Below are 67,318 nucleotides of genomic sequence, written 5' to 3'. Positions count from 1 at the left end.
TGGTGCGTTCGTTTGTTAATAGATGGCGAGACTAACACATCACCCCATTGGGAGTATTCTGTACGGCCTCCAACCAGATTAACAGAAAAGAAACTGCAACGAGAACACTGAGGAAAGATCGGGAGCGGAACGTGGACATATGCCATGTTATTGGAACGTAAAATTAAAACCTACCTAATATTCTTTGGCACATTCCCAGTGTAAAAGGTTCAGGTATGGCATGATTTCTCAGTTGTGTCCAGGAAAGATTCATGTCACTATAAGAAGAAAGGTGGACTCGCGAACAGTTGATACCGGATCTAATATTAAGAAAGGAAACGGGTCAGGTGACAGATCTCTCCGCGAGTCAGCATTTCAGAAGATAGGGAGAACTCCCCTACATTTAGCTTGAACCTGTGTCGGACCAGGAGCAGGGAAGTATTTAATTGGTGGTCTGCGAATTATGGCGCTACCTGGCAGGAATTTGGGAACGTACAGTGGGAAATTATGTACTCAGGGAAATGCGCAACAGATATGTGGGTATTGTTTAGGGAGCACTGACATGGGGTTCAGTAAGGGTTTGTCTCATTGACGCAGGACAAGGGTGATAGCATAAGGTAAACCTAGGTGACAAGAAATATGGACGAATCAAGAAGAAGAAAAAGGATAGTTTAGGTTTAGGAAGAAAGGTTCGGGTAGGGTTATGGCAAGTCACAATGCAGACAGCAAAGAATTTAACAATGGACTTAGAAAAGGTATATGGGGAGCTGTGAATGCCTTAGCGAGTTGCACTGAAGTAAGGGAAGAGCAGGAGGATGACTAGATCGAGTGTGGGTAGATCAGAGGAAAATTGTGTTTGGAGTCAAGGAAGCAGTGAATGGTCCTTACTGAATACATTGATGAATATGAACACAGAGTCAAACGGCTAGAACATACCGACGCTAAGAAAGAGGATGCGCCGGAAACTTGGAAAACATTATGATAGATGATTCCACGGTGCCGGAAGGGATATAGTCCAGGTCATTTTGGAAAGCGAGCGAAGATATTGCTGTACTTTTGGACGGGATATTTGTGTCTTCGCTGGACATGGAAGTAGAACAAGAAGACTGGGGAGGGGGTCGGTGGGTGGCAAATGTTATTCCTTTGTAGACCAAAGATAATAGGGAGACTCTTTCGAATTACAGACCAGCGAGTATTATGTCAGTAGTGGGTCGAAATTTCGGTACACTTTACAACTATATTTGGACCTCGCACTTATAGAGGGAAATAACCGATTTAATCTGACCACCCAGCAGCAGCTGGATAATTAATGGAATTAGGGCTGACGATGTAAGCAAATCGTTGAGCTCATGATTACACCGCCACGTTATCTAAACTGACCTGCCATTTACATATTACAGGGCAGATGCTACAATGACTTCAAAACAATCTTTTCCAATGAGACCTGCAACCTCAAACCAGCATTTCAAAGTGTTCAGCAGCAGCTTTTGCTGCTCATTAAAAGAACCAGCCTTCCAAAATGCCAATTACAATTTCCCAGTTCAAGTACACACCATTTTATCCAAATGACAATTTACTTTTGAATCGTGATTTTATCGTGTCGGGTGTAGAAGCGGTCGAATTTCGATCCCTTTAACCCTGAATCCACTTGGCCGGTGTGGAATCCGTGTCCCCATCAGAAATCCATAAGAAATGAACCTACATAACTACACAAACTGAAAACTCGGCGAAAGCAAACCAAACATCCGGGCTCAGACTTCTCTTCCTGCAAAACCATCGCAGGCAATTGGAGAATACAGAATAAACAATTTCCAAAGCAAAAGGCCTCAGCACGTATTCTAAAGAACTTAGGAGGTTGAGATGTGGAGACCTGAGTCTCATATACATTAACACTTCATAGAATTTCGGAAAGATATGCAGACTCCGAATTTCGCATCAGTTCCTGGAAAACACTTCTCGCAAGGAGACACAAATGTTCTGCCTCATGTATAGTGAAAAAGAAGATTAATTCAATCTTCCATCCCACACAAACTACAGAAACACATGACTACCATGAAGTTATTCATGGCCGTAATCTTTCTATTTCTCTTTCAATTGAACTCAATTATGTCCATACCTCGTGCTATATTTTAAATCCGCAATGGATTCATATTTTCAAAATATCGCAGAAAATGACATGCCCTTATTTGTTCAATAGTTAACAAACATCTGTAATTGCAATCATGCAACATTTAGTAAAGACTTTCGACTCCAAGACAAGGAGACGCAGAAAGTAATATATCGTCCAGGAGTTAATATTCAACACAATAAAAATATGGCGTCTCCACAACTCCAAGCATCCAACGGCTTCCGAGGTTTCCCATCTCCAATTTCTGACCAAGGACAGGATTCGGATTAAAGGAACCCTTTGTTGTGTAGTATCAGGGCTAATGATCCCCTGTACCACCGATGAAGCAACAGATTTGACCACTGTCACACCCACCTCCAGCCCGGAACTATTGTCTTTACCGCCTAACTGAAGGAGTGAGGGCATATTCCTGTGGTGTGATACTCCCCTTATCATCTCACATTTGTGCTTCCATCTCCTCATGCTGTAACCATCCATTTCACTCAGTCTCCATGCTTCAGTGTGAGCAAGGAAAGAGGGATCGAACAGTATCAACGACTTTCTAGATTGGTCGGTGCTGTGAGCCACTGAGGTTCTAACCCAGACATACAGTTAGACAGCAATAGGAAAGCACTGCCCAGAAACAGGGTCTTCAGCCCGTCAGGTCAGGGAGGAATTATTTACACTGCCTAATCCCATCGACCCGGACCCGGACCGTGGACATCCTTATCCCTCTCATCCGTGTACTTCTCCAATCATCTCTTACACGTTGAAATCGGAATCTCAATTACCATTTGTGTTGTCAGCACTGTCTGGGTGAAGAAGTTTCCCCTCATGTTTCCCTTAAACATTTCACATTTCACCCTTCACCCAATATCTCCAGTTGTATTCCCGCCCAACATCAGTGGAGAAAGCCCGCTTGCATTTACACTCTCCATCCGCCTGATATTGTTGTACACCTCTATCAAATCTTCCCTCAGATTTCTAGCCCCTCGGTAATCTTTCCTTTTAATTAAAAACATTCAGTCCCGGCAATAGCTGTGTAATTCTTTTCCTGCATTCTTTCAGTCTTATTTGCATCTTTCCTGCAGATAGTTGAGCCCAACCGCGCACAATATTTCAAATTGGGCCCCAATAAAGCCTGAAACCACAGCAACGTAACATCCCAACTCCTGTACTCAGTACTTTGATCTAGGAAGGCCAATGTGCGAAAAGTTGTTTTTACGACCCTGTCTAACTGCGCGGCAACTTTCATTGAATTACGGACCTACATTCCCAGATTCGTTTGTTCTATCGTACTTCTCGGTGCCCTATTTCTCATTGTGTCAGACCAACCCTGGCTGGTCCTCTCAAAGTGCAACATCTGACACTTGTCTGCGTTAAACCAGATCCGCTTTTTTTCAGCCCATTGTTCCAGCTAGTCCAGATCCCTTTTCTGGTACCATGCTCCGGTGCTCTTCCTCGCTGTCAACTACACAGGTAATGCTGCTGTCATCGGCAGTTTGCTGATCCAGTTAACGACATCATTATCCAGATCGTTAATATAGATGACAAACAACAAACAACGATGACAGCAACGATCCGTGCGGCACTCCACTCGTCACAGGTCCCCAATCAGAGAGACAACCATTTTTACCACACTCTAGTTTCCCCAACGTAGCCAATGGTGACAGCAATTTAATAGATCATCATGAAAGCCAAGCGACTGAACCTTCTCCAGCATCCTCCCCTACGGAACTTTGAGAAATTCCTTGCTGAAGTCCCTGTAGACGGCATCCATTGCCTTGCCTTCAACACCATTCCTGGTAACTACCTCGTAAAGCACTGTGAGATTGGTTAGATATGACCTACTACACACTGGCCCATACTGACTATCGCTAATGTTCCTGTTTGTCCAGATACTTCCCTTCATACCCCATGACCGGCGTAGACTGAACACCGAGGGCAATTCATCATTACATAATACTTGGCGAGTCCCTTCCAAGCAAAGCTATCGAGATCATCCAGCGGTCGGTACTGATATTTACGGCCTATTGTTTTTTTAAAATTTCTCCTGCACTTTATTATCCGACGCATTGAGAGTAGTCTGGAAAAACAAGGCGTCATGGCTTTTAATAATTAATCGACTTACATTTAAAGAATCAGAACCAGATTTAGTATCACAGACATACGTCGCTAAAATGTTAACTTTACGGTAGCAGTACAATAAAATACACGATAAATAAGTATGGGGAAAACAAAACTGAGATACAGGTGGTAGCGGGGAAAAAAAGCTGTTCCTGAATCGCTGAGCCTGAGCTTTCAGGCTTCTGTATCTCCTTCCCGATGGTAACACTGTGTAGAGGGCACGTCCTGTTAGTGGACAATGTTAATGATGGACGTCACTTTGACAAGAATCATCCCTTGTAACAATGATCAATGAGATACAGAGAATTTGTATTTACCAACAAGTATCTTTTATCATTTCTACTAAAAGCACGTAGATTTACACACAATCTTCCTGTGTGCACCCCACTGGAAACCCTGACACTCAATGAAAAGTCAGTGAAGTGAAAAGGTATTACCCGGGAAAAGTGTCTACGCTGGCAAGGCATTCCATAGAAACATAGAAAACATAGAAAATCTACAGCACAATACAGGGCCTTCGGCGCACAAAGTTGTGCCGAACATGTCCCTACCTTACAAAATGACAAGGCTTACCTATAGCCCTCAATTTTTCTAACCTCCATGTACCTATCCAAAAGTCTCTTAAAAAGACCCAATCGTATCCGCCTCCACCACTGTTGCCGGCAGCCTATTTCACTCAGTCACCACTCTATGAGTGAAAATCCTACCCCTGACATCTCCTTTGTACCGACTCCCCAGCACCTTCCAACCTGTGTCCTCTTGTGGCAACCGTTTCAGCCCTGGGAAAAAAGATTCTTAATATCCACACGACCAATGGCTCTCATCATCTTCCGATCCCCATGTTCCCGATCTCCACGATTCCGTGTGGTCCTACTTTTCGTTAATGGATGGTTTCTGGCCGCTGGAGAGTTATCACCCCTGCATATCTGAAGCTCCGGAATCTTATATCGTTCCTCATCAATTGAACCATTGGATCTCCAAATCATTGGCTCAAGGTCACCTGACCTACCTGGGTCACCTGGTTCCTGATCATTGTACAGAGCTACAACCAACCTATTTTACGTGGCTCTGCCCACCCCAGCCTTGTGTATTCGTATCTTTACACCCTGACTGGTCCAAACCAGTTAAATGAGGCAATCCAGACAGCGTCTAACGAGACTACAGATTGCTTCTTTGATATGTCTGGCATTTTACACAACAAGTAGCTGCTCCTCTGAGCATGGGCTCAGGTTTATTGCTCTGATGAGATTGTCCCAGAGTCAAGAATCAGTTCAGAGTCCACGCCCTTCACATAACAAATGGCGACTTGCTTGAGAACGGTCTCAGGTTTAGCAGATCATTACCTGAAGCTTCCTGTGTCCATATACAGTTCTTCTGATTAAATAATTCCAGTGCAAGAATTAGTTCATAGTCCACAAAATGGGGGAAGACAGAGAGAACTGGTTTGTCTGCTTCCCCTGTCCGTGATCAGACTTTGGTTTCTTCTGGCCAACAGTGTTTTACGAAACATCCAATCTGGCACGACGGTATCTTTCTCGGGTCTGCTATCGTTTGAATGCACCAGGGTGGAAGATGGAGGTTTTGCATAAGACTTGACAACTTCAGACTTGTCTGCAATATGCCTTGCATTTTCCATTGATAAAATTGTGTCTCCGTTGTTCTGTGCCGCAGAGAGAGTTTGTGAATATGAATGCGAGGGAAAGTCAAGTTCCACCTTTCGAATGATCCAAGTTCCACATTGCAGGACCCGGTTCATTGATGACCTCCTGAGAATTTGACGTTACTGGTTACGTCACAGCTCAGACGGGTTTGTTCCGCCCGTTTGGGACAGGATGGAAGGAAGCGATGGCTCCTGTGTTGCAAGGCACCGTGTCCTATATGACACAGTGCTGAAGAATGAGATGAATGGAGGAGAATGGAGAGATGATAATTAATAAATTGATATTACAATGTGAACACATCAGCTGGAGATGAAGGGATCCTGGGAACAGTACAGCACGAGAACAAGCCCTTTGACTCACGACTTCTGCCCTGAACAACAACTCGAATGAGATTCAACTCTGATGACTGCACCTGACCCAACTCCCTTCATTCACTGCATACTCATATGCTTCGCTGAATATTTACCGTTATGGGAATCTAGAGGTTATATCTCAAAAGATGGCAAACTAGTAACATCAGCTCCCATGTTGAAGTACATATTTGAGGAGGGAAGTGGAAAAATTTATCGATTAAACTAAAAGGTGAAGGCTCAGTTACAGACTTCCCCTGAAGGGAGCAGGAAGGCTGGTGAGTTCGCCAAACTAGAATCAAGCTGGGTGGTGAAAGGGAATCCACATGTAGAGGTAGGGATGACAGAGAAACCAGAAAACTGTACACAGAGAGGCTTAGTCATGACTCATTAACAGGGTCAGGAGTTAGCAAAGGTACAAAGAGGCGAGGATTCTGAAGCGTTTGGCAAATATCGAGGGATATAGGCACGGAATCGGATTGTACTTAATAATGGTATTTTTTTGTGCCAGAATGTGAAAGAAACCAGGTGATGTATTGTCACCATGACATTTGTGGGTATCAAGGAGCAGACAGAATTATGGAACAGTTGAAGAATCTGTGTTGGAGGTCGAAATTGCGAGAAGATGTAAAATATTATTGTAAGAAATGTTTGATTTGTAATTTATTTTTTATTGAAGTTCATCATTAAACAAACATTTCCATAAGATGTATTTCAGACATTGTACATATATACCATATAATCATATATATCACAAATCTCCACAAAGTATTATTCTACACGCTGCATCTGAAAAGTAAACAGCATTATGAATGGACAGTGCATCCCGCATACAATCTCTTCTCCCTCCTGCCATCTGGGAAATGGCTCCGAAGCATTCGGGCTCTCACGACCAGACTATATAACAGTTTCTTCCCCCAAGCTATCAGACTCCTCAATAACTGAAGCCTGGATTGACACCTTGCCCTACTGCCCCGTTTATTATTTATTGTAATGCTGTTTTTGTGCACTTTATACAGTCCAGTGTAGGTCTGTAATCTAGTATAGCTTTCTCTGTGTTTTTTTTTAATTACGTAGTTCAATCTAGTTTTTTGTACTGTGTCGTGTAAACCACGGTCAGGAAAAACGTTGTCTCATTTTTTCTATGCACTGTACCAGCAGTTATGGTCGAAATGACAATAAAAGTTGACTTGACTTGACTTGACTTGACGACTTGATCTAAGGTATACACTTATAGAAAAGAGTGGAAAGAAAAAAATATAAGCAAAAGGAACGAACTATGTATAAGTAGGGCGTCATCTTTTTTTTTACAACAGATTCATTGATTTGTGAGAATAAAATCTGTACTATGAGGCATTATATAGTTAAGCCATTTATCCCAGTATGAATCAAATTGTTCCAGCTTATGATTAAGAGATGCTGTTCTCTTCTCCATTGCAAATGTTCATTGTAATTTCCATCCATGCATTTAAAGTTGGGCTCTCCTGTGATAACCATTTCCTAGCAAGAGTCTTTTTAACGAGCCACCAACAGTATATTCATTAAATATTTATCTCGTTTCAACCATTCTTCCGCTTTGTACAGAAAATATATGGTCTTACTCTCTAAGGGTATTTCACATTTAAAGATGTCTTGTAGGGCATTGTGTATCCCCCTCCAATAGTCTTTGATAACGGGGCAGTGCCAAAAAATATGATAATGATTTGCATTTTGATTTTCACAATTTCTCCAGCAAACAGGGAGGTTACTATCATAATGGTATTTCTCAGAGGGTGTAATAAAATATCTTATCAAGTTTTTCCATCCGAACTCCCTCCATTTCTGTGAACTGGTACACTTCCATTGATACCTTCATATTGTTGTTCATTCTTCCTCAGATATAATTATCCCTCCTTCCTTCTCCCATTTTGTTTTAAAGTATGAAGTCAAATGTGTTTTGAGATTTAACAACCCCTTATACATGCTTGAAATGATACTACTACCATTATCTGAATTATATGCTTTTCTAAAGAGTTCAATCAAGCATGTAATTGCCTTGGTTACATTTGTAAGCGTCTTATTAACATATTGTCGCATCTGTAAATACCGATAAAAATCCTGTTTTTCTAATAAGTGTTTCTCATTAAGCATTTCAAAACTGAACAGTGTTCCTTCTTTCATTATGTTGCAAAGAACTGTTATTCCTTTAGCTGTCCAGTCCTTAAATCTAGCATTCAGTTTATTCGGTGTAAAATCCAAGTCTTAGGCACACCAGTTAAGAATTGCAATATCTCCCTCTAGATTATATTCTTTTATAGCTGTTTTCCATATTTTAGGAGTCAATCTCACCCATGGGTTATCAATAGTATTTACGTACCTTTGCAGGTTGTTATCAGCCAAAATTGCTTGTATGGGGATGGGAAGTACCCGCTCCTCCATGTTTTTCCACTGAGCGTCACATGATGGGTTGCACCAACATATCACAGCTCTCAACTCTGCTGCAAAATAATAACCTCTAACAGAAGGCAAGCCCCATCCCCCCTTTTCCTTTGCTAATTGGAAAGTTTTGAGACAAACTCTAGGCCGTTTACCCTGCCAAATATAACTTGACAGCGTCTTGTTCCATTCATTGAATTGATTTTGATTAATCTCTATTTGTAGGGTCTGAAAGAGATTTAACAGTCTGGGCAGTATATTCATTTTAATAGACTCAATCCTTGAACTGAGACTGAGAAAAGGAATCAGGCTCCATCTTGCCACATCTTCCTTATTTTTCTTTTTTATATAAAGGCTGATAGTTACATTCTGATAATTTTGCCAAATCTTTTGGCATAATGATGCCCAAATATTTGAAAGACTTTGTGTGCCATGCCCAGGGGTATCGAATTTTACTTTCTCTTGGTGGGCTATAGCAATATGAAAGTAATTGGGTTTTATCTATGTTGATCTAACCCAGATAAATCGGCTCGAGAAGCAGTTTTGAGACACGTCCTGTAGAATGACCACGTGTTGATTTGCAGGTTTATTTTGTTGGATATTCGCATCCATCCCCTGGAGGACTGAAATATATCCTCGAGATAGTGGATGCGGTCACCAAGTGGAGAGAGGCTTCCACAACTAGACAATGAAAAGTGCTGACGTTACAGCCAAGATTTAGCCGTCTTTACCCGTTGGGGATTGCCAAGGACTTTAGAATCAGATCACGGTCCCCGCTACACTGTACAGGTGATACAATATCTAATGAAACTGTTTGGGGGTAAAATAGAGGTTCCATATCCCCTATCGACCTCAATACAGTGCGATTGTTGAACGGATGAACTGGACTTTAACAACAATGTTGTCCAAAATGACTAAACGGCTCATGGGTCACTGTCTTACTCTATGTTCTTATGATAGTGTTCACCACAAAAGCATTCTCTGCTGCATTTATACTTTTTAAGTTGACAATTGGGAGAAAAACATGGAAGTGTTCGTATTCTTTCTTGGCTAGATTTATCACAGGCCGAGTATGATGGCACTGAAAAGGACGAATGCAAGGAGCAATTAATTGACTCTATTAAGGAGGCCCATTATGATGCCGCCCATCGTACGTGACGGAAGAAGCGGCAGAGCGAAGCTTGTTTCGAGGTTCGAGCAAAACCGCAGACATTTAAAATAGGACTGAAGGTTATGATGTCACTACATCAGCCGAGACCCTTTACACCTTCCAGATTTGTCGGCACAGAGCCAGTCCATCAGTGTATCGAATTCAGAATGCTCCAAGCAAGTTGGGTTGGTATCATATTAATAAACTCAAACCTTTAGAGATAGTCATTGTCCTCTAGTAGCTGAGTTCCAGAAAATATATTGCCAATGGGATGCCCTGGACCGAGATAAGATGATCCTCTTAGATTTATGTTTCGACGATGACGTGGATGAAGGAGCAGTTGCTTCTTCAATGAGTTGGGCAACCACTTCCCGTTTGTACCCTGAGGATGAGGATAGGTCACATCTTTGCACTCGCCCGATTCAAAGTGGATAGAGGCTTTCCCAAATAGATAATGAAAACCGCTGACGTTTTAGCCACGATTTTGTTTTTGAAAGAGTTTTTACCCGTTGCCGGTTGACAAGCACTTTAGAATCAGTCATGGTCGCCGCTCCACCGCACATGTGATACAAAATGTAATGAAACTGTTTGGGATAAAACACAGTTGGTATCGCTTATCGACCAGAATACAATGCAATTGCTGAATGGATGAACACAACTTTACTGACAATGTTAGTTAGAATGAAAGGGTTAGAATCCTTGTTTAGGCTAGATTTATCATCAGCCGAGTGTGGTGGCATTGGGTAGAACAAATGCAAGCAGCAACTAATTGACTCTATTCAGGAGGCCCATTCTCCTGCCACCTAACAGGAGACGGAAGAAGCAGAAGAGCAAAGCTTATTTCGAGGTGCGAACAAAACCGCGGGTGTTGGAAATAGGACAGAAGGTTATCATGTTTCTAAATCAGCCAAGCGACTTTACAGCTTTGCGATTTGTAGGGACATATGATATCGCTGACAGAACCGGTAGATCAGTATATCGAATTCAGACTGTTACAAATAAGTTGGGTTGGTATCATGTTAACGAACTCAAACCCCTTGGAGATAGTCAAAGTCCTCTCGTAGCTGAGTTCCAGAAAACCTATTGCCAATGGGATGTTCTGGACCGAGATGAGTGATCCTCTTAGATTTATGTTTCAGGCAATCGACGGTGATGGGGATGAAGGAGCAGTTGCCCCCTCAGTGACTTGGGCAACTACTTCCAGACTGCTCCCGTAGGATGAGGATAGGTCAAATCTTTGCAGTCGCCCGAGCTAAGGTGGAGTCAATGGAAGAGAGAAACAGATGGGAGAACGTGTTTGTTGTGTGGTCTTCTGGAAATAAAGTGGGGTATAATTGATATGATATGAACGGATTTTAACAAGGCGTTAAGGTTAGTCATGGCAGGATGGTAGGACCATCCATAACCTCAGAAGGTTTCGTATCCATGAAAAAGTAGCTGCTAGATTCAGAAATGACGCCCACAGAAGGCAGAGGATAGTTGTGGATGGAGCGTTTTCTCTCTGGATGTTGGTGACAGGTGTCCTGAAGAGATCTGTCTGAGACCCAGGGTTTTTTTTTGTGTTTTTATGTGGAAGGATGGTTTATTGTATTTCCAGTGATGTGAAAGTTGGTGGGATCATGGATAGTATAGAAGGTTGTCACAGATTACAACAGGACATTGATAGGACACAGAGCAGCGCTGAGTAGTTACAGATGGAGTTCAACCCGGAACGTTACGGAGTGATCCATTTTGGAAGGATGAATTTGAAGGCAGAGGTGATACTTTCTTGAGTCAATCGAGGGCCGCACATTAGTACGAGTTCAGCAATGGAAACGGAGTGATGAGACGCTCTCCAATAAGTAGAGGGCCGCTCATCGCTACGTGTATCACAACCGACACGGAGCGGTGCACTGCAGGAGCAGAAGGAAGTGTGATTGACAGGTGAGCTTGACCACATCCGCTGTTCTGCACATGCTCATAGTGACGCTCGAAAGGCAATATACCTGACAGTAAATCAGGAGAAAAAAATACAACTTCGTGGAAAATGACAGAACGGCCTGAAAACCTGCCGATTGTCCATAGATTTTACATACTATATTTACTGAAACAGAGAATGGATGGAAAATTAGCGGTAGAAAAGTGGCAGGTTTGAGAATATCATTAAGGTTAAATAGACTGCATCGCACGTGACGGGTGTGAGGTGATCAAGTCATTCACTGGCAGAGATCAGGTTTCTGCGAAACGACCCATGTGTGCGCTGGAAAACATTGCTCTTCAAACTGTACTCAGCCCTCGCTAATCTCCCGAGGACGCGCTCCCCTTTTGATCACAGGTCTCTGGAATATCGCTGTGTATCTTTTACAGTGCTTGCAGGAATACGTGCAGTGTATTTTATTTTATGTCAGCTGTAACTGTGATTTCCAACACACAAACAGACCGAAATGACTGGAACGAACGAAAGAAAAGAACAAACGAATGTTCCCCATTAATAAGGAAGTGTTGTTCATTTCACCCGCCAGAACAAACTCCTTCACTCAATTTCAGAAGCGAATGTGCACGGTCAAATATTACAAAATAAATCAACTTCAAGATGAATGCCTGTTTTAAAGCAATAATGATATAAAAAATGCCATTTAAATAGCTGAAGCCAGGTATCATGCAAAAGAACATGGAAAAAAGCACATTATATTTTGTTTTACAGTAATGGACTCTATTGAGGAGTTAAATTCATGACACGGGGACAGAGTGAGTATAAATAGTTTAAGATAAGTGTTTGCGCAGTTGGTTTTCACTAATGTCCCTGAGGTGGTATCCACTCTAATTGCCTCAGTGGAATTGCTCTCTCCTCAATAAAAGTCTGCTAAACCGATCCCCAGTCCATCTGAGCATCTGAAACGCTCCGTACAACTGAACGCTGCGTCTGACGGAATATGGGATATTCGACGATTTACCACATCGCGTGCATTTTCTATCCCACACTTGTAGCGGTTGGTGTCCTCGGTAAGATGTCGGAGCTGGTCACTTTATGTATGGTGCAGTCGTTACTCTGCAGCGGTATCCGCACTGTTACTAAGCACAGATGCTACCGTCGGCTGAAACGTGTTTCCGGAATGGAGGATTCAAGCATCTCATTGTTTTATATTTGTTTTCGTACTTTGATCGAAGTGATTTTTTTTGTCAATTATGTTCGTGCCGATATTTACATTGTTTCATAATTTCACCTCGTTAGGCTTTCGGAAGTGATGCTGGTCTCTGCTTTTCTAGGTCTGAGTCTCTATCAGTACAGACACTTCGACTTATAACAACGTGGCAGCTTATTTAAATGACGGTCCAGTCTATTTTCGACACGTAGGTCTGTTTTTGAAATGATAACTTGTGCTTTGTGTCTTTTGATACCACTTTGTCACGGCTGCAAACAATCCCTTCAGTTCTTTCACCACTACTAATAGAAATGGTTTTGCTAACAAGAATGATCGAGTGCCCACCGGTACGTGAGTCCTGGAAGTCGGATGCCTTGTTCAAAACTGTCGGAAGGTCGCCAATCCACTGACACTCACATCCGTCATTGTCCTCCAGCCGGAGTGCAGCGACCGAGACCGCACTCACTGGATTTCCTCTTTCCACTTCCAAATAGACCATACCCTGCATAGCATTGGTAGAATGGGGGCATTCAGGGAGCTGACCGTATTTCTGTTTTGGTTCCAAATATCTTGCAGTTAATTTAACAGCGATTGTGATCCTATCTCGGGGAAAATGCGGACTCTCCAAATGCATCACCCGTTACCTGGTTGGAATGGCAACAGCGGATCTGATGGTGGTTATCGTTGCTGCTTTAGTGGAACAGACCAACAATATCTACATTTATTCTAGATTCCTGCTCATCACTCCTGTGTGCGCTCTGACACTTGTATTTCGGGTCGTGACGCGGGACTGTTCTGTTTGGTTCACGGTCAGTTTTACCTTCGATCGCTTCATCGCAATATGTTGCCGAAAGCTGCGGGAGCGATACTGCACCGAGAGAACAGCAACGGTGGTTATCGTGACCGTGGTTATAGTGAGCTGCGGGAGAGGTGTCCCGTTTTACTTTGCCCTTGAACCTTACGTCATCATTGACAACATGCCGTGGCGGTGCACCGGCACATATGAATACACTACTTCACCCGTGTGGAGAGGGTACCAATTACTGAACAGTATTTTAACACCATTGCTACCAATCGGCTTAATCCTGGTATTTAACGGGTTAACCGTAAGACATATCGTTGTGGCAAATAGAGTCCGCAGAAAGCTTCGGCACAGCAGCGACAATCAGAAAGATGCCGAGGTGGAAAAACGCAGAAAAGCGATGATTTTGCTGTTTTCTATATCAGCTAATTTCATATTATTTTGGATGCCCAATGTAGCCCATTCCCTGAAATGGAAAGTGCAAAACTATTATTACCAGGACAGATATTTGAATTCCCCGGTATACATCCTACAACAACTTGGTTTCATGTTACAAATTCTCAGCATGTGCACCAATACTTGTATCTATACACTGACACAGAGGAAATTCAGAGAAGAGCTGAGGAATGGAATGAAGTATGTGTTTACATTAAATGGCCATCTGTGTAGATAACGCCCGTGTCCAATTGCAGTTCTGCGGAGTTTTCAAATAAAGCCGATTTACAATAAAGAGGTTTGGCAAATATGTCATAAATTCGAACAATCATATGCCTGGCCATCCTGAAATTGTAAAATTGGCGGAAGATTGCTGACTTCATACAGTTCCGGTAGGTAGCAATACAAACTTCAATGCTGCTGGCGTGATTGTTACATTGGTTGAAGTATGATCCAAACTATCACAGACACTCGACTGTCAAAAGGGCAGGGATGGCCTCAGGACTTTCCGGGTTTTAGATGTTTCAGATTGGACAGGGTCGGGTAACAGAGTGTAAAGGGGGCTCAATAGGAAACCACGGATAGTATCGCTGCTGCAGAAAGGGAGGACAATGTGGAGCGTTTGCTTATTAATAGATAGTGTGACGAACACACACACATGAAGCTGATCACTCCGTTTGGAGTATTCTATAGGGCCGCCCAACAGATCAACCAAATAAGTGCAAAGGTAAAGATCCGATCGGGAAGCCGATACATGACATCGGCAATGTTATTGGCACGGGTAACTGAAACTTCCAGAATATTCTCTGGCACCTCCCCAGGGTAAAAGGGCTCGGTATGGCATAATTTCTCAGTTGTGTCCAGGAAGGATTCATCTCACTATATGAAGACAGGCGGACTGGCGAACAGTCCATACCGGATCTAATATTAGAAAAGGAAACGGATCAGGTGACAGATCTCTCGGTGGGTCAGCATTTCAGAGCAATAGGGCAGATCTGCCCTCTACTTAACTTACACATGGATAGGACCAGGGAGCATGGAATGTGTTTAATTGGGGGGCTGCGGTGTATTGTGCTACCTGTCAGGAACATGGGAACGTACATTAGGAAATGATGTACTCTGGGAAATGTGCAACAGATATGTGGAGATTGTTTAGGAGCACTGACATGGGGTTCAGTAAGGGGTTGTCTCATTGACACAGGGAAAGGATGATAGGATAAAGTAATCCTAGGTGCCAATAAAGTTGGAACAACTCGTCAAGAGGAAGAAGGAAAGGTACTTAAGGTTTCGGGAAAAAGGATCTGACAGGGTTATGGAAGGTCACAATGCACACAGAAGAGAATTTAGTAATGGATTTAGAACATTTAGAAGGGGATTTGTGAAATCCTTGGCGAGTTGCACTGTAAAGGACAGGAGGAGACTGGGGAGAGTGTGGGCAGATCAAAGGCAAAAGAGGAAAACTTGTGTCTGGAGTCCAAGGAGGCGGTAAAGCTCCTCAGTGAATACATTGATCAATGTGAAGACAGCGTCAAAAGGCAGATATGCCAGAACATGCCGACGCTGAGAAAGAGGATGCGCTTGAAACTTGGAAAACATTATGATAGATGATTCCTCGGTGCCGGAATGGATATAGTTCAGCTGATTTGGAAAGGGAAACGAAGATATTGCTGAGATTCCGGACAGGATATTTCTTTTTTCCTTGACCACGGAAGAAGAACTAGAAGATTAGAAGGTGGCAAATGTTATGCAAATCGCTACAATGCATTCATATTTTCAAAATATTTCAGAAAGTGACATGCTCTTATTTGTTCAATGGCTAACAAACATCTGTAATTGCAATCATAAACAATTTAATGATGCCTTTCAACTCCAAGACAAAGAGGCGCAGAAGGTAACGTATCGTCCACGAGTTAATATTCAACACAATTAAAACATGACGTCTCCAAACCTCCAACGACTTGCAGGATTACTGACCTCCACTTTCTGACCAAGGATAGGATTCGGATTAAATGACCCTTTGTTGTATAGTATCGAGGCTAATCATCCCTTTTACCTACTAGCACCTCTGTAGCAACAGATCTGTTCACCGTACTGAGACCACTGTCACATCCACCTCCAACCGGAACTACAGTCTTCATTTTTTTTCTGTATTATTTTAAACTTATTTACATCTTGCCTGTAGGTAGATGAGCCCAACAGCACTCAGTATTCCAAATTAGACAGCAATGAAATCTTAAACAGCATCAACATAACATCCTCACTCCTGTACTCTGTACATTGGCCTATGAAGTCAAATGAAGTCAAAAGCTTCTTTTTTTTTACGACCCGGACCGTGGCCATCCACAACTTCCAAAGCAAAAGGCCTCAACACGCATTCTAAAGAACTTAGGAGAGTGAGATGTAGAGAGCTGAAGCTAGCATACATCAGCACTTCAGAGAATTTCGGAAAGATATGCAGCCTTCGAATTTCGCATCAGTTGCTGCAAATCACACTCATCCGTGTATTTCTCCAATCATCTCTTAAACATTGACATCGGTATCTCAATTACCATTGGTGTTGTCAGCACTGTCTACACTCTGACCACCCTCTGGGTGAAGAAGCCTCCCCTCATGTTTCCCTTAAACTTTTCACATTTCACCCATGATCTCCAGTTGTATTCTCGCCCAACATCAGTGGAGAAAGTCCGCTTGCATTTATTCGCCTCATAATGTTGTCTACCTCTATCAAATCTGCCCTTAGTCTTCTACCCGCTCCGAAATAAAGTGCTGACATATGTAACCTTTCCTTTTAATTCAAAACATTCAGTACCGGCAATGGCCGTGTAACTTTTTTTCCTGTATTCTTTCAATCTTATTTGCATCTTTTCTGCAGGTAGTTGAGCCCATCCGTAAATAATATTCCAAATTAAGCCCCAATAAATCCTTAAACGACAGCAACGTAAGATCCAAACTCCTGTACTCCGTACTTTGGTCCAGGAAGGCCAATGTGCGAAAAGTTCACGACGCTCTCTAACAGTGCCGCAAATTTCATTGAATTATGGACCTGCATTCCCAGATTCGTTTGTTCTATCGTACTCCTCAGTGCCCTATTTCTCATTGTGTCAGACCAACCCTGGCTTGCCCTCCCAAGGTGCAACATCTAACAGTTGTGTGCGTTAAATTCGATCTGACAGTTTTCAACCCATTTTCCCTGCTGGTCCAGATCCTGACTCATATTCCGGTACTCTTTCCGCCGTTGACTACACCCGTAATGTTCTTGTCATCGGCAAACTTGCTGTCCAGTTGATGACATGATTATCCAGATCGTTGATATAGATTACAAATAACAACGGACACAGCAAGGATCCCAATTTACTTCCTCATTGTGAAAGCCAAGCGACTGACCCATCCCGAGCATCCTCCCATGTGAAACCTTTCAAGATCCTTGCTGAAGTCCCTGCAGACGGCATCCGCTGCCTTGCAGTCAACACCATTCCTGGTAACTACCTCGTAAAGTTTTGTACGTTTCGATAGACATGACCTACTACGCACTGGCCCATCCTGACTATCGCAAATGATCCTGGTTGTACAGATACTTCCCTTCATACGCCATGACCAGCGTAGATTTAACACCGAGGACAATTCCTCCTTACGTAGAACTTGACGAGTCCCTTCCAGGCAAAACTATCATTATCATCCTGTGGCTGTCAATGATATTTATGGCCTATTGTTAAATGATCCTGCAATATTATCAGGAGCATTGAGAGTAGTCTGGAAACGAAGTTGTCGTAGCTTTAAATAAATAATCGACGGGACTTAAACAGTGAGATGCAGTACAGTAGATAGAGCACAGAACATAGAATATTACAGCACAGTACAACCCATCGTCTCACGAGGTTCTGACAGACGTTCAACTAATTCAAACTGACACATCCCCGCTACAACTGAATCAGAATTAGAAACAAACTTAATACAACAGGCATACGTCGTGAAATTTGTTAACTTTACGGTAGCAGTACAATTAATCTCCCTCCCGGTGGTAACACTGTGTAGAGGGCGTGTCCTGTTGTTGGGCAACTTTAGTGATGGACACCACTGTTACAAGAATCATCCCTGTAATAATGATAAGTGATGTATAGAGAATCTGCACTTATCAGCAAGTAAATTTTATTACTTCAACAATAAAACACAAAGGTTCAGACGCCATCTTCACTCCACGACATTCCATGAGCAGTCAATGAACAAAAAGGTCATTACCCGGGAACGGATTCAAGGATGGCCAGAGAGAGGGACTCGGGAGAAAGAGACGGGGATAGAGACTGGTCAGGAACCGAGAGAAAGCGGAGGGCAGAGAAAGACCATGGGGAGGGAAGCCGGGGAGGCCGAAGGATCTGGTGTGGAGTGAGATCGGAATCGGAGTGTGGTGTCGGTAGAAAGCGGGAGGGGGATAGCCGGGAGAGAGATAGGGGAACTCGACGGAGAGAGAGTGACTGAATGAGAAATAGACTGGCGGAGTGAAAGTCCAGAGGAAGGCGAAGGTTCGGGGGGGGGGGGGGGAGAGAGAGAGAGAGAGAGAGAGAGAGAGAGAGAGAGAGAGAGAGAGAGAGAGAGAGAGAGAGAGAGAGAGAGAGAGAGAGAGAGAGAGAGAGAGAGAGAGAGAGAGAGAGAGAGAGAGAGAGAGAGAGAGAGACTAGGATGAGGTAGGGAACTGTGAGTCAGAGAATACTGTCCATAAATACACTGAGCAATTTTGACTTTCCTACCTGCGGGACATTCTGGGATTACAGCGCTTACATTCTATAGTCCCTCTGAAACAAGCAACCCGTGCCAGCTCTCTGACCCCTCCCACCCCGCCTGTTTGACCCGAGTCCTTCCCACACCGTATCCGCGATCTCACTTTCTTCAACCGGTCTTCGCGATATTCATCCTCCCTCCACGTCTGTGTGACCACAAAACACTGCTGCTGTAACGAAAGCGCAGAGTGGTATGATGAACCTCTCATACAGAGTCATGTTAGTAACGGAATACTCTGGGCAATTTCTAGCGTTGGAGGCAGGAACCGAACCCACCCGAGAAGAAAAATACGGAGACTCGAAAGCCGGCGCGGGAGACAGCGCCTAGTACGCTCAAGAGGTCCAATCGACAATGGTAGTTCAACTCTGTTTTGCTTCAGGATTTAAATTTTGTTAATTTCATTAAAGAACAGATTGTATTTTTCTTTTCAACTAACTCAACGGAAGAAATTTCCGGTGGAACATTATGGGATACCTTTAAACTATAAAGCCGTGGGAAAAATTTTTTCATACTCTGCAGGAAGAAAGCAGAGGGAGGTTGTGGAAGGAAAGTATTCTGCCTGGAGGTCGGTGACTAGTGGAGTGCCGCAAGGATCTGTCCTAGGATGACTGCTGTTTGTGATTATTATAAATGGCCTGGATGAAGAGGTGGAAGGAAGATTGCAGATAACACGAAGATTGGAGGAGTTGTGGGTGGAGCTGTAGGTTATCGAAGGTTACAGGATGAGGAATTGGTTGAAAAGCGGCAGATGGAGATCAATCCGGGGAAGTCTGAGGTGATGTATTTTGGAAGGACAAACCAGAAGGCTGAGTGCAGGGTTATTGGTCGGTTACTTAAGTGTGTGGATGAACAGAGGGACTTTGGGGTTGGAATCCATATATTCGCTGCACAGGTTGATAGGGTAGATAAGAAGGCCTATGGGATAATAGTGGGATTGAGTTCAAGAGTAGTGAGGACATGTTGCAAATCTACAAACCTCTGGCGAGAGCACACTTACAGTATTGTGTTCAGTTCTGGTCACCTCATTATAGGAAGGATGTGGAAGCTATGGAGACAGTACAGAGAAGATTTACCAGGATATTGTCTGGATTTGAAATCAAGTCTTATGAGACAAGGTTAGCAGAGCTGGGACTTTTCACTTTGGTGCGTAGAAGAATGAGAGGGGACTTGCTAGAGGTCTACAAGACTATGAGAGGTATAGATCAGATGGATAGTCAGTTCCTGTTCCCCAGGGCACGAATAGCAAACACCAGAGGTCATAGGTACAAGGTTAAGGGAGGGAAGCTTAGGGGAGACATCAGGGGTAAGTTTATTACACAGAGGTTTGTGAGTGCCTGGAATGACTTGCCAGGGATGTTGGCGGAGGCTAAAACATTAGGGGTATTTAAGAGCCCCTTGGACAGGCACATGAATGAAAGAAATATAGAAGGTTACGGGGTAGTGTGTGTTTAGTACATTTTTAAAGGAATATATGGGTCGGCACAACATCGAGGGCTGAAGGACTTGTACTGTGCTGCAGTATTCGAGTGTCTAGTGTCTAGAAGTCCCACTCATAGCAGATAATTCAAAGGTTAATTTATTATCAAAGCATGTATCCATATACAACTCTGATTTTTTTCTCCTCCAGACAGCCATGAAACAGAGAAAGAACATGAACGCCGTTCAGAGAGAAACATAAAATCCACCCCCCCCCCCACACACAGACACAGACACATAAATAGAATGGCAACCCGATCGTCAACCTCAAAAAACTCCTCTCCCCGCACAAAACGCAACAAGAACATCAACACCCCCTCTCCCCCAAAATAAAACCTAACGCCGCACAAATGTGGAGTTGGTGTCACCAGTGTAGAGGAGGCTGCATCGAATTAGACGACCCCAGTGGGATCCGCAACTGAATTGTTGCCTCATCTGGAAGGATGTTTGGACAATGGAGAGATTTCAGCCGTCCGGCTCTTTCACTGTGACATCCCGAACACCAAACTAAATCCATCCAACCAAGTCTGGGCGAGGTTTTATGACCAATAAACTTAATTCCTTTCTGCGCTCAGCTGTCCAAAAGATTCACTGACTCTGAGAGGAAGGGGTATCTATGGTCCACACTGTCAGGGTGTTGAGTTTACCAGGAGACAAAGACTGCAGGGACGAGAGGTTTTCTGTTGACTAATACACTGTGTGTGGACCCCGCTGCCAATTCTGGTGTTGTGACCCGAATCGAGACAAACACCACGCTGCCCACTCCACCAACAACACGGCACAACCGGACACATAACATGGGACTTTACATCCCACAACACTGGAATCAGTGATGAAATCCGTGATTAATGTCGTTGTCCCACTGAAATCATAAGAATCGTCCATTCAGGTGTTTTTAAATACGAGCTCTCTCCCACAAGCGGCGGCACCCACACACTGCCGTCAACAGAGAATTCTAGAGCTGAGCTATCCCATTGGTGCGAAGTGATGTCAATCACTGGTTACACACAATAGCGGATGGAGAGCATCCAAGAGGGCGGTAACCCCGCTCCCTCAGCGAGCACCCCGTCAAAGCGGAGCCAACCCCAAAGGAATTGTCCCTCTTTTTGATTTATTTCCATTTCCCTCCGAGGGAATTTTCGGCGCTTCTGAAGTGTCTACTGCGGCCGGAGACTGATGTATCGCTGAGAGTTTGAAGGAAACCGCTCGGCCTATCGGCTTGAATCAACTCCCGGGGGAGTTAGAGATCCCGGCAGAAGACGGAGTGGAGGGGGATTTTATTGAAAGGATACTGGTGGTGTGAGAAGGAGCAAACACGATATTTGTCCCGGTGGTTATAGGAGGGGTTCAGCTGTGGAAATGTCTGAGACCACGGTGTTGCTGAGTTGGAGGACAAACACCGAAAGACTGTTGACCTCCAAGTCGGGCCAATGGTCTGGAAAAAGTGGGGATAGGAGTGGTGTTGGGGTGCAATGATGGACTGGCCCGGGATCTTATTGAATGACAGTATAGGCTGGAAAGGCCGACTGGCTTGCTCCTGTTCCTGTTGTCTCTGTGTTTAAGGAGATGGAATAACCAAATCCTTCCCGGGTCTGCAAGATGTTTCAGTGTGTGTTGTAAGGACCGGTGGTTGGAGCCCAGTTTTTCCCAAACTGTATCAGCAATCTGACCGAGGGACCAAATCCAACATTTCTTAGTCTGTTGTAGACACGAAACTATAGTTATATACTGATAATGAAACAAATGTATATTAAGATATTGTTAAGGACATAGAACTTATATCTCTACTTTGTTAATGAGATTTCTAAGTCTGTTATTGATACATTATATATATATATATATATATATATATATATATATAATATATATAGTATTGATACATAATATGTATATTATATCATTGCATACAACCTGTATTTAAAAACATAAAACACATTTCGATATTGTTAATGACAGAGAATCGTATTATTTGTGTTCCGTGTGTTATCTGAATGTACTTGCCTGTGATGCTGCCACAGGTCAGTGTTTCTTTGTACCTGTACCTTCCTGTACTTGTGCACTTCGTTATGAATTCCACAGGACCCCACAAAATTCAGTGAGATTTGATTATCATCTTCTCATCTGAGTGGGAGAAATGTAAAGAGACAGTACACTGTCAAATACAAGAACCTGAACATTGTTGATGAGCAGAGGGATCCTGGAGTCCAAGTTCACCGCTGTCTGAAAGAGACTACTCAGATCGACAGAGTGGTTAAGAATGCAAATGGTATGCTTACCTTTACAATCAAGGCGTTGATTTCAAATGTCAGGAAGTTATGTTAAAGCTCGAGTTAGGCCACATCTGGAGTGTTTCATACAGTTCTTGTAGCCTCAATCTGGGAAGAATGTCGAGGCTTTGGAGCGAGTGCAGACGAGGTTTACCAGGAAATTTCCTGGATTACAAGGCATGCATAATTTCAAAGGGCATGTGCAAAAGTTTACATTGGTTCGTTCTAGCTTTTTCACTTTAGGATCATTTATATCATAGTATGCACTGCAAATTCAGTCTATTTCTGTAGGACCATCAGTGATTGTCCTTGATGTGTTCTTCCACCAAGTTCTATCTGCTCATTCCGTGCCATTTTGTTCATATTGTACCTGTATCTTATCAATAATTATATATCAGCAATCTTTCTCCTACTCTCACCTCATTGTGAAGTATTCTGCCTTACTGAGTTATTTTCGCGCTCAGTGTTTGTTACCTAGAACTAGAAGAAGATTTATTGAATGCAGCACGAGGTAGGGTAAAGGCAGCCATTTCAAAATTTAGTTTCAACGGTATGAATTGGCAGCTGTGCTAATCTTATATAAAGACACTTAACAGGGCAATGTCAGGGTAGCAGTCTGTCACCTGAAGTTTAATTGAAGTTGGATAACGCAACAAGACAATGGTCCGAAAGACAAGAGTAAATAAATAAGACAATAATTTCAAAAGAAAATTTCGAGTTTTGGAATGGCCGAGCCAAAGCCCTAACGTTAATCCCATAGGAATGTCGTGGAATGGCCTGAAGCAGCAGTTCAGGCAAGAAATCCCACCAACATCCCAGAGTTGAAGAGCGTTGACTGTGTGTACTGAATGAAGAGAAAACTAATGATGGTCCCTTTTCCATTCTGGTTCCATCTGCTCATTCCCCACACATCTTCGTTAAACTCTGTCCAGCCTGTAACCCACCATCCCAATGATATACATCAACCATCTTGTTTAACCTCTGTCCAGACTGTGTCCCACCATCTCAATGATATATATCAACCATCTTGTTCAACCTCTTTCCAGTCTGTATCCCACCACCTCAATGATATATATCAACCATCTTCTTCAAAATCTGTCCAGCCTGTATCCCACCACATCAATAATATATATCAGCTATCATGTTCAACCTCTGTACAGCATTTATCCCACCACCTCAATGATATATATTAACCATCTTGTGCAACCCATGTCCAACCTGTATCCAACCATCTGAATATGTATCAACCATCCTGTTCAACCTATGTCCAGTCTGTATCCCACCACCTCAATGATATATATCAACCATCTACTTCAACCTCTGTCCAGTCTGTATCCCATCACCTCAATGATATATATCAACCATCTTGTTCAACCTCTGTCCAGTCTGTATGCCCTCACTTCAATGATATATATATCAAACTTCTTGTCAATTTCTGATCAGTTTTTATCGCATCAATAATTACAATTTTAGGTTCAACGTTACAAAATGGCGAAGTGTTAATCTTGACAGCATTTAAAGTGAGTCTGTTATTGCATTTTTTTGGGTCATTTTTGGAGACCCACTTTCTCTGTTGCCAGGGTAACAGCCCATGTAACTTGCAGGGAGTGGTGCACATTTTTATCGCTCTCTGGTCACGGTCCCTCAATGAGAGACAGCGGCCTCGGGAGCAGATGTGACAGACTGATAGTGGGGTGGGGAAAATGTTGTGAACATTGACAGTATGGACTGTATTAACTCTGTGTTGGGATGAAGACGAAACTAATGAATGTGGGCATTACATTTCTGCAACGTTGTTCAGGCCGTCACAAACGTCCTGTAATCAGTCAATAATTGTGCATAATTTAAAGTAAAAGGAGAAAAAGCTGGAAACGTTCAGCAGATCGGACATCAACTTGGACAGTCCCAGTCCTGATACTGAGTCTTCTACAGTTTCTCTTTCCACAAATCTAATCTGGTTAAATGAGTTTCCAGTACTATTATTTCAATTTTATATTAAAAACATTTTATTCCTGTTAGCCTACAGGAAATGTGATGACCAATTGTGCTGGGCAAGACATGATTTAACAAAAAGAACATGATAAATTCAATTTGGTCTAGTTGCAGGGTACAATGTGAAACGTATCCCCGGTATCTGGTGACTCACGCCCAGGTTTTCCAGCCTGATCATTGGTCCAGTCAGATGACCATCAGGTTCCCATTCTGTCATAAGTTGACGCAGTGTTAGTTTTTGAACTCTGATTGGCCGAAACACTGCATCATATTACCGGTAGCAAGGAGTCCTGGGAGAGTTGCTGTTTGGACTATAATCATTGAAACTACTACTGTCGCCTCTTTGTGAATTATTTTGCCTCACTATCGGTGTTTATTAACGAGAAATAGCAGAGGATTTATTAAATGCAGCCTGAGGTAAGGTAAAAGCAAACATTATAATTTTAGTTTCAACGTTATAAAATAGCTGTGTGTTAATTTTATATCAAGTCACTTTACGGGAGAATGTCAGGGTAGCACTCTGTCAACTGAAGTTTAATTGAAGTTGCATAACGCAACAAGACAATGATCCAAAAGACAAGAGTGAATCAATAATAGAATAATTTCAAAAGAAAATTAGAATAGCCTAGTCAAAGTCCTAACGTTAATCCCATAGGAAAGTTGCGGAATGGGCTGAAGCAGCAGTTCCGTCGCGGAATCCTACCTCGAAGCAGAAGTTCCGTCGAAGCAGTTTTGTAAGGCGGAATGACATAAAATTCTTCCAAGCCGATGTGCAGGAAGATCAATAGTTAACGGAAGCATTTGGTTGAAGTTATTGCTGTACGCGGGATTGGGGGCGCGGTGTCACACCAATTATTGAAAGCCAAGGCTCACAGACTTATTTTGAACAAGTACATGCAATATTGAATAATGTTAATATTGTCATAACGAGACTCACAGCGTTTAAAATCGACTCTGTTGTTTACATTTTCGGTCATTTTTGGAGAGCCGCTTTCTGCATTGCCAGGATAACAGCCCATGTGACCGGTACGGAGTGGTAAACATTTTTATCGCGTTCTCGTCACCGTTGCTCAGTGAGAGTTAGTAGCGTCAGGAGCAGATGTAACAGACTGATAAAGAGGTGGGGATGATGCTGTGAGCATTGACTGTGTGTACTGAATAATTCCTGTGTTGGAATGAAGAGAAAACTAATGATGATCCCTTTTCCCATCTGGTTCCATCTGCTCATTCCCCGCGCATCTTGTTCAAACTCTCTCTGGCCTGTAACCCACCACCTCAATGATATATATCAACCATCTTGTTCACCCCCTGTCCGTTCTGTATCCCACCACCTCAATGACAGTCTGTATCGCATCAATAATTACAATTTTATTTTCAATATTACAAAATGGCAAAGTGTTAATCTTGACAACATTTAAAGTGAGTCTGTTATTTCATTTAATTTTTGTCATTTTTGGAGAGCCACTTTCTCTGTTGCCAGGGTAACAGCCCATGTGACTTGCAGGGAGTGGTGCACATTTTTATCGCTCTCTGGTCACGGTCCCTCATTGAGAGACAGTGGCCTCGGGAGCAGATGCAACAGACTGATAGTGGGGTGGGGAGGATGTTATGAGCATTGACTCTATCGACGGATTTATCCCTGTGTTGGAATGAAGACAAAACTAATGAATGCGGGCATTGCATTTGTGCAACTTTGTTCAGGCCGTCACAAACATATTGTAATCAGTCAATAGTTGTGCATCATTTAAAGCAAAAAGAGAAAATGCTGAGACCGTTCAGCTGATCGGGCAGTAACTCGGACAATCCCAATTCAGATACTGGCTCTTCCACAGTTTCTCTTTCCACACATCGTATCTGATTAAACAAGTTTCCAGCAATACTATTTCAATTTTTTATCAAAAGCATTTTATTCCTGTTAGCCTACAGGAAATATGATGGCCAATTGTGCTGGGCAAGACCTCACTTAACAATAAGATAACGATAAATTGTGCTCAGTTTAGTTGCAGGGGACAATGTGAAACGTATCGCTGGTATCTGGTGACTCACGCCCAGGTTTTCCAGCTCGATCATTGGTCCAGTCAGATGATCACCAGCTTCCCGTTCTGCCATAGGTTGATTGAGTGTTAGTTACTGAACTCTGATTGTCAGAAACACTGCATCATTTTATCGGTAGCAAGGAGTCCTAGAGTTGCGGTTTGGGCTGTAACCTTTAGTACTTATACAGATCGGACACGATGTTCCTCCTTCCAAATGAATCAGAAGTCTCGGGCATCTGGACATTGGATCTGGATATATCCCTGAATACACTGCTTGTTGTGAGATGTGAGGACGATGTGCCAGGCTTCTGGCGTCGGTAAGGGACAGGTTCAGCTGTGTGACCCTGTGAGGCTGGGTCATGGGATATCATTGTTTTAGATAAAGTAAAATGGACCCGGGGGTCAACTTGCCCAGGTTTATGAGGTGTTGAGCGAGTATTTCTGGTCTGTGGGTTCATTGTTCAAACCGTGTAAACAAACCACAACTTTTCGCACTAAATTGTTCTGGTATCAATTTGCCTGTTGTTCCTGGGAATCTGTTCAGTGCAGTTGTTGCTAACAAGGTCCACATGAATAATCTCAAGAATGATCGGCTTTATGTTTGAGGAGCATTTGATGGTTCTGGACCTGTGCTCAATGGAGTTCAGTGGGACGGTGGGGGTGGTGGAGGGATGTATGTTTAAGTAAACCTACCGAATGCTGAAAAGCCTGGATACAGTGGACATGGAGAGGATGTTTCAGTTAGATCTTTAAATTAGTTTAAATTAGTTAAAATGTTTAAATTAGTCTGTGATCTGAGCGCACAGTCTCAGAATAAAGACGCCTACTTTTAAAATTGTGATGACAGACAGACATGCTTTATTGAACCCGAGGGAAACTGGGTTTCGTTGCAGCCGCACCAACCAAGAATAGAGTAGAAATATAGCAAAATAAAACCAGAAATAATTAAATAATAATAAGTAAATTATGCTAGGGTAAATTATGCAACTTGGACAGCATCCTCTTTTCAGACACCACTGTCAGAGAGTCTAGTTCCATCCCCACAATATCACTGGTCTTACCAATGAGTTTGTTGATTCTGTTGGTGTCTTGCTACTGTCAGCCTGCTGCCCCAGCACACAACAGCAAACATGATAGCACTGACCACCACAGACTCGTAGAGCATCCTCAGCATCGTCCGGCAGGTGTTAAAGGACTTCAGACTCCTCAGGAAGTAGAGACGGCTCTGATCTTTCTTCTAGACAGCCTCAGTGCTCTTTGACCAGTCCAGTTTATTGTCAATTCGTATCCCCAGGTACTTGTAATCCTCCACCATGTTTACACTGACCCTTTGGATGGAAACAGGAGTCACCGGTGGCTTGGTCCTCCTCAGGTCCACCACCAGCTCCTTAGTCTTTTTCACATTAAGCTGCAGATGATTCTGCTCACACCATATGACAAAGCTCCCACCCTAGCCCTGTACTCATCCTCATCTCCCTTGCTGACGAATCCAACTGTGGCAGGATGATCAGAAAACTTCTGAAGATGGCAAGAATCTGTGCAGTAGTTGAAGTCCGAGGTGTAGATGGTGAAAATAAGGGAGACAGGACAGTCACCTGTGGAGCCCCAGTGCTGCTGACCACTCTGTCTGACATACAGTGTTGCATGCGCACGTACTGTGGTCTGCCAGTCAGGTGATCAATAATCCATGACACCAGGGAAGCATCCTCCTGCATCACTGTCAGCTTCTCACCCAGCAGAGCAGGGCGGATTGTGTTGAACGCACTGGAGAAGTAAAAGTCTATAACCCTCACAGTGCTGGCCTGCTTGACCAGGTGGGCGTAGGCACGGTTCAGCAGGTAGACAATTGCATCCTCAACTCCTAGACGGGGCTGGTAGGCGAACTGGATGGGGTCTAGGTATGGCCTAAACGTAGGCCGGAGCTGCTCCAGAACAAGTCTCTCCAGGGTCTTCATGATGTGGGAGGTCAATGCCACAGGTCTGTAGTCATTGGAGCCACTGGGGTGCGGCGTCTTCGGCACAGGGACGAGGCAGGACGTCTTCTACAGCACAGGAACCCTATGGAGACTCAGGCTCAGATTGAATACATGGTGAAGTACTCCACATAGCTGGGGAGCACAGGCTTTGAGCACCCTGGGGTTGACACCATCCGGGCCTGCAGCCTTGCTTGAGAAAAATCTCTTCAGTTAAAGGACGGCTGCTGTGTGGAAACTATTGCCGCAGATAGGGGTGGAGGCTGCCCTTTGCGTATATTTATGGCAGATTTTAATATGTTCGTGATTGCTCAATAGCTTCAGGGTTGCAAAATGAAAGCAGGAATATGGTGTTAGAATAAAAATCATGTTTGAATGGTGGAGCAGACTCGATGGACTGAATCATCTAATTCTCCTCCTACATCTTGTGTCTGACCATAACTGAACGATGACTCCTTCGTATCCCATATCAGGCATTGGAAAGTGCAAGGGGAAATTTCAGATGTGTTCTTTGAGATCGTTATATTTGTCTTAAACATTTAAACTTCGATAAACAGAAATATTTTTTTCCCATTTGTATTGTTAATGTGCTTTATTATCTCTCTAGTTAAAGTTAGACCTGTGGTGAGAGACTTATTGGCAGAAAAGCCCACAACTGGAAGCAAAACACGACTGAAGATGAGGGAACAGCAACAAGTGAACCAGCCCGAGGACTGAGAGCATCAACTGGCGAGAACCCATCTGACTCAGGGTTTCCATTGATTCGGTCAGCAGAAAGTTTGGTGAGTCTCATTTAGTCAAACACTGGTCCTTTGGACATTACATATCTATACAAAGGAAGGTAGGAAACAGTTGGAATGAGACTGAATGTGCCAGTTATTCCTCTGTCAGACCCAGCTGCAATCACTCCAGGTCTGGTAATGTGCTTTCAGCAGCCCAGCTCTTTAAAGCCACTCACATTCCCTCAGTGTTTGCTCATTTCAAGCTTTTGTGTGTTTTGAAGTAGTTTTCGGTCAGTTCTGAGTGGGGAGCGGGAATGAGACTGGTTTGTTTATACTTACTGTCTTTCAGAAATATAATTGCTTGAATTTAATTTGTGCCGACTTACGAACCATATCCTGTACCTTCTCAACCAAATTATCGATATACACGACAAATAGGAATGGGTGTAACCCTGGGAACACCACAAACCACGGAACTCAAGTCCAAGCAACAACTTCTCACCGCCAACAATAACAATAACAATAATCCTAACAATTCCTAATTCCTAATAATAATTCCTAACAATAATTTGTTTGCAGACTCTGGGGCCCAGTAACAAACTCAATGTTAACAGCAAGATTAGACAGTAACAAATATAAAGAGGAACTTGCTGCTTCCTGAAAGGACTCGTATCATGTCTGATCCAAAGAGAAAGGTCCTCCGTTATTTACCTCGGGACCCATCCTTCCCGGTACGCTGCATCCAATAATCCGTAAGCCCCCAACCTCTCCCCACCTCGCCCATAGCCGCACATCCTTCCCATCGTTCACCCCACAATCGAACCCATGGACAGATTCCCTTCACCCACATCCACACTCTGAACTTGGGTATCATAACTAACTGATCGTACATTCCCTGCTCGGGCGGAAAACTGAAACCAGGCCTGCAGCACTGGCGACCCCGGACACCCCAGATGACTGATTCAGTCCCGGCACTTCCCCACGGCAACCGACCTTCGAATTACACAAACCCAAGATCAGCCCCTTCCTCACCGCCGCCCGATGAGGAGAACCGCCGGCATCCGCTGGGTTCGGCACTGTGCTCTGATCTGCAGGAGGTCCCCGCAGCGCCACCTGTGGCAGGACGTCGGAGGGACAACACAGAGCGTTCGGGTGTCGGTTCATTCGCTGTGACATCCTCCAAATTTCACATCAACTCCATCCAACCGACTCTGGGCGAACTTTAACGACCAAGAAATAAATTCCTGTTAGCGATCAGCTGTCTGAATGATTCGCTCACTGTCGGGGTGGTTTAGATTACCGGGAGACAATGACAGCAGGGACGAGAGGTCTTCTGTTAACTAATACGAATCTGTGTTTCCCCTGCTGGCAGTTCAGGTTGACAGTAATAAAACGGTTGTTAAGAAAATACTAAACAACGAGACACTGCACGGACTGAGCCATCTCAAATCAGATCACCCAGGAAACGCTTCCCCAGAAACATTCTGGATTTTGTGACCCAACTCGAGACAGGTACCACAGCGGCCACTCTACGGACAACCTGGCAGAGCAGGGCAACTGGCAAGGGACTTTACATCACAAAATATTGGATTCAGTGATGAAACCCGTTAAGTTTCCTTCGTTCTTCCACTGAAATCATTAAAACCTCCACTAACAAGCTTTTGAATGCAAGCTGTCACTCACACTGTCGTCACTCTGGCACCCCCAATCAAAGCCATAAAATAGTGGAACAGAATTAGGCCATTTGGCCCATCTGACGTCATGTGTGCGGTTCCTTTCGTCTGAGGGTTTGTTTCTCGTGGTTGTGCAGTTTAATCTTTCTTCCGTTCAGATCAGGGAGTGAGATCCGTAGATGTCACGCCCTCGCACTGTAGGTGGGCTTTCTTTTTTCCTTGACTCCATTCCACTGTTACAGATTGCCGAAGTGCAGCAAATGTCTCCAGGTATATAACCTTATTAATGCAAGAAGGAATCCTTTCTATTTTTTCGGGCTTCTCAAACATTTGTACACTTCAGCGAATTCTCTCCACAGAAGTTCCAGAGCAGAAGCTCAGTCTGTCTAATATTGCCACACAATTAATGTGGGGACTCGTTTATTATTCTCATGTACCGAGGTGCAGTGAAAAAACCTGTCATGCAAACAGTCCAGCTGCAGAGGGTGCAGAACAGATTGCTGAAGCTTTTTGTGTGTGTTCTTTTATATCCCGTGTCAGGTTTTGTGAGATGTGCAGGACAGTTACAGATTTCGTTACACGGATCATTATATTTGTGTTCAACATTTAAATTCCAATGAGTTTTGTTTTTTTCTTATTTGTATTGTTACCGTGCTTCGTTATCTCTGATTAAAATTAGATCTGCGCTGAGGGATTTGTTGGAAGAAAAGAACTGGAAACAAAGAACAACTGAAGAACAGCCGAAGACTGAGAGCACTGACTGGATTGAACCCTGATGGCTCAGAATTTTCCTTCATTCAGTCTGGAGAAAGTTTGGTGAGTCTCATTCACTCAAGTTCTCGTCCTTTAGACATCACATACCTGTATAAAGGAAGGTAGGAAATAGTTGGAGTGAGACTGAATGTGCCCAGAAGTACCAGTTATACTTCTGTCAAACCCAGTTGCAATCACTCCAAATTGAGAAAACATTTTCACAGTCAAATGCACAATGGAACTGTGAAGGTCGCTTCAGAAAGGGGAAAATGTTCAGAGAAATGAAACTTGGTTCACAAGAGATTAAAACATTTAGGCAAGTGGAAAAAGGAAGCAACATTCAAGTAGCTTAAGAACTGACTTAGAGGTCGAAGTGAACTTGAGAAGTTCTTGGGAAGTAGGATGAAGGAAAGCGCAAGGCGTTCTACATGTGGGTGAAGAAGAGGAGGGTGAATAGATTGAGGGTAGGACTACTCAGGAGCAAAGGTGGAAACGTGCCGGATGATACGGTGACAGGTGAGGTGCTTAATGACTGCTTTGTTTCAGAGTTACCAATGAGATGGACAGTGATTGTGACGTAGCATAGCAGCATGGCAGCGTTCAGAAAGAGGTGTTGTTGAAGCATCCAATATATACCACTTTACGACAGGAAGTGAAGGAGGAGTTTACAAGGACATTGGCAATGATCTTTGTGTCCTCTCTGGCCACAGGCGTAGTAATCATTAGAGGATGGCATATCTTGTTCTATAATTCAATAAACGTAATATATATAATCCTGGGGATTACAGACCAGTGAGAGTCACATCGGTGCTGGGCAAACTCTTGGAATGGTTACTTGGCAAGAGGAATTTTGAGCATTTGGAGAAATATTATCTTACTACGGGTTGCCACTTCGGCGTTTTGATGGTGAGTGGCGAAAAGGGTAGGGGAGTTACCAGAAATAACTTTCCACAATATGTGACAGTCATGCACCGACATTTGGATCGGCAGAGTCTGATCAGGAGACACCATGGCATTGTGTATGTAAAATTGTGCTTAACATGACCTCTTAAGTTTTTTGAAGATAAGTGTCAATGAGGGTGCGGGAGTGGATGTTGTACATTGAACTACAGTAAAGCCTTTGACAAGGTGCCAAATGAAAGCTCGGTCTGGAAGATAAGTTCGCATCCGGTCCAGGGAGAGAAAGTTAGATGGATTCAAGAGTGCCTTGAAGGTAGTAAGCAAAGAGGGATGGTTGAAGGTTTTTCCTTGAAGAAGGACCACAAGGTTACAAGTTGGGACATTTGATATTCGTTATTTGATAGCAATGATTTGAATACAAATGCGCAAGGCTTGACCAGTAAGTTCACTGATGACACAAAATTAATAGATGGTGTTCATGATGAAGATTATCGTAGCTTATAGGGGATCTAATTGGGTAAAGCAATAGCAAACAGATTGCAAAATCAACACGAGCAGCATCGGTTTCACGCAGAGTTTTGTGATGATGTGGAGGGACCTGTCAGAGGAAGTGGATGAGGCAACACAATTGTATAATTCCAGAAGCCGTTGGGATGTGAAGATGCAGTGAGGAGGCCAGGAGGGAAATGGGTTCAAAACAGGAAATTAGGATTATCTCTGTGGGCAATGTGGTTAGCACTTTCTAATTCGGCTGAAGGGTCTGTATCTGTACTCTGTTGCTGTGTGACTCTGTCAGAAGGATGCACCAGATATCACTGGACAGACATACAGACATGGCGTGGAAGTTGATGGAAAAGGGGAATGGTTGGTCCTTAAGCCAACTCCTGTTCTGATACAGGGGATGTAGGCTCTGTCATATTTGTAAAGTCATCGTGTCTCTGACTCACTATCTGCTTGTCTGTAATTCAGACCATCACCCGCAGGTGGAGCTTTTCTACACCGGGAACAAAGAGTAAACAAGAAAACAACAACCAGGAATCGTCAGTCGGAATCAAAATGGCTGCAGGTATGATCACTGGGATCTTTATAATTAAACTTCCATCGTGTTTGTGCACAATAGATCAGATGAAGTAACTTACACAAATGCTAACGGGCACTGAAAAGTTTTATCGAACAGGGTCATTGAATTCCATTGTAAAGAGGTCTTCAGTGATCGATCAATCTAACAGTTCCAGTGCAGGGTCCTGACACCGGTAATGGTGGAATTGCTCAGGTCACCGTGCAAAGCTTCACCTGACTAGAAGCAGCAGGGTGCCCTGAATCCGGTGGCTGAGAGTAAAACACAGACAAAAATGTGCTGTTTGGTACGTTAAAGTCCAGGTTCAGGGATTGTTGCTCATCAGGGCCTGTTCAGAGGTGAAAGACATCTCGAACTTTCATTTATAAAATTCAGAGCCAGATGATTGAAGCATTTCCGGGATTTCAGGAATTGTGTGATAACACAGCATTTCAGGTTTTGGTAGGGTAGCTGTCAACTTCCCCTTGGTTTTGTTGACGGCTGCGCAAAGGAGATGATGGGAGTTTCCGATATCTGTTTTCTGTAGCCGAGCCGAGAACATTGCCAACGTTCAGAATTTCAGACGATCAGGAGACAGCTCATCGTAGGTAAATTTGTGGTGTGTTTCGGTGTTTTAACACCCCAGTGAAAGTCTAGGCTGTGGACAAATGGTGAACGTCATTTTCTCAAAAGACGTTTAAAGAGCTTCAATGCTGATATGCTCAAATGATTTTCTCTGAGTCAGAAAATGTTCTCATCTGATTCAATCTTTTGTAAATAGAATATTCAATCTGCAATCTGTCAAGTACTAATACACCCTTCCTGTATTTCAACTGGTCCAACAAACAGTTTATAACCTTGTCACAAGAGATTTCTGCGCCTGTATTCTGCTCTGCAGCTAATGATGGCAAACCTGCTAAATGTCCACACGGCGCATTGTCTCCTGCAATCCGGTCGCTGATCTGTGTGTGACCCTGTGGAAGGGACAGCGTGCGCCCCGAGGTAATGGTCAGTCTGTGACCCAGGGGACAGGACAGCGTGCGTATCGAGGTAATGTTCAGTCTGTGACCCAGGGGACAGGACACCGTGCGCCTCGAGGTAATGGTCAGTCTGTGACCCAGGGGACAGGACACCGTGCGTATCGAGGTAATGGTCAGTCTGTGACCCAGAGGACAGGACAGCGTGCGTATCGATGTAATGGTCAGTCTGTGACCCAGGGGACAGGACACTTTAACACAGCAGACGGAGAGTATGTGATTCAGGGGATCTGGCAGTGTGTAATCCAGAGGCTGATCTGTGTGTGACGCTGGTGACTGAACAGTTTGTGATCCAGGGAGAATTTGCTTGTGGAAAATAATCCCAGTGATATTTCTCAGTAGCAACTGACACCATTCCATTAAGCACCTCTGGTTATCAGTGTGTTCAACTACTGCATAGCCAGTGATCAGTATTATTGTGTCTATCCTGTTCTGTATCTGGGAGTGGATGTGTCTGGTCACCGGCTTATTGGGATGGTCACCTAGCAGGAAGTGCGATTCACATTCACCAACACAGTTCCACTCCAAATCTGATCACCCGGAGTCTCGGCTCCATTGATTGATGGCTCTGTGTCTGTTCTCGCTGGAATTTAGAAGGATGAGGGGGTGAGGGATCTCAATGAACACTTTCGAATGTTGAAAAGGCTAGACAGAGTAGATGTTGAAAGATGTTTCCCATGGTGGGGAAGTCCAGGATAAGAGGACACAGCGGAAGGATAGAGGATTATCCATTTAAACAGAGATGGGGAGAAATTTCTCTAGCCAGAGGGTGGTGAAGTTGTGGAATTTGTTACCACAAGCAGCTGTGGATGGGTGTATTTAAGGCAGAGTCCTGGAGATTATTGATTGGAGACTTAATCATAGGTTACGGGAAGAAGGCCAAGAACTGCGGTTGAGGAGGGTAAAAAAGGATCAGCCATAATTGAATGGCGGAGCAGATTCGATGGGCTAAATGGCCTAATTCTGTACCTATGTCTTATGATCTTATTGTAGCCACCCATTGTAAATCCTTGTTTTGCTGAGCTCTGAATCACTCTAGTGTAACTTGTAATTCGTCATTTATTTCAGATGGGAAATTAAATCAGGTCCGGAAATTACTGAAGAGTTTGTCACTAGACAGCTCATCGAGTGAAGATGATCGGGGCACCGGAAACAATGCACCAAAGCAGGGTCAGATTGAGTGCAATGTCCCAGTTGAATGCAGTCCGGCCGCAGAGAAGGGAGAGCAAATTCAGCCCAGAGACAGTGACGTCAGAGACACCAATCAGGACCCCGGAACTAGCACAAGTGAGGCGACTGCCTGTCAGCTCGGCAGCTCATCAAACATGCAACTGTCAAATCCCCAACAAGGAGTGGGTGAGTGAAATGTGAGAGTGATGTGTTCACAGAATGTAGTACGGGGAAGGGTAAATGTGAGGATTTGTTGGAGGGTTATAAGTATAGAGATTGGTTAGAGGAGAGGAGAAATGTATGGGTGTGGTACTTATGGTAGTGGGGCACCCGTGATCCCACTACAGTAAACGCACTACATGTTTCAAGAATTTCCAGGATGTGTATCGGAGGAAATGCAACTGTCCAGATGAAGAGAGCATTTCTGGGATACGAATTAAGGGAAATGTTTTCGCCAGGATGGAGAGAGCATCTCTGAGAGGCCACTCTCGTTGACAGCCCCAGCATTTGCTCCCATCCTAAATTGAAATAGGTGAGTGGGTGGATTTGGAGTGGTTCGTTTCTGGCAAAGCAGTCCTTCTGGTAAAGCATTGTTGGGTAGGTTTTGCGGACAGTCTTGGGGAAAAGGACATATGTGTGTACATGGCCGATCCCAGTGTGGTTCCTTGTGGAACATGACTGGTCAAAGATCGCCAGCCAGGTTAAGCCTCATTACCATATGTCTGCTAAGGGGAAGGTGACTATGAATCCAAAAGGTCAAGCATGTTAATTTTCTGTATGAGACTCCCATGTGGGACCTTGTCAAACACCCGCCTAATATCCAAGTAGGCAAGATCCACTGTGCAACTTCATGCATCAGCTTTGTCACTTCCTGGAAGAACTCAATCAAGTTAGCAAGATGCTTCTTCACCTGCCCAAAGCCTTGCAGCTGAACCATAAACCACTCTAACATTCTCTCTTTCATACTCTCATGGGGCAGATATAAAAGGCTGAATGCATGTACTACCAGCTTCAAGGACAGATTTAATTCTGCATTTATAAGACTACTGATGGTCAGCAACTATGTTAGGATTCACTCTTATTAATAATAAGACAATCTTATATATAAAATTATAACTTCGTGCATGTTGCAACTAATAACCAGTCATTGAGATAACCCGAGTATACTTACAGAAGGGCAGAAAATATACTGTTAGGTTATGAAGGGATTTACATAAGAACATAAGAGATAGGAGCAGGAGTAGGCCAATCGGCCCCTCAAGCCTGCTCCGCCATTCAACAAGATCATGGCTGATCCAATCTTAACTCTAGTTTTCACCGAATCCCACAAGGCAACAGTGCCAACCAACAGGGCACCATGCCGCCCATTTTATTTTATTATTCATCCCGCCCAAACCCATGTGATCACCCGGGGAAAAAAACCGAGTTGCCAATTGAGGAGAAAAAATCTGGAAAATTCCTCTCCAACCCATCCAGGCTATCGAAAACTGGTCCAGGAGATCACATGGCTGATCTAAACCTAACCTCATGTCCACTTAGCTGCTCGCTCACCGTGTCCCCTAATGCCATTTTTATCCAGGAAAATGTCTATCTCCGTTTTGAATTTATTGAGTGCAGTAGCTTCCACAGCTCTCTGCGGCAGTAAATTCCACAGCCCCACTACCCTCTGAGTGAAGAGATTTCTCCGCATCTCAGTCCTGGAACGGCATCCCCTTATTTTAAGATTATGCCCCATAGTCCTAGTTTCACCCATCATTGGGAACATTCTCCCCGCATCCACCCGATCAAGCCCCTTCACAATCTTATATGTTTCAATAAGATCGCCTCTCATTCTTCGGAACTCCAATGAGTAGAGTCCCAATCTACTCAACCTCTCATCATACATCAACCCACCCATCCCCGGAATTAACCTAGTGAACCTTCTCTGCACTGCCTCGAGAGCCAGTGTGTCCTTTCTTAAATATGGACACCAGAACTGCACGCAGTACTCCAGGTGTGGTCTCACCAATACCCGGTACAACTGCAGTAAGACCTCCCTGTTCTTATACTCCATCCCCCTAGCAATAAAAGCCAGCATTCCATTGGCCTTCTTGACCACCTGCTGCACTTGCATACTAACTTTTTGTGTTTCCTGCACCAGGACCCCCAGATCGCTTTGCACAGAAGCACTTTCCAGTTTCTCTCCATTTAGATAATAAGTTGCTCTATTATTTTTCCTGCCAAAGTGCAAGACCTCACACTTGTCAGTATTATATTTCTTCTACCAAATGTCTGTCCAATCACTCAGCCTATCTATGTCCCCCTGCAGGGTTTCAATGTCCTCCGCACTCATTACACTCCCTCCCATCTTTGTGTCATCAGCAAATTTCGATACGTTGCACTTAGTCCCTTTCTCCAAATCATTAATATAGATTGTAAAGAGTTGGCGTCCCAACACCGACCTCTGTGGAACACCACTAGTCACTAACTGCCAGTCTGAGAATAAAACATTTATCCCAACTCTCTGTTTTCTGTTAGAAAGCCAATCCTCCACCCATGCCAGAATATTATCCCCAATCCCATGATTTTTTTACTTTAAGTAATAATCTTTGGTGTGGCACCTTGTCAAATGCCTTTTGGAAGTCCAAATACACCACATCCACTGGTTCCCCTTTATCTACCCTATATGTTATGTCCTCAAAGAACTCCAACAAATTTGTCAAACATGACTTCCCTTTTGTAAAGCCATGCTGACTTTTTCCTATTAAGCTATGTTTATCCAAATGCCCTGTTACTGTTTCCTTAATTACCGATTCCAACATTTTGCCAACCACAGATGTTAGGCTAACTGGCCTATAATTCCCAGCCTTCTGTCTATTGCCCTTTTTAAATAAAGGAGTTACATTAGCATTTTTGCAATCTGATTTAAGGAACAAATGATAATAAATGATGTAATTCTATATCAAGCCTGGAGGAAAAACAGAAATCATCTGTGCTTTTATATTGACATTCAAAAAACATTTGAACATTTGATTCTGTCCCTGACTCGTGATTAATAAAACTTTCTAATATATACACCCAATACCTGTGAAATATTTACATCTGATGAAGCATTGGCGTACAATAATCACCTACTAACAACCGCAATGGGGGAAAAAAAACAACTGTAATCAAAATAAATGTACGCAATTTCCAGAACGAAACGCTAAGCCTGCTGCGGTCTTGTCTGGCTTTAAACCCGCTCTCTAATTTACCGAATCGGAGAAAAATCAGGTATCAAACCAAGACAAAAAAAAACAGCAAATGAATTATAGCTTGACTCATCTGCTGTACAGAATGATTTGAAAAAACTAGCTATTGCATCTGTAAAGCTAAAACAATTAATTCAAATAATGGAACTAATTTCCAAAGATATAAACATTAGCTTTAGATGAGAAAAGTATAGAACATAAACATTACGAAAGGAGCTGGAGTGCTAGTAGTATATGACAGAGCATCAGGATTCAATATATCAGATAGATGAATATGAAGCATACAAGTATATTTAGGATATCAACAAGCAAAGAAGATAGATCACCGTGTGATAAAGAGAATTTATTCAACATAATTTACTTCAGGGCTAAAGAAAGTCTGCCAAGCAAAGCTGAATAATAACAATATAACAAAGGCAATAACCACGTTCACTCTGCTTATATAAACGTATTCATTTGGCATAATATCTCGGTCTGAAATTGATGTGGAAAACTTATAAAGAAAAATACGAATTGAAATAGCAACTTTTAGAAAACACCGTGTGGACTCCAGCACACTTAGGTTAACACAACCTAGGACAGGATGAATAACCGACATAAAAAATTACACAACTGTCGGATAAAACTTCTCAAAATCAAAAACAGGTTTAATATCACCGACAGGGGTTGTGAAATTTATATAACATTGCATAAGTATTCACTCCTTTCTAGTCCATATTTAGTAGATCAAACTTGGGCAGAAATTACGGGTTTGTATTGTGTGGAGAGATCTCTATCAGCTTTGCACATCAGAACACTGTAATGTTTCCCCATTCTTCTTGACAAAAATTGCTCAAGCTCTGTGATATTGCATGGGAATCGTATGTGAACAGCCGTTTTCAGGTCTAGCCAAAAATACTCGGTTGGATTGTGGTCAGTACTCACACTTGGCCACTCCAGGACAGTACGTTTGTTGTTTTTAACCTCTTCCTGTATAGCTTTGGCTTTATGTTTGAGACCATTGTCTTGCTGCAAATCAAATACTTTCCCAACTCGCAGCTCTCCAGCAGACTACATCAGGTTTTCCTCCAGGATTTCCCGGTATTTTCCTGCATACCTTTTACCCTCTACCTGTAGAAGTCTTTCAGAATCTGCTGCAGTGCAACGTCCCTAAAGCATGATTCTTCATGGTAAGGATGGTGTGACTTTGATGATGTGCAGTGTTTGGCTTACATCAAATATAGCATTTAGTCTGATGGTCAGAAAGCTCAGTTTTGGTTTCATCCACCTTAGAAACTTCAGGGTCTCCCACATGCCTTCTGGCAAACTCTGGCCAAGATTTGAGTTATCTTCAACACGGCCTTTCTCTTTGCCACTCTCCCATAAAGCTGTGATTGGTGACGTGTCCAGGCAACAGTAATTGTCTGCGCAGTCACTGAAGTTTGTAACACCTCCACATAGGTCTCTTGGTGGCCTCCCTCAACAGTCCTCTTCTTGTACGGTCACTCGGTTTTTGAGGAAAACCCCTCTAGGCAGAATTACAGCTGTGCCATTTTATTCCCATTTCTTGATGATTAACTTAATTGTACTCCAAGAGATATTCAGTGACTTGGAAATTTCTTGTATCAATCTCCTGATTTGTGCTTTTCAATTACCCTTTAACGGGGTTGCTTTTACTGTTCTTCTGTCTTCACGGTGTAGCTTGTACCAGAATTCTGACTCGCCAACAGTTGGACCTTCCAGATACAGTTGTAGTTTTACTGCAATCAATGATACACCTTCACAGCACGCAGGTGTCCAAAAACAGAACGCAATTCAACTAATTATGTGAATTATAAAACCAATTGGCTGCACCAGTGCTGATTGGTTGTGTCATACTACAGGAGGATGAATACTTAAGCAATTAATCACATTGTGTTTTGTGTATAGAGTTAATTTAGATTACTTTTCAGAGATGTTTCCACAAGGCTTTTATTCAGCCGGTTCGGATATCACCCAAGTGCGGAGTAAGAGACACGGGTCGATAGTTTCCTGGGTCCAAGATCCTTCTGTCACGCTAGAGACAGAAATAATAGTTCGTACATTGTTGCCTCGACGTATCACTCTAACCAATCAATCTCAGGGCCAATGTCAGCTGCCCGCTGTCTGCTGGGTCCATCTTCGTGTGGTCGAGATTTGCTGTCACCGTGTTCGGAATTGGCCCAAGTGAGGAGTGAGAGACACTGACGCAGGTCGATAGCTCACAGAATTCAATACAAACATTATCACAGGGAAAAATAAAACTATAAACACTAGGCCAAACAGGGCCGTTGACTAAGTCTCTCAAATGGAAAACCAAGCCGACACTGCGGTTGAAAAGAACAACTAAATATAAAACTAATACTGCTGGTCTTCAGAGTCAGTTGACCCAACAGTCCAATTTCTCAGGCCGAATGCAAGCAGGCAGCGAAGCATTGCTGAGTTCATGTCTACACTAACACCACGATGATAAGTATGGAGTTAAATACAATCACAATGAAATAGTAATTAACAGGCACGCAGATATTCACAAACGCAATTGCCGTACCTACTGCGCAGCCCAATCGGTTGTTGTGACAGGGCCTTCCTCTCCAGGTGCAGCCCTTGAGGCGCCACAGACCCGTGTCCAACTGGTAGATAAGTGCCATGCTGTGCACTGCCGATATCGGAGCCAAAGACTTCCATGTGGAGACTGAAACAAGAGCTTATAGAGTGGTAGCTCGAGACGAAACATTCACAAAATGTGGACCCTCCGATTGGAGCTAATCGGGCATCCGTTTCAACATCAAAACTGACACAGAATCCCTGAGCCTAAACTTAAGCAACTTAAACACCAGGAAACCGCATTACAAAGACCTACTCGCTCAAGAAAAACACAAGGAACTCTCAAACCACGAATGACTGTTGTGAAGCAACAATTAACCAATTCAGGTGCTCTAAAAATCTCAGACCCAATGCTCTCCGATGCCCTGAACAGGTCTGCAGAAGTCACTACAGGGCTCCGCTCCCTATATCTGGTACCTAATGAATAATAATTAGTTGACACATGCTTATTCACAAACACAGTTGCCGTATCCACTGCGCTGCCGAATCCATGGTTGTGACATTTTTATGTTGATCACTGTCAAGACAGCCACATTAAATCCACTGTGATTGAATGCTGTAAAACAATAAAACATGAAAATATAGAACATTGAAACCTACAGCACTTGAAAGGTCCTTCGGCCCACAATGTTGTGCTGACAATGTAACCTACTCTAGAATTTGCCTAGAATTGCCATACAGCATAGCCCTCTAAACTTCTGAGCTCCATGTATCTATCTACCAGTTCCTGAAAGGACCCTCAACCACCTCGTGTCCGCCTCAACCACCGTTGCTAGTAGTGCATTCCATGCTCCCACCAGTATCTGTGACATCCCCCGTACCTCCTACTTCCAAGCACCTCTATGATCCCTCTATGACCCCTCGTGTTAGCCATTCCAGCCCTTGGGAAAAAACCTCTGTCTATCCACACGATCAATGTCTCTCATCATCTTATGCACCTCTATCAGGTCACCTCATCCTCCGTGGCTGCAAGAAGAAAAGGCCAAGTTCACTCAACCTATTCTCATAAAACATGCTGTCCAATGCAGTGAATATCCTTGTAAATCTCCTCTGCACTCTCTCTACAGTATCGACATCCATCCTCTAGTGAGGTGACCAGAAATGAACACAGTACTCCAAGTGTGGTCTAACTAAGGTCATACATAGCTTTAACATTATTTCGCAGGTCTTTAACTCAATTCCACAATTGCTGAATGCTATCACACCGCCCGCGTTCTCAACAACACTGTTAATCTGTGCAGAATCTTCGAGCGTTTTGTGGACACAAACTCCAAGATCTCTCTGATCCTCCACACTGCCAAGAGTCTTACCATTAATATGCTATCCTGTCTTCAAATTTGATCTTCCTAAATGAACCATTTCACTCTTATCTGGATCTGAACTCCATATGCCACTTTTCAGCCCAGTTCTGCATCCTATCGGTGTCCTGCTGTAACCTCTGACAACCTTCCAGACTATCCACAACACCACCAACTTTTGTGTCATGGGCAAGCTTACTATCCCACTCTTCTACTTCCTCATCCAGGTCATTTATAGAAATCAGAAGGAGGAACAGAACAGTTCCTTGTAGAACACCACTGGTCACCATTCTCCCTGCAGTATTCCAACCACCTGCAACTACCCTTATTAGGAAGCTAATTCTGGATCCATAAAGCAATGCCCCCTTGGATCCCATGCCTCATTACTTTCTGAATGAGCCTTGCAATGGAATGCCTTACTGCTCTACCTTCATTAATGTGTGTGTGTTTTTGTTATATCCTTAAATAATTTAATCAGTTTCGTAAGGCATGACCTGCCCTTGACAAAACAACACTGACTATCCATTAATCAGATTATATCTCTCCAAATGCTCATAAATCCTTCCTCTCAGAATCTTCTGCAACAACTTGCTCACTGGACGTGCTCACTGGTCTGTAATTTACTGGGTTATCTCTACTCCCTCTCTTAAACAAGGGAACAGCATTTCCAAACTTCCAATCCTCCGATACTTCTCAACACACTATTGATAATGGACAGATCATCGCCGGAGTCTCAATAATCTTCCCATAGTAGCCGGGGGGCATATCTCATCAGGTCCCGGCAACTTATCTAATCAATGCTTTTCAAATTTTCCAGCACATCCTCTTTCTTAATGTCTATACAGACAAGCTTTTCAGTCCACTGCAAGTCATTTCCACAATTTCCAATGTCCTTTTCACTGGTGAATACTGAGGGCAAGTATTCATTAAGTACCTCAGAATATTTTAAATGATCGGCAGATTCAGAAATATCTGTTGAGAATGTCGCGTTGAAATCTAACCAAGCCACGTTGCCATTCCTGGAGACCCCCATCGATTTGTTATGCTTGCACGACGTGTCCTCAGCTCCAATGCTGATCGTTGCAGAAGTCGGTGATATGTATTCGATCCTTTATCAGCAAACATACAATCTTGAAGCGTTGAATCTGAACTGCACCCAAGCGTCAGTTCGGCGTATTTGAGTGAATAATAATAAGAAAATATAACACCCGTCAATCCCCAGCTGTGTACTGCACTGGACAAAGCACAAATTTAACATCAGTCACTCCCCAGCTGTGTACTGCACTGGACAAAGCACAAATATGCAACTGATTCCCTTCGCATTTACCACACCGTCACTGATGCGACCATAAAAAGCATCATGAATACGCAACATAGAACATGTTCGGAAGTGTTTGGCTCTGCTTAAATACAAAACGGTGTTCCCCTTTACGTCTTGATTAATTTCTGATCCTCCTGTTAATTTGCTTTGTTACAGAGCAGCAAATTCTGAAGACGAGCAGCAAAAATGGTTCAAGGAGTGGGCAGGGGAGGAGTTCTACTGAGTTCTAGTAACATCAGGAAAGGACATGGTTTTGCTGGTGAATTATTTTAATCTATAATACTCTGCTGACTCTCTGCCTGGGTTTTATTCAATATCGGCAATTCACAAAATATTTCTGAAAACTGGCCAGAGAGGTGAGAGAGTTAACATTTCTAGGGGGGAAACAGAAACCCGTGGAAGGGGTACAATTACTGTCTGCTCCTGCTCCTCTCACAGTTTGTGATACACATTAAAACTGCGAGGTATTCCAAAACGCAACCACTCTGCAGATGCTGAAAGTTTTGAGCAACAGAAAGTCACACAAAATATTGGTGGAATTCACGAAGTCAGGCAGCATCCATGGAGATAAATAAACAGTTGACATTTCGGATCAGGAACACGAGGAATAGAAAGCAATAAGGCAGTATCTAGAATTTCTGTCCCCTCATTTCCAGACGGAATCAGGGCCTTGGCCCAAAACGTTGATTGTTTATTCTCCTCCAAAGATGCTGCCTGACCTGCTGAGAACCTCCAGCATTTTGTGACAAATCCCAGAGATTTGCTGAGAAAGGGGTTGACCAGGCAGGCAGACAGTAACCCCGAGAAAAGCGGTGGTGATGAGCAGTACCAGGAGAGTGATGGTGATGGTTACTATATTCTCAGCAATAAACAGTCCTTTCAAAACAGAGAGGTATATTATTGTGGAACAATAACTCCTTCCATAACCTATCCACCCCCTCTCTCCGGCCCGAGCCGTTCCTCCTCCCTTCCCCCCTCTATGTATGTATGTATGTACGTTCGTATGTGTGTATATATATACAGGACTGCATTTGGTGATCTTTATGTTCCAGAGGGAAAGCTGCTGCCCAATATGGGGTCAGTAATTTCTTTAATGCTCCTTATTTTCCTTCACAGGTCCGAGCTCAGTGATCACCGAGCTCCTGGCAAGCTGGAACGATTTCCAGCTGCTGCAGTTGACGGATTTCTACCGGGACAGGCTGGAGCAGGCGATGGAAGGAGGGGTGCACGGAGTGAGCCTGGCGTTAACGGCCGAGAATCAGTTCAACGGAGTGAAACATCGGGTGAGTGGGAGGGAGAATGAGTTTGAATTTTCACACATCACAGGACTGATGGGTGTCGGGACTCTCACTCATCGGATATTAAGTTAGACAAAAGAACAACAGGGAAATAAATACTGTACATACAATCACAAACATGTGAATCTGAACGAGTGATAGAAAGGGGTGTAAAGACCCCGCGGACTGGTGGGTGGCTGCTCAATGTTCAGAGTGAGTTGAGCAGGTAACAGTTGTGTGGGCTTACAGTATTAAATGGAAATATGACAGGAGGTTTGGGTTTGGGATGAACGTGAAGCGTAAGTGCAGGATGTCAGTGAGAACTGGAATATTATCAGCGGATACCACAGGAGCTCGAGTGTGTTCTGTTCTGGGTGGAGATGATTGTGTTACAAACTGTAACTGAAAACAGTGTGAATCGGGGAATACTGCCATGTTGTAATGTGTAATCACTGAATAAACCTCCACTGGGAAAGGCAAAGAAAAGGCATCAGGTGTCAGCCGGTAATCCGCTGTCATGTTGGACACTGGCGGACTGAGGAAATGAATCACATCGTCTTTCTGCAACTTTTCCGAGACCGCTCACTCGGTTATAAATGCCCGCCTGACTTCTTTCCTAATTTGTGATGGTATTTTCTGATTTCTGTTTTACACTGTGAATCCAGTGAGGAATTATTTATGGATTTGGAGGCACTTCAATGAAGCGTTCACAGACCAGCCAGGATCTCATTGACTGGTGGACCAGGTTGACGGTGAATGTCCCTCCGTGTGCTCTGCACTCAGAATGTACAGTCCATGTCCAGACAGGATCAGCACCCGTCCGGGTGACTACTCAGTGTGATCCCGTTACAGAGCACATCATTTACTTCACATTCTCTGTGTGAATCTGTCAGTCCCCAATATGTTCACTGTTACTCTTCACAGAAAATCTCTGATCTCGCAGATAAGGGAGAGCGGGCGGACAGTTCTAAACTCCTCCTGAGCCTGGTGATGGAGAAAGGCTCCCGCGCCCGGAGGGTGATGTGGGAAACCTTTGTGAAAATGCGGATTGGTGTCCCAAAGTTTGACAAAATACTGAAAGAAATACAGGAACATGGTGAGATAGAATCAGAGATTAATTTAATTTTGGATTCAAACATTACATACTTATAATTTGAGGAATTGAAGCGTGTCAATTTATTTTAAATCTGAACAGGTTGTGTTCCGGTCCATCAACCCGTACCGGAGATTCCCAGTGAGCTGAAAGGTAAGTGAAGAAACCGCTGTTTCCACCAAAGGTTGATATTATGTAGGGTCATGTCGTTGTTGAGCCACGGGGATTTGATCAGGTAAACGTTCCACCGTGACACAGCGCACAGTGAGACACATGGAAACATGTTTGCTGGAGGGAGAGTTTTCACAGGACATTATGAGGATCAACTCAGAGAGTTGGTGAGTTTGCTGAATGGGATCACGGCTCTCTGGATCCCGCAAAAGCAGATTTCTCCTCTGGGGTCAGAATGGAGAAGATGGCAAGACACTGTGGGAAATGTCTTACTCTGAAAGGTGAAATACTTTCCCTACAACCACACAACTCCCAGTACAGCCCTCACCCCAAATCAGTTTTCTAAATTCCCTCAGATCCTACAGATGATCTTTTTTAGAAACGGAAGTCCATTGAAGTTCTCGTCACAGAATTACAATGATAATTTAATGAGAAAAGCAGGTAACACCCCACCTCGTCTGTCCAACCCCAAAGCAGCATATGAACCCCACTTTGTTCACATCTGCACTCCCTTAGTGCAAACTCTGCTACAGTTATCCAGTTTAATTTCCCACTAAATAATCCTGTGAATTCCATCAGGAGACAGTGTTACTGAGGGTATGATGGGGGACAAAATCCTCGGCGCAGTCCACAGAAGCTGAAATTGATGTGATGTGTGATGGACACTGTGGAAGGGTGAGAGATGGGAATTAGGACAGGGAAACTGAGGGTTGTGGGATTGCGGCAAGGAAGGTGGAAAGGACTGAAAATATCTATAAATAATATTCCAATTAATTAAATTGTGACCGTCTGGATAAGAAACTCACTACATCCGTAAACACATTGTGTCAGTGAAAATGGAGCCCGGGGCAGTCCATGGGCTCAAGAGATTGTCAGGCTTCATAATCTCAGACTGAATTCGATTACTGAACTGCACATTTAACAGAGGAGAGAGTGAAGCAAAGACAGATATCGTAAAAATTATTAAACTTACAGTAACCAATGTTTTAACTGATCGCTTGAAGCCCTTGAACAGAAATATAAAGAATCTAGGCCAACACCCACATTCAGCCTGTCTCATTTCCAAGAACTAATTCACTCCTCTCAAGGTCCCGCAACAACAGATCCCTTCACCGGGGTCAGACTGGAGAAAAGGGCAATCTGAGGAGCAAAACAATGGGAAATTTCTTACTCCGAAAGGTGAAATTATTTCCCTACAGCCATGCATCCGGCAGTACAGCCCTCATCCTAAATCAGTTTTCTAAACTCCATCAGAACCTGCAGGTCATCATTTTTAGAACCGGAAGTCCATTGAGGTTCTCGCCACAAAATTACAGTGACAGCATCCATATAATGAGAAAAGCAGGTAACACTACAACTAATCTGTTTGATCCCAGAGCAGCATATGAACCCCACTCTCTTCATATCTGCAACCCTTTAGTGCAAACACTGCTAAAGTTATCCAGTTTAATTTCCCACTCGATAATCTTGTGATTTCCATCAGGAGACAGTGTTAGTGAGGCTGCGATTTGAGACAAAATGCTCAGCTCATTCCACAGAAGCTGAAATTGATGTGATGTGTGATGGACACTGTGGAAGGGTGAGATATGGGAATTAGGACAGAGAAACCGAGGTTTGTGGGATTGCGGCAAGGAAGGTGAAAGGACTGAAAATATCTATAAATAATATTGTAATTAATTAAATTGTGATCATCTGGATAAGAAACTCACTACATCCGTAAGCACATTGTGTCGGTGAAAATGGAGCCCGGGGCAGTGAATGGGCTCAAGAGATTGTGAAGTTTCATATTCGCAGACTGAGTTGGATAACTCAACTGCACATTCAACAGAGGAGAGAGCGAAGGAAATACAGATATCGTAGAAATTGATAATTTTACTGTAGCCCATATTTTAACTGATTACTCGATGGCTTTGAACAACCCTGTATGGGGGTTGGGGAATCTTGACCACAACCCTCATACAGCCTGTGTCATTTACAAGAAAGAATTCCAAAGATGTTAATTTTCGAATGGCACCGGAGGAAGTTTTCAAACTGCTCACATTTCCGTCACCTGTGTTAATGCTTTTCCAGTCCACATTCAGATAATGAAACCCCTTAGTTTCTCCCTTGGGATTTGGTAATTCTCTACAATTTGCCTGCAACCTTTTTCTTCACGTTTCTTTATGCGGTTTGCCGAGGGAGCAGTGAAATTCCTACACCCATTTCTGAATATGAAGCAGATTCTCTTCCTGATTATTGAAGAACATTATTTCTACCACTGTCACATTCTCTAAAGCAAATATTTCCACAATCAATGTTTTCCTACTTTCCCTATCTCACTTGAATACGTTCATTGAAGACCCCATGCATCTTGACACACTGTGAGGCCACACACACGCCGGCAGGGTCCTGACACACTGTGAGGCCACACACACACACACACACGCCGGCAGGGTCCTAACACACTGTGAGGCCACACACACGCCGGCAGGGTCCTGACACACTGTGACGCCACACACACGCCGGCAGGGCCCTGACACACTGTGAGGCCACACACACACACGCCGGCAGGCTCCTGACACACTGTGAAGCCACACACACACACACGCCGGCAGGCTCCTGACACACTGTGAGGCCACACACACACACACGCCGGCAGGGTCCTGACATACTGTGAGGCCACACACGCACGCCGACAGGGTCCTAACACACTGTGACGCCACACACACGCCGGCAGGGTCCTGACACACTGTGACGCCACACACACGCCGGCAGGGTCCTGACACACTGTGAGGCCACACACACACACGCCGGCAGGGTCCTGACACACTGTGAGGCCACACACACACACACACGCCAGCAGGGTCCTGACATACTGTGAGGCCACACACGCACGCCGGCAGGGTCCTAACACACTGTGACGCCACACACACGCCGGCAGGGTCCTAACACACTGTGAGGCCACACACACACACGCCGGCAGGGTCCTGACACACTGTGAGGCCACACACACACACACGCTGGCAGGGTCCTGACACACTGTGAGGCCACACACACACACACGCTGGCAGGGTCCTGACACACTGTGAGGCCACACACACACACACACGCCAGCAGGGTCCTGACATACTGTGAGGCCACACACGCACGCCGGCAGGGTCCTAACACACTGTGACGCCACACACACGCCGGCAGGGTCCTAACACACTGTGAGGCCACACACACACACGCCGGCAGGGTCCTGACACACTGTGAGGCCACACACACACACACGCTGGCAGGGTCCTGACACACTGTGAGGCCACACACACACACACGCTGGCAGGGTCCTGACACACTGTGAGGCCACACACACACACGCCGGCAGGGTCCTGACACACTGTGAGGCCACACACACACACACGCCGGCAGGGTCCTGACACACTGTGAGGCCACACACACACACACGCTGGCAGGGTCCTGACACACTGTGAGGCCACACACACGCACGCCGGCAGGGTCCTAACACACTGTGACGCCACACACACGCCGGCAGGGTCCTGACACACTGTGACGCCACACACACGCCGGCAGGGTCCTGACACACTGTGAGGCCACACACACGCCGGCAGGGTCCTGACACACTGTGAGGCCACACACACACACGCCGGCAGGGTCCTGACATACTGTGAGGCCACACACACGCCGGCAGGGTCCTGACACACTGTGAGGCCACACACACGCCGACAGGGTCCTGACACACTGTGACGCCACACGCACGCCGGCAGGGTCCTGACACACTGTGAGGCCACACACACGCCGGCAGGCTCCTGACACACTGTGAGGCCACACACACGCCGGCAGGGTCCTGACACACTGTGAGGCCACACACACGCCGGCAGGGTCCTGACACACTGTGAGGCCACACACACACACGCCGGCAGGGTCCTGACATACTGTGAGGCCACACACGCACGCCGGCAGGGTCCGGACACACTGTGAGGCCACACACGCACGCCGGCAGGGTCCTAACACACTGTGACGCCACACACACGCCGGCAGGGCCCTGACACACTGTGAGGCCACACACACGCCGGCAGGCTCCTGACACACTGTGAGGCCACACACACACACGCCGGCAGGGTCCTGACACACTGTGAGGCCACACACACACACGCCGGCAGGGTCCTGACACACTGACGCCACACACACCCCTGTCGTGGTCCTGACAACCTGTGAGACCCCAGGTACCCCTGACAGTAAACGTACTATAAGGTAGCAGAAGTGCCTGGGAAGCTGGTTGATTGGAAAGCTTTTAAAATCTAACAAAAGGCATCAAATGAAGCATAAAAAGGGGGAAGCCGAAAGAAATGGAAATGATAGGCTAACGCGCACAAAATCCTGGGAGCATCAATGCAGAAAGTACAGTGTACGTTTCGAACCGAAATACTTCGGCAAGACTGCAGAAAAAAAAACCCGAGGAGTAACTTTGAAAGCTGGGGGAGGGGTGTAAAGAATCTCCAGCGATAGGTGAGATGAAGGGGGAGGGGTGGCATGGAGCAATGAGCTACGAATATGATTGGTAAAAGAAACAGCAGGCCATGGAAGAAAGAAAAAACTTTGGGGGGGGGGGGGGGGCAGGTGAGCAGCAAAGGGAGGTGTAGATGCACGCGGTGTGGCCTCTTGTATATCGGTGAGATCCGACATAGATTGCGAGGCATCTTCGCCGAGCATCTAACTCCGCCCGCCTGAAAAACCGAGATCTCCCGCTGGCCGCCCAGTTTATTTCCCATTCCCATTCCGATATGTTTATCCATGGGCTCCAGCAGTGTCGGGATAAGGCCACAATCAGGATCGAGGAACAACAACTTATGTTCCGTTTGATTAGCCTCCAACGTGATGGCATGAGCATCGATTTCTCAAACTTCCGGTGATGCTTGCACCCCCCCCTTCACGTCGTTCTTCCCTCATGTTATCTCCTTGCCCGCCCATCTCCTCCCTCCAGCTTTTTCCCCGCCTTGCTTGGATTTCTAGCATTTACAAATTTTCTCTTCTTTGTAAAATTATGAGCCAGTTAGCCGAACCTCGGTGATTGCAATGTGTTGGACTCTATTATTAAGGTTAAAGTTTCGAGATATTTGGAGCCTAATGATAAAATAAGCCAAAGTCAGTGTAGTTTCTATGAAGGGAAAGGAGAGGCAGTGGAAATCATTTACTTGGATTTTCAGAAGACGTTTGATATGTTAATTGGAGAGACATATGTTTCCTGACAGGGTCCTGGCATACTGGGAGACCCCCCACATAACCCTGACAGGGTCCTGACACCCGGTGAGACTCCACATACACCTGGCAGTCTCCTAAAACACCTTCAGACCCCACACATCGCTGCCAGGTACCCGACACACCGTGAGACCCCACAAACCCCTGACAGTGTCCTGAAGCACTGTGACCCCACACACCTTTGGCAGGTTTCTGACACACTGGGTGACCCCACACAACCCTGGCAGGGTCTTGGCACACTGTGAGACCCCATACAGCCCTGTCAGTGTGCTCACACATTGTTGGACTCCACACACACCTGACAGGGTCCTGACACACTGTGAGACCACACACACCCCTGACAGGGTCCTGGCACACTGTGAGACCGCACACACCCCTGACAGGGTCCTGGCACACTGTGAGACCCAACACATCCCTGGCAGGGTCCGGACACATTGTGAAACCCCACACACAATTGGCAGATTCCAGATATACCGTGAGATCCCACACACCCAGGACAGGATTCGATTCCACGTTGAGATCCCACAGATCCCTGTCAGGGTCCTGACACACTGTCAGAACCATATCTTATCAGGGGGCTTAAAGTAAAGAAGACCTTAAAAGGCAACTAGGGCCGCGTAAAAACCAAGGAAACACAATATAAGGTATCAAAAGTGAGTGGGAAGTTGGTTGATTGGGAAGCTTTTAAAATCTAACAAAATGCAACAACGAAACTTTAAGAAGGGAGGAAGGCAAACGAGATGAAATTATAGGCCAGTTAGTCTAAGTTCAGTGCAAAAGTATTGGAGTCTATTATTAAGGATGTTTCGTGGTATTTGGAAACTAATGACAAAATATGTCAAAGTCAGCATGTTTTCTGTGAAGGGAAATCATGTCTGACAAATCTGCTCGAGTTTTCTGAGAAAGTACAAAGCAGTGTGGACAAAGGAGATGTAGCAGATGTCATTTACATGGATTTTCAAAATGAGTTTGGATGTTTCCATACATCAGGCTGCTTAACTCCAATGGCATTACAGGAAAGTTACTGGCAGGGTTAGCGGAATGACCAGCAGCCAAGAGGCAGGGAGTGGGAATAAAAATAAGCTTTTTCTGTTTGGCTGTCGGTGACTGGTGATTTTCCTCAGGGATTAGTATTGGGACCACTACTTTTCACATTGTTCGTCAATGATTTAGATAATGGAACTGATGGCTTTGAGGCAAAGTTTACGGATGATACAAAGATAGGTGGAGGGATCGGTAGTGGTGAGGAAGCAATGCGATTGCAGTAGGTCATAGACAAATTAGAAGAATGAGCATAAAGTGGCAGATGGAATACAGTGCTGGGAAATATACTGTATGATAAAGTATTTTGGTAAAAAGGAATAATAAGAGTTAAATGTTTAATGTGGCAAGGTTCTGGGCCGATGGGTCTATTCCTGTGCTGTTCTGTGTTCTATTCTGGTCCTATGACAGCTGAAATCCTGAACCACCTGCTAGTGAAATTCCTCGGTCTCTGCTCTCTTCTTCAGCACCAGACCTGTAATCGACATGGTTTTCAAACGTGTATTTAAAGTCACAGACCAGTAGCACCTCCCCTTCCTGCACTTTCCACAGACCTTGTCTGACCTGTACTCACATCCACACTCCAGTCCTTGTACAGCTGTGCTGCAGAGGGCAGGCCAACATGCTGCATAAATGTGGCGGACTGGGAGGCTCAACAACGGGTAGTCAAAACAGCCCAACGCATCACCGGGACACCCAGCCTACCTTCCATCAGGGACGTATATACAGAAAGGCTCCGGAAAAGGGCCAAGAGCCTCAGGAAGGATCCCACCTATCCTGTCTATGGGCTGTTTGCCCCTCTCCCATGAGGGAGGAAGGATCCCACCTATCCTGCCTATGGGCTGTTTGCCCCTCTCCCATGAGGGAGGAAGGATCCCACCTATCCTGCCTATGGGCTGTTTGTCCCTCTCCCATGAGGGAGGAAGGATTCCATCTATCCTGTCTATGGGCTGTTTGTCCCTCTCCCATGAGGGAGGAAGGATCCCACCTATCCTGTCTATGGGCTGTTTGCCCCTCTCCCATGAGGGAGAAGGGTCCCATCTATCCTGCCTGTGGGCTGTTTGCCCCTCTCCCATGAGGGAGGAAGGATCCCACCTATCCTGCCTATGGGCTGTTTGCCCCTCTCCCATGAGGGAGGAAGGGTCCCATCTATCCTGCCTGTGGGCTGTTTGCCCCTCTCCCATGAGGGAGGAAGGATCCCACCTATCCTGCCAATGGGCTGTTTGCCCCTCTCCCATGAGGGAGGAAGGATCCCACCTATCCTGTCTATGGGCTGTTTGCCCCTCTCCCATGAGGGAGGAAGGATCCCACCTATCCTGCCTATGGGCTGTTTGCCCCTCTCCCATGAGGGAGGAAGGATCCCACCTATCCTGCCTATGGGCTGTTTGCCCCTCTCCCATGAGGGAGGAAGGATCCCACCTATCCTGTCTATGGGCTGTTTGCCCCTCTCCCATGAGGGAGGAAGGATCCCACCTATCCTATGGGCTGTTTGCCCCTCTCCCATGAGGGAGGAAGGATCCCACCTATCCTGTCTATGGGCTGTTTGTCCCTCTCCCATGAGGGTGGAAGGATCCCACCTATCCTGCCTATGGGCTGTTTGCCCCTCTCCCATGAGGGAGGAAGGATCCCACCTATCCTGCCTATGGGCTGTTTGCCCCTCTCCCATGAGGGAGGAAGGATCCCACCTATCCTGTCTATGGGCTGTTTGCCCCTCTCCCATGAGGGAGGGATCCCATCTATCCTGCCTGTGGGCTGTTTGTCCCTCTCCCATGAGGGAGGAAGGATCCCACCTATCCTGTCTATGGGCTGTTTGCCCCTCTCCCATGAGGGAGGAAGGATCCCACCTATCCTGTCTATGGGCTGTTTGCCCCTCTCCCATGAGGGAAGAAGGATACCACCTATCCTGCCTATGGGCTGTTTGCCCCTCTCCCATGAGGGAGGAAGGATCCAACCTATCCTGCCTATGGGCTGTTTGCCCCTCTCCCATGAGGGAGGAAGGATCCCACCTATCCTGTCTATGGGCTGTTTGTCCCTCTCCCATGAGGGAGGAAGGATCCCACCTATCCTGTCTATGGGCTGTTTGCCCCTCTCCCATGAGGGAGGAAGGATCCCACCTATCCTGCCTATGGGCTGTTTGCCCCTCTCCCATGAGGGAGGAAGGATCCCATCTATCCTGCCTGTGGGCTGTTTGTCCCTCTCTCATGAGGGAGGAAGGATCCCACCTATCCTGTCTGTGGGCTGTTTACCCCTCTCCCATGAGGGAGGAAGGATCCCACCTATCCTGCCTATGGGCTGTTTGCCCCTCTCCCATGAGGGTGGAAGGATCCCACCTATCCTGTCTATGGGCTGTTTACCCCTCTCCCATGAGGGAGGAAGGATGCCACCTATCCTGCCTATGGGCTGTTTACCCCTCTCCCATGAGGGAGGAAGGATGCCACCTATCCTGCCTATGGGCTGTTTGCCCCTCTCCCATGAGGGAGGAAGCGACGTAGCATCCGCAGCAGGACCACCAGACTCAAAATCAGTTACTTTCCTCAAGCAGTAAGACCCATCAACACCACCAATGACTAAGCCACCCCTCCACAACTAACACCCCCACCCCACCACCAGCACGCTTTGAAAATTTACAGTCAGGACCACCTGAGGTCAGAGTGACTCCTGTATCGTATGTATTTATATTTATTGTGCTTTCCATTGCATACCTTATCTGAGTTTTCTGTGTTACATAAGATCCGGAATAACAAGTATTCCCTTTTCCTTTCCGCGTGTATCCTCAATCTTGAATCTGTTGAGTATTTACAACACAGACTCTTTAAGAGACACGAGACTGCAGATCTGCCGTCTCAGACCATTTTCTGGAGGGACTCAGTGAGCTGAGCAGCATCTGAATGATGGAAGGTGTGAATTAACTGCATTTTGTGTCTCAATCTCCTGAACAAAGTATTGACATTTCCTCTCCCAACCACCCATCCACAGTGCACGTGCTGATCAGCAAAGCTACTTCTTTGCATTTTGAATCAATGACGGTGGGAGGGACGGTGGAGCTGTGATTCCCCGACCTGTTCCTGTGACAGAATGCCCACTACCCTCTTCTCTATCTCCATACGTCACATCAACACTGGGGATGAAAAGTTTCTTCCACAGGAACAGTGATATATGTGGCTGTAGCGAGAGGGAGCCAGTAAACTCACCTTCACAGGACAGTTAATAGTGAAATGTGATGATCTGATGTTTATCTAGACCAGGCCTCTCTGTCCAGTCAAGGCTCTGATAATCAAACTTACTTTACTCTACGAAAATCCTTTGACTATTTCAATTAATGCAATAGCTTTGAGTTATTGTGTTTAAATACAGAGATCTGCTTTGAGGCATCCAACATTTTGTCCACTGTCTGTTTCCATTGAAGATGTTCAACAGAAACACAAGGAGACTCTGCAGGAACAAACTGAAACACTGAAAGCGAACACGATCCTGATGAGGGAGAAGGTGAAGGTTTTCCAGCTGGTTGATCGATACGCTGAGCTCACGGTCATTTCTACTGTTCGAGATCGGATACTGGTGGAACATGAGCTGCTGGCAAGAGGCAGAGACCAAGACGAGTGGAGAGTAAAACATCTCCGCAGAGAGCTGAAAGAAATCCGGACAGATCAGTTGTTCCAGAGCAGCTTTTCCCTGAGTAAATACAAATCTGGAAGTTCAGCAGCAGTCTCCGGAGTCGCGGGAATTGGGAAAACAACAATGATACAAAAGATTGTTTATGACTGGGCGACGGGAAAAATATACCAACAATTCCAGTTTGTCTTCAGTTTCAAATTCTGGGATTTAAACTCCATTAACTGCAGAATAAACCTGAGGGAACTGATTCTGGATAAATATCCTTACTTTGGTGATTTACTGAGAGAGGTCTGGAAGAACCCAGAGGGATTGCTGTTTATATTCGATGGTTTGGATGAATTCAAGCACAAAATCGATTTTGCTGACAGTCGGAGAGATACAGAACCCAAGCACCAGTGTCCAGATCCCGAGTGGTGGTGTGAAGTGTCTGACATCGTGTACAGTTTAATCCAGGGCAAGCTGCTCCCAGGGTGTTCAGTGCTGGTGACCACCCGCCCCACTGCGTTACATTTATTGGAAAAGGCAAAGATCAGTGCTTGGGCTGAAATCATGGGATTTTCAGGTGAGGAACGGAAGGAATATTTCATAAGGTATTTTGAAGATCAGACGGTCGCAGCAGCTGTTTGCAAACACGTGGAAGAGAACGAGATCCTGTACACCATGAGCTACAACCCCTCCTACTGCTGGATCCTCGCTCTGGCACTGGGCCCCTTCTTCACACAAAGAGTCAGGGACCCACAGCGAGTTCCCAAGACCATCACCCAGCTGTACTCTTACTGTATTTACAGCATCCTGAAAAACCACGGCCGTGAGATTGAGAACCCCCGTGATGTGTTACTCAGGGTTGGTCAGATGGCCTTCAGAGGGGTGTCCGAGAAGAAGATTGTGTTTACAGATGGAGATTTGATCAACTACAATCTGCAGCCTTCCCAGTTCCTGTCCGGGTTCCTGATGGAGCTTTTGGAGAGAGAGGATTCTGCCCGGTGTGTGGTGTACACATTCCCACACCTCACCATCCAAGAGTTTGTAGCTGCAGTCGCACAATTCCTGAATCTACATCCCGGGGATATCCTGAAATTCCTCACTAAACCCCCAACATGACAGATGGACGATTTGAGGTATTTCTCCGTTTTGTTGCTGGTCTCTCCTCCCCAATGACAACTCGGGGCCTGGAGGAGTTTCTGGGTCCATTTCCTAATGAAACAACCTGCCGGGTGATTGACTGGGTGAAAGAGGAGATGAAATGTCAGAGTGGAAACACATGGAGTGAAGCTGGTAAAAGGAGCCTCCTGAACACATTGCACTACGTGTTTGAGTCTCAGAATCGTGGACTGGCTCAGGCCGCACTGGGATCTGTGGAAACACTTTCATTCAATGGGATGACACTGACCCCGATTGACTGCGCGGTCCTGTCTCATGTCATCGGACTCTGTGATACAATAAAATCCCTCCAAATGCAGGTTTGCAACATTCAATGTGAAGGGATCCAGCGGCTGGGACCCGGGCTGCACAAGTGCTTGGATTTGAGGTAACTTGATTTTTCTCACACTCTGAACTTATTCCATTGTCTTCATTCAATGCTAAGTAATTTGGATAAAACTTCATCTGATCAGTGAACAACGGCCATTGGTTTAATGGCAGTAAATCACAGGAATGGCCGTGTTTCTCACTGCCTGTGACACGTCCATTGACAATGTTCCTTCTCACTGTTACTGACACCCAGACTGACACTGACTGCAGCAGGTGGGTCAGAGATTCACACCCCCTTCCCGGTGAGGGAGAAGAGACCGTCAGCAGACTGTCCCAGTGAAAAGGAAATAAATACCATTGTGAGATTGTCCTCCCCTGCCCTTCCCCGTGTGTGAATATCACCATCAGTCAACTTGTGTGACAGTGCTCACTACAAGATACCCAAACCCCATAGGCACATGTCCTGTCTCGTTATAATCCTAGGTTCATAACACCTATACCGTACAATCTATCTTTTAGGATCGGCTTCTTCCCTCCGATCCTCCTGTGGGACATCTCTTCCTCAACCACCTTCCTTAACCTCTTCCTCCTGTGGATGACTCTTCTCCATCCCACTTCCTCCCGTGGGATCTCTCCTCTCAGTCCCAGTTTCTCCTGGGTGATCTCTCTTCTCCATCCCCTTCCTCCTGTGGGATCTCTTCCACATTTCCTTCTCCAGAGGGATCTCTCTTCCTCTTCCACCTGTGGGATCTTTCTTCCCCATGCCCCTTCCTCCTGTCGGATCAAAATTGCCCACACCCCTCCCTCCTGTCGGAACTCTCGTCCCCGCACCGCTTTCCTCCCGTGGGATTTCAATTCCACAACCCCCTTACCACTATGGATCACTCTTCCCCATTCCCCTTCCAACTGTGGGATCTCTCTTCCCCATTTCCTTTCATCCTAGGGGAACTCTCTTCCTCATTCCCTTCCTCATGTGGGATTTAACGTCCCCATTCTACTTCTTCCTGTGGGATATCTCTTCCACAGCTCCATTCCTTCTGGGGAATCTCTCTTACCCATCCCCTTCCTCCTGTGGGAACTCTCTTCCCCATCAGCCTTCCTGCTGCGGAATCTATCATCCCCAACCCCCTTCCTCCTGTGGGATCTCTCATCCCCATCCCCCTTCCTCCAGTGGGATCCCATTTCCCCATTCCCCTTCCTCCTGTGGGATCTCGCCTCTCCTTCACCCTTCATCTTGTACGATTTCTCTTACTCATCCCCTGCCTCCCGTGCGATCTGTATTCTCCATCTCCTTCCTCCAGTGGGATCTCTCATCCCCATCCCCATTCTTCCTGTGGGATATCTCTTCCACAGCTCCATTCCTCCTGTGGTGTCTCTCTTCCACATCCCTCTTCCTCCTATGAGATCTCTCTTCCCCATCCCCCTTCCTACTGTGGGATATCTCTTCCCCATCCCCTTTCCTCCTGTGGGACCTCTCATCCCCATCCCCATTCTTCCTGTGGGATATCTCTTTCCCAGCTCCATTCCATTCCGCCTATTGGATCACTCTTCCCCATCCCGTTCCTCCTGTGGGATCTCCCCTACCCTTCCGAGTTCCTCCTGTACGATCTCCCTTCCAGATCCGCCTTCCACCTGTGGGATCTCTGTTCCCCATCCCCCTTCCTCCTGTGGGATACCTCTTCCGCAGCTCATTCCTCCTATGGGCTCTCTCTTCCCCATCCCCCTTGCTCTTGTGGAATCTCTCTTACCCATCCCCTTCCTCCTGTGGGATCTCTCTTCCCTATCCTCTTCCTCCTGTGGGATCAAAATTGCCAACACACCTCCCTACTTTCGGAACTGTCGTTCCCGTCTCCCTTCATCCCGTGGGATCTCTCTTCCGCAACCCATCCTTCCTTCCATTCCTCACTTCTCCAAACCGCTTCCCCCTGTGGGATCTCTCTTCACCATCCCTCTTTTTTGTGTGGAATCTCTCTTCCATAACGCACAGCCTCCTGTGGGATCTCTCTTTCACATTTCTCTTCATTCTAGGGGAACTCTTTTCCACATTCCCTTCCTCCTGTAGGATTTAACTTACCCATTCCACTTCTTCCTGTGGAATCACTCTATTCCTTATGTGGGATCTCTTCCAAATTCCCTTCCTCCTGTACGATCTCTCTTCCGCATCCCCTGCCTCCTGTGGGATCTGTATTCCCCATCGCCTTCCTCCAGTGGGATATCTCATTCCCAGCTCCATTCCTCCTGTGGGATATCTCATTCCCAGCTCCTTTCCTCCTGTGAGATATCTCATTCCCAGCTCCATTCCTCCTGTGTGATCTCTCTTCCGCATTTCTCTTCCTCTTGTGGGATCTCTCTTCCCTATCCTTTATCGTTCTGTGGGACCTCGGTTCCCCATCCGCCTTCCTCCTGTGGGATATCCCATCCTTCATTCTGTGTGATCACTCTTCTCCAATCCCCTTTTCCCAGTGGGATCACTCTTCCTCTGCCCTCTTCTTCCTGTGGGATTAAAATTGCCCACGGCCCTCCCTACTTTGGAAACTCTCGTTCCCGTCCCCCTTCATCCCGTTGTATCTCTCTTCCGCATCTCATCCATCCTTCTGTACGATTTCTCTTCTCCCAACACCTTCCCCCTGTGGGATCTCTCTTGACCATCCCCTTTCCTCTTTTGGAATTTTCTTTCCCCATCCCCTACCTGGTATGGGATCTTTCTTCCCCATCCCCCTTCCTTCTGTGGGATCTTTTCTCTATCCCCTTCCTCCTGTGGGATCTCTCATCACCATCCCCCATCCTCCTCTGAGAACTTTCTTCCATATCGCCTTCATCCTGTGGGATTTCTGTTCCCCATTCCACTTCCTCCTGTGGGATCTCTCTTCCTCAGCTCTATTCCTCCTGTGGGATCTCTTCCAAATCCACTTTATGCTGTGGGATCTCTCCTCCCCTTCCCCCTTCCACCTATACGACCTCCCTTCCACATCCGCCTTCCTCCTGTCTGATCTGTGTTCCCCATCTCCTTCCTACTGTGGGCTATCTTATCCCCAGCTCTATTCCACCGGTGTGTTCTCTCTTCCCCATTTCTCAGCCACCTGTGGGATGTCTCTTCCCCATCTCCCTTCTTCCTGTGGAAACTCTCTGTTCCATCATCCTTCCACCTGTGGGATCAAAATTGCCTCCCCTCCTCTCGGATCTCTCTTCCCCATCCCCTTCCTCCTGTGGGATCTCTCTGCCCCATTTCCTTTCCTCATGTGAGATCTCTGTTCCCCATCCCCTTTCGTCGTTTGGAATCTTCTCCATTCCCTTCCTGGTGTGGGATCTTTCTTCGCCATCCCCCTTCCTTCTGTGGGACCTCTTCCCTTTCCCCTTCCGCCTTTGGGAACTCTCTTCCACATCCACTTCCTCCTGTGGATTTATCTTCCCCATTCCACTTCCTCCTGTGGGATCGTTCTTACTTAGCTCTATTCCTTCTGTGGGATCTCTCCTCCCCTTTCCCCTCCTCCTGTACGATTTACCTCCACATTTGCCTTTCTCCTGTGCCATCGGTGTTCCCCATCTCGTTCATCCTGTGGGATCTCTCTTCCCCATTCGCCTACCTCCAGTGGGATTTCTCTTACCCAACCCCCATCCTGTGGGATCTCTCTTCCCCATCCCCCTTCCTCCTGTAGGATCTCTTCCCCATCCCCATTCCTCCTGTACGATCTCTTTTTCCCATCCCCCTTTCTCCTGTGGGATATCTCTTACTCATCTCCACTCCTCCTGTGGGATCGTTCGTTCCCCATCCCCCTGCCTCCTGTGGGATCTCTATTCCTCATCCCCCTTCATCATGTGGGATCTCTCGTTCCTACCCCCTTCCTCAGGTAGGATCACGCATCCCCATCTCCATTTCTCCTGTGGGATATCACTTTCCCAACCCCCTTCCTCCTGTGGTATCTCTCTTCCCCATCCCCCTTCCTCCTGTGGTATCTCTCTCCCCATCCCCCTTCCTCCTGTCTGATCTCTATTCACCATCCCCGCTCCTCCTGTGGGATCTCTCTTTCCTATCACCTTCCTACTGTGGGATCTCTCTTCCCCATCCCCCTTCCTCCAGTTGGATCTCTCTTCCCCATCCCCATTCCTCCTGTGGTATCTCTGTTCGCCATCCCCCTTCCTCCTGTGGGATCTCTCTTCCTCATGTCCCTTCCTGCTGTGGGATCTCTCTTCCCCATCCCATCCTTCGGGTCTTTCTCCATCCTTCATCACTGCCTCTCCCGACCATTTCACGTCAGGAACACCTTTCTAACCATCGGGGAAAGAGACGGAATATGTGGAGTTTACAGGGTCACACCGACAGACTAAATTACTGACATTCGGTGAATAGCCTGGCGCATGTAAGCGAGGGACATTGACAGTGATGGCAAATCCAATCAGTGATTTACTGAATGTTGTAATGTTTCTTTAAATATCTGAGAGAGAGAGAGAGAGAGAGAGAGAGAGAGAGAGAGAGAGAGAGAGAGAGAGAGAGAGAGAGAGAGAGAGAGAGAGAGAGAGAGAGATTCCCCCATACCCCCATACCCACGGTTTGAATCACTTTGTTCATCAATCTGTCTGTTTGTGTTTAGACTTGGGGAAAATAATCTGGGGGATTCAGGAGTGAAACTGGTGTCTGAGGCTCTGAGGAACCCGAAGTGTAAAATACAGAAACTTCAGTAAGTACCAGACTGTGGGAGATTGTGTTTACAGTCACTGGGTGTCAGACACTGAACATTAATGTGATCAGTAATTGTGTTCCTGATTAACACTGGGGATTTGTACCGTTTCCTGTCTTCACCCTCACTCTCTGTCATCTCCAGGCTGAGGGATGTCGGTCTCACAGATTCTGGTGCAGAACATCTCGTCTCCGCTCTCAGTAAAAACCCATCACTGACAGAGCTGAACCTGAGCTTCAACTCGCTGACTGACCGATCTGTCCCCGCTCTCCGCCGCCTCATACTGACCCTCCCGAGTCTGGAGCGGATCGAGTGAGTGTTTGTGTTAATGTTCAATGTGATAAAATATCAGCCGATCTGCGGGTTTTCTGGTGATATTTGTCTGTGAGTGTTTTTGAAACATTAACCCCGGTCCCCTGTTACTGACACTGTTGTGTAATCTGTTTATTTCATCTTTATTCTCCCATCTGTTTCAGACTGGCGGGGAATCAGTTCAGTGAGACCGGGGAGAAGGAACTGAGATCTCTGCAGGAACCCAGACCCGGACTGACAGTGACCGTGTGAACATCTGAATGTGTGAACATCCCCGCCCGGCGGGATAGGGGCATTTTGGCCAATTCCCCGTCCTCCCATTCCCTTTCATTGCCGAACGCCTGCTTTAATTGCCAACGGTTTTAATGGAATGGCGCCAGTCTCGCTCGGAGTGACGTATTTCCGTCTGTTCTCCAGCGACGCAGCTTCCGCGGATGTGCATTTTGAAACTCCTTCACGTGAGACCTACGGGAACTACACAGCCAGGAAGAGCCCGGGGGCCGGGGCTCAGTCTGGGATACCGGTGTCCCGGGGTGGGATTTTCCCGGGGGAGAATCCTTTTGCTCCCTTTGCTGAGGACGGTGCATTCGGCAGCCTGGCCGATATAATGATGTTAAATTAACAAAAATCTCGGCAGTGACCCTGGATCTGCAGCGATCCTGGACACGGCCCTGAAGTCTGATTTTATAATCATCGGTTCCCCGATGCAGAGTGACGGTGAGAAACGGGACTGATTATTCAACCGGTCACTCGTTGTCGCCGGTCAGTTAATTGTGTGTGACTGTGAGTGAGTCGGGAGCAGCTTATTTATTCCCGCACGTCAGCAGCTCGCACATTGTTTAATTTACATTTGTCATGATGAAATCAATAAACCGCTGTAACTTCCTGTCCTGGTGCCGGCCTCGAGTTTTATTTGAGGTTTCGGCTGCCCCCCGCAGCCTCTGCACTGCAACAGTGGGTCGGAGCTCCTCACACTGACACAGTAGCGTCTCAGCTCCAGGCTGAGGGAGGTCGGATGCCCAGGATCTCATCTCCACCAAAGCCCCTTCCTGGCTAACTGACACCCTCCTGCCACCCGCAAACAGTTAAAATAGACTGTTATCAGACGTGATTCCACTGAAGTCCGGACTACGAGAGGAATGGGGGATGAAATAACGGCATTAAGTACGGTATTCACACCCTCTACACCGTCCCATCGCACAAACTCCGGGTCAGACACAGAGTGAAGCTCCCTCCAAACCGTCCCAACAAACTCTACCGGGAACAGACAGAGTGATTCTCCCCCCATTCCGTCCCGAAACACACTCCTGGGGTCAGACACAGAGTGCAGCTCCCTCTGCATCGTCGCATCACACACTCCCGTGGTCAGACACAGAGTGTAGATCCCTTCGCACAGTCCCATCACACAATCCCTGGGTCAGACACCCCTTCCCATTCATTCCCACCGTCCGTACTCCCAATAGACACAACCCCTTCCCATTCACTGCACCAATCTGCATTACTAACGGGACGCACTCCTACCCTTTCACTCTCATCGTCCAACCTTCCAATGGACCCCAGCCCTTCCTGTTCACTCCAACACCCCTTCCCGTTCACTACCACCATCTGCCTCCCGATGGGACTCCTTCCAGTTCATTTCCAACGGATCTGTCAACCTGGAAATTGGCGTGCACGCCCGAATTCCGTGTCTGAAACAACTCAGGGCTTCATTTAGGGAATTTGACCAGGACGCCGATGGTTTATTAGTTACACGGACAGTCGAGGGTGGTGTGGATGTTGACGGCTTTGTAACACTGACGATGCTCATCTCCTGGCGGAGACGGTGGATACGATCGGACGGAAGGACCTTCGACACGCCTTCCTAAAGATGGCGGGGGTGGGGCGCGTGTGAGAGAGGTTTATATTTTCCGTGTCCCCACGCCGGGAGATTCATTGCGCCCGGTTCCCGGTGTCCACAGAGCACACCGGAAGTTATACAGGGCACGGTTCCCGGTCTCCATATCCCAAACTAGTAATTTTGCCAGGCACGGTTCCCGATCTCTGTCTCCACACCGAGAGTTTCACCGCGCACGGTGTCGGGTCGCTGTATCGACACCGGGAATATTACCGCACACGTTACCTGGTGTCTGTATCCTCCTCTCTCCACGACACTCGGAGTGATGACGCACAGGATCCGGAGATGAGGATGTCGGATCGGTCTCTATTGTTTGCGATATATTTATTATTTGTGATAAACAGTCTGCGCAATCGAGTGGAGGGTGGTCGAGAGTGTCTGTCCTGCGAGGGGCTCCTGATTGAAAATGGTGAATAGGGAGGGAACGACAGAAGGATTTAGAATGGTCACTAGGGAGGGAGTGAAAGGTTGACTGAAAATGGTCTCCGGGGAGAAAGTGATGGGCTGAGTGACAATGGGCGCCAGGGAGGGGGCGATGGGCGGAATTAAGATGGCCGTGTTCACCTTGTTTCTCATGGCCGACAGGGAGGGAGTGATACACTGACAAGAGAGTGGGAGTGACAGGCAGAGTTAAAATGACCGACAGGGTGGGTGACAAAATGGCAGCCAACCAGCATACGATGCAGAGCATCGAGGTGGCGTGGAGAGGAGAGCGAGGGGAGGGAGGGAAGGGGTTTGCGAGTGATGAGATGGGAAGGAGGATGACACGATGGTCAATGTGAGGGAGTGACACACTTCGTGGTGGGGGAAGTGGGAGGGAGGGTCTCAGCCTGTCACATAATGGCTGTCGGCAGAAGGTTAAATGGAGAGTTGGGAGAGCGAGGAGAGACGGAAAGGAGAGGAGGGATGAGGAGTTGAGATTGGACAAACAGGGAGGGAATTGAGTGAAAAGTGAGGAAAAGGGTTTGCCCCATTCTATGATGCGGGGAGAGAGGTTGTCAATGGTAACCATCACAAAATGGCCGCCAGACAGGGTGAGATGGGCGGTGATAGAGGGGAGTGCGAGGGGACAGAGAGTGGAGTGTTTCAGGAGTGACGGGAGCCGAGGGTTGGTGGAGAGGGCGACTCGTAACAAGCGAGCTGGAAACAGGGGGTTCCCAGTGGGGAGGAATGTGGTTAGCACCTTTGCCCTCCTTCCCCACTCCGTCTCCAAAATCCCGCCTTGATTTTTCTTCAGACTTTCCTTTCAGACTGTCCCGTAGAGTAGGGGGACGTGTGGTTACAGGGGCCCGCCAAAGCCAGGAGTGGGCGCCGGCTTGCCGGAGACGGAGGCGAGGTCTGGCTGGGCGGGCTGGATGGTGTGGATCACCACCATTTTCTGTAGGGTGGGGAAGCGGAAGGGGTCAGATTGAGGAAGGGAGGGGAGAAAGAGAAGAGGAGGAGATGAGACTCACTACCCACTCCCTCAGCCTCTCTCTTCCTCAGTCCACTCTCTCTCTCCCTGTCCCCTCCTCTCTCCATCTCTTCCCCCACCTCTCTCTCTCTCCACCCTATCTGTCCACCCCTCTTCCCACCCTTTTATTACTTTTCTGCCCCCATCTCTCTGTACCCCTCCCGCTCTCTTGCTCCCTCCCCACGCTGTTCACCTCCCCCATCTCTTGTACCCATGCCCCATCCCTCGCCTCCCCCCCCCCCCCCCGTGCACAGGAAGATCCCACTCACCACCGGAGGCTGTGCGGCGCAGCACTCGAGGTCCCTGCAGTTGGCGATGGCCGTGAGGACGGACATCACCAGCGAGTCCAGGCAACTGACCAGCAATATCACCGTGATCCCACTGACAAACCTCTCCGAGATTCGGTGTTTGGCGTAGGGACAGAGTGGAGGGAGTATGGGAGGGGGAAGAGAGCCAGACGGAAAGAGAGGAGTGGATAGGGGGAGAGAGAGAGAAATGGGGTGAGAGTGAGAGGTGATAGGCAGAGGGGAGAGAGAGGTGGGGGGCATGGGTGGAGATTGCCGTGGAAGCGAGAGGGGTGAGGGAGAGAGAGAGGCAGAAGAGAGGGAGAGAGGGTAGAGTTGGAAGTGAGAGTATGGGGTAGGCGGAGGT

General features: G+C 45.9%; 1 protein-coding gene across 1 annotated transcript; it reads left to right on the top strand.

Moving 5' to 3' along the window:
- The first annotated feature begins 24,964 nt into the window (after positions 1 to 24,964).
- On the top strand, positions 24,965 to 57,993 carry LOC140721095 (NACHT, LRR and PYD domains-containing protein 3-like). The gene is made up of 8 exons (XM_073035960.1): positions 24,965 to 25,073; positions 29,273 to 29,447; positions 31,740 to 31,876; positions 33,697 to 33,779; positions 45,544 to 45,710; positions 46,629 to 46,800; positions 46,900 to 46,950; positions 56,654 to 57,993. Exons 3-8 carry the CDS (start codon positions 31,836 to 31,838, stop codon positions 57,961 to 57,963), a joined length of 1,824 nt encoding a protein of 607 aa, XP_072892061.1. The 5' UTR covers positions 24,965 to 25,073; positions 29,273 to 29,447; positions 31,740 to 31,835; the 3' UTR covers positions 57,964 to 57,993.
- The last annotated feature ends 9,325 nt before the right edge of the window (positions 57,994 to 67,318 follow it).

This window comes from Hemitrygon akajei, unplaced genomic scaffold (assembly GCF_048418815.1).
Source record: "Hemitrygon akajei unplaced genomic scaffold, sHemAka1.3 Scf000050, whole genome shotgun sequence".
Classification (NCBI taxonomy): Eukaryota; Metazoa; Chordata; class Chondrichthyes; order Myliobatiformes; family Dasyatidae; genus Hemitrygon; species Hemitrygon akajei.
Note: the sequence above shows the minus strand (reverse complement) of the source record. Positions and strands in the feature narration are given on the sequence as shown.

Bases quoted from the DNA above. Each gene is read 5' to 3' on its own strand.
- LOC140721095 (XM_073035960.1), top strand. From the start codon at position 31,836: ATGGCTCAGAATTTTCCTTCATTCAGTCTGGAGAAAGTTTG. The intron at 33,780-45,543 runs GTATGATCACTG...TTTCCTTCACAG, and splicing joins CGGAATCAAAATGGCTGCAG to GTCCGAGCTCAGTGATCACC. The intron at 45,711-46,628 runs GTGAGTGGGAGG...TACTCTTCACAG, and splicing joins TCAACGGAGTGAAACATCGG to AAAATCTCTGATCTCGCAGA.